Raw genomic sequence first — 72,089 nt, forward strand, 5'->3', positions numbered from 1 at the left:
AGATTTGAATTATGTGTTTATGAGTTATTGGTTTTCAAACCACCTTTGCAGTACCCTCCAGGTTACCAGATTTAATAGGTCTTTGGGACCCATCACGGCACACACATAGGCTTTGGGCCGTGTGTCAGGATGCTTTGCCCTTTGGGGGCCGCTCTGCGTGCACGTACGACAGAATTTGTGGCTCTGCATGCGTATGACAGATTCTCGGCTCTGCGCATGTATGACAGATTATTTATGGCTCTGCATGCGTATGACAGATCCTCGGCTCTGCGCATGTATGACAGATTCTATGGGTATCTGACTGGTGTGTGTTTTTAACTGTTAAGTATTTTAAGTGATGAGTTTATGGCAGCAAAAGGTTTTTTTTTAAGTATGACGGTTTCAGTTGAACAGTTTTATAAATTTTTCAGTATGTTGAGAGTGGTTTGAGAAAGAAGTTTTCAGTTTAAATTATTTTAGTATAAATGTATTACACAGTTTTATTTCGATATTTTATTTTAAATTTATAAACTACTCAGAATTTTTAATGTTTGAAGTTTTAAAGAGTTGGTGCTTTGGTTTAGTTTTTACAATACTCTTAAGCTTGAAAATGATTTTAAAACTGGGGGTGTTCAAAGAGCGACGTGAGGTTTTAGAGTTAAAAATATTTAGACTTGATTTCATTTCCAATTAAGTGTCCACTCACTGCCTATCTCACCGTTTTCTTGTTTGTCTTAAATTGTCCCCCCAGGTAGTAGCGTTGGTGGAGGTCGAGCCAAACGCGTCGAGGCAAAGCATCCATTTTTCATTCCTGGTCCCTATAGGCGCTATGTTTATTTTTGTAAACTTATTGTAAATGATTAGTGGCTCTGATAACAACTCCTAAGGTTTAAGTGGGTCCGAGACCCTTTATTTGCTTGTGGTAGAGGTGGCTGAAAGACTTAGAAGTGCTTTTTAACAGGTTTAGAAGTTTCTGGGTTAGTCCATTTTCAGGGGAGGTTCTGCCGAATTTTCGGTAGGATTTTCCTTGAATTTGGATTCCCGCAGGACCTCTCCGGGTTTCAGGGTGGAATCTGGGGGCGGTCCTGTCAACTTGGTATCAGAGCATTAGGTTTTAAATTTCTGTAGACTAGGCACCTTGTGTGCATCCTTCGAGGAATGGAAAGGTTTTCCTCAGCTTGTGTGGACATGCCTCCTCGACGTGGCCGACCTCAAGGTAGATTGTGGTAAGTTTATGGGGGTAGATTTAATACAATTAACGTGAGTGTTACGTTTGCGGTATGCTTGTATTACAACTTGGGCCGTACCCGTGAGGAATTCTTTTTGATAATCAATAATTGCGGAATTGAGAGTGCGTTGTTTAAATGTTTCAGTACTTCGTTTGAAGCCCATTCGAGGAAATCAAGTTGGAATTTTATGAATTTAATGTTATTAGAATTATAGATTTCCCTAGAGATTAAGTATTGAAGATGTGACAGAGTGAAGCTTAGTTAAACTTTGATGGTTTACAATAAGGATGGCGAAGGATAGATGCTTGTGTATTAGGATAAAGATTTTATAATAATGATTAAGGAATAAATGAATTGTTTTGGAAATCTAGTGAGGACAATGAAGGAATTTGAGTAGAGAGATGTGACTTAAAGGAATGATAGGAGAAATTAGACGGTGGTAGGCATATGGAAAGCAAGAGATCCAAGTATTGGATTTAAGTAAGGGTTAATATTAGAAGAGGAGGGACATCACAAAGCGATGACGTATGAAGTGATGTTTTTATTTAAAAGAGTAAGCTTGAAATTGTTGTAATTCCACTAATCTAGCTTTCTTAACTTGGGGCATTGAGTACTTGATGGATTAACGATAACTTATGGATGGTGATGAGGAGCTAGACCATTTTGGAGACATAAGTATCTTGCGATGGAAGTCTGGGTAGTTGGAGTTGAGATAGACTTAAATACATCACACATTGCTAAGGAAATGATAGGAGCTTGAGGGTGACCCCTTAGTTCACGATCATAATTTATTTCTCATTTTCATGGATACGTAAGGAATGGTGTGGAAGACGTAGTAATTAACGATACTTGAAGTCGCGATCATATTTTATGTTGGATACATTTAGAGATCAAAGGGTTAATCAGAGTGGCGCAGCGGAAGCGTAGTGGTGCCCAGTCCATCCATGTCAGTTGAGGTGGAGAACAACAGAGGGATCAGCCAGGACGCCCCAGAGCCCAGGGCAGAGTCTTCGCCATGACGCAACAGGACGCTTTGACTTCACCAGATGTCATCATGGGTACGTTATCCATCTTTGGGCATAATGCAATATTTTTGATAGACTCTGGGACACACACACACACTCTTGCGTGTCACGTATTATCGTTTTGATTGTCGATAAGAGATAAACTTTCTCAATTTGTGGGTTAAGAGTGGTTTTCAAACGATTTGAAGGTTTTAAATTGATTTACTTCGTAATGATTTTATTCTTGAAAACTTTATCTAGAGTTTGGCGTTTCCACCAAATTTTCAAGTTTTTGTTTTTGAGGCTTACTAAATTTATTTAGGTTCGTTGTGGAGCGATTTCCTAAGTTTAAATATCCTTACTAAATTCACGCATATTTTAATATATGGTTGCTGAAAGGAGGTTTGATTTTTGGGCAATAAAAAGTTGCAACTACAATTCACTTAAATTAAAATTTTCTACTAAATTTCGAGGACGAAATTTTTTAAGGGGGGAAGGTTGTAACAACCCGATCCAAATTTTCACTAGAAATTTAAATTTTTATTTAACTATGTTTTTAAGAGGTTTATAAAAGATGTTGGATTGTATTTTAAAGATTTTGAGATTTATTTGGAAAATAAAAAGAGTTTTGATTTATTTATTTTTGTTTTAATTTAAGCATGACCAAAAGTTGACTTTTAAAATGAATGGGTTTTCGATTTTGACTTTGGGTCCGGTAGATAGGTTTCGATCTCACGATTTCATAGACACGCGGCACGCGCCAATCCGAGTTACGTTTTGAAATATATAGGCGTTTAAAGTGGGGGGCAATGTTGTAAATTTATAAAAGTGGGTTTTAAAAATCAGATTTCCTTTCTCTCTCTCTAGATTTTTCCACAACTTTCTCTCTCTCTCTCTAGAATTTTCTCTCTCCCTCTATTTATTCTCTCTCCCCGCACTCTCTCTCTCTCGGTTTTCCCTCTCCTCCGCACCCTCTCCCCTGCGCGCACCACCCAGCCACCCCCACTCACCATCACCGGCCAGCCCCTGGCTCCGGCAAACACCCCCCAGCGCCGACCAGCTTCCCCGAGCCTATTCTCTCTCTCCTCGTGTTTTCTCTCTCTCCCCTTTCTCTTTGTGCACCCAACCTCTGCACCCAGCCACCCAAAACCCACACCGCCGGCCATTCCGGTCACCTGAGACCTCCGGCGAGCCTTCCCGACGCCGACCATCTCTCCTGGCCACTCCTCCAGCCAACCAAGCCACCCCCTGCGCGCGGTTGCTGTCAGAAGAGCTCCACTGGCCGCCGGCTTCTCTCCCTTCTCCGACCAGTTTTCTGGCGCCAATCACCTCCATACCAGGTGGGTTTTCCTCCATTTTTTCTGGGCTTTAATTCTCCTTACTCTGTCTTGACCAATTTGAGCATTTGGAAATTTGATTTTTGGAGGATGGAAGGGCCATTTCGGGTTCCTATGTAGATTTCAAATTGATGGCTTTTCTCTTTGTTTTCTGAGATGATTTACATCCCTAAAGTACCCATTGGTCATCTAGAATCTGAAATTTAGAATAATTTAGAGACATTTGAGTTTTGGGAAGTTTGATTTACAAGTTGGAACCCATTTCGGGTTTGTTGAGGATTGGCTCAGTCTTGGGGAAATTTTGGTGTGGTTTGGACAATCTCATGTTTAGGAAAACCGAAATTGGATGTTAGATGTGAATGTATTTGAAGATTGAGAAATTTTTGGGCTTGAAACAGCCACATTGGGCAGCAACCTCTATGGTTTCGAAACCCCCACTGATAATTCATACTTTTAGAGTATTTATGATAATTGGTTGATTGGGTTATCGTTAATAGTCATAGTGATTGTGGTTAGGTGGAACCGGGAAACCTTAGGGGCGTTTGTGGAAGTGTTATTGGTCGATTTGTGTAGATCGTAACCAATCGCATAGGAACGAAGTCGAGTGGGAAGTTAGACTTTACGCACACATCCTTTAGAGGTCGTAAAACCGAGACTAATCTATATTTTGTTGTTTAATTATAGGCGAGACGACCGGGGTTCGCGACGATCCGGCGGATGATCGACATTAGATTTTCTCACTGTGAGTGGACTAACTTTTAAATTTTTCTGAAATGTTTTTACATGTTGATGATTAAATTCTATTACTTAGCTATATTGAGTTTGAAATTAAGCTAAAGGATTTTTGGGTTAAAATTGGGTTTTTAAATTCCTTTTTCCAAAATTTAAAATTGATATTTATGGTTTTTGCATTTCAAAGTTTCATGGATTTATGAATTTAGATATTTTGAGTTGAATAAATGTATATTCGATGAGTTTGGTTTGGTTAAGAAAAGTTTTGGAAGAAAAATGAAAGGATTGAGATTTGAATTATGTGTTTATGAGTTATTGGTTTTCAAACCACCTTTGCAGTACCCTCCAGGTTACCAGATTTAATAGGTCTTTGGGACCCATCACGGCACACACATAGGCTTTGGGCCGTGTGTCAGGATGCTTTGCCCTTTGGGGGCCGCTCTGCGTGCACGTACGACAGAATTTGTGGCTCTGCATGCGTATGACAGATTCTCGGCTCTGCGCATGTATGACAGATTATTTATGGCTCTGCATGCGTATGACAGATCCTCGGCTCTGCGCATGTATGACAGATTCTATGGGTATCTGACTGGTGTGTGTTTTTAACTGTTAAGTATTTTAAGTGATGAGTTTATGGCAGCAAAAGGTTTTTTTTTAAGTATGACGGTTTCAGTTGAACAGTTTTATAAATTTTTCAGTATGTTGAGAGTGGTTTGAGAAAGAAGTTTTCAGTTTAAATTATTTTAGTATAAATGTATTACACAGTTTTATTTCGATATTTTATTTTAAATTTATAAACTACTCAGAATTTTTAATGTTTGAAGTTTTAAAGAGTTGGTGCTTTGGTTTAGTTTTTACAATACTCTTAAGCTTGAAAATGATTTTAAAACTGGGGGTGTTCAAAGAGCGACGTGAGGTTTTAGAGTTAAAAATATTTAGACTTGATTTCATTTCCAATTAAGTGTCCACTCACTGCCTATCTCACCGTTTTCTTGTTTGTCTTAAATTGTCCCCCCAGGTAGTAGCGTTGGTGGAGGTCGAGCCAAACGCGTCGAGGCAAAGCATCCATTTTTCATTCCTGGTCCCTATAGGCGCTATGTTTATTTTTGTAAACTTATTGTAAATGATTAGTGGCTCTGATAACAACTCCTAAGGTTTAAGTGGGTCCGAGACCCTTTATTTGCTTGTGGTAGAGGTGGCTGAAAGACTTAGAAGTGCTTTTTAACAGGTTTAGAAGTTTCTGGGTTAGTCCATTTTCAGGGGAGGTTCTGCCGAATTTTCGGTAGGATTTTCCTTGAATTTGGATTCCCGCAGGACCTCTCCGGGTTTCAGGGTGGAATCTGGGGGCGGTCCTGTCAACTTGGTATCAGAGCATTAGGTTTTAAATTTCTGTAGACTAGGCACCTTGTGTGCATCCTTCGAGGAATGGAAAGGTTTTCCTCAGCTTGTGTGGACATGCCTCCTCGACGTGGCCGACCTCAAGGTAGATTGTGGTAAGTTTATGGGGGTAGATTTAATACAATTAACGTGAGTGTTACGTTTGCGGTATGCTTGTATTACAACTTGGGCCGTACCCGTGAGGAATTCTTTTTGATAATCAATAATTGCGGAATTGAGAGTGCGTTGTTTAAATGTTTCAGTACTTCGTTTGAAGCCCATTCGAGGAAATCAAGTTGGAATTTTATGAATTTAATGTTATTAGAATTATAGATTTCCCTAGAGATTAAGTATTGAAGATGTGACAGAGTGAAGCTTAGTTAAACTTTGATGGTTTACAATAAGGATGGCGAAGGATAGATGCTTGTGTATTAGGATAAAGATTTTATAATAATGATTAAGGAATAAATGAATTGTTTTGGAAATCTAGTGAGGACAATGAAGGAATTTGAGTAGAGAGATGTGACTTAAAGGAATGATAGGAGAAATTAGACGGTGGTAGGCATATGGAAAGCAAGAGATCCAAGTATTGGATTTAAGTAAGGGTTAATATTAGAAGAGGAGGGACATCACAAAGCGATGACGTATGAAGTGATGTTTTTATTTAAAAGAGTAAGCTTGAAATTGTTGTAATTCCACTAATCTAGCTTTCTTAACTTGGGGCATTGAGTACTTGATGGATTAACGATAACTTATGGATGGTGATGAGGAGCTAGACCATTTTGGAGACATAAGTATCTTGCGATGGAAGTCTGGGTAGTTGGAGTTGAGATAGACTTAAATACATCACACATTGCTAAGGAAATGATAGGAGCTTGAGGGTGACCCCTTAGTTCACGATCATAATTTATTTCTCATTTTCATGGATACGTAAGGAATGGTGTGGAAGACGTAGTAATTAACGATACTTGAAGTCGCGATCATATTTTATGTTGGATACATTTAGAGATCAAAGGGTTAATCAGAGTGGCGCAGCGGAAGCGTAGTGGTGCCCAGTCCATCCATGTCAGTTGAGGTGGAGAACAACAGAGGGATCAGCCAGGACGCCCCAGAGCCCAGGGCAGAGTCTTCGCCATGACGCAACAGGACGCTTTGACTTCACCAGATGTCATCATGGGTACGTTATCCATCTTTGGGCATAATGCAATATTTTTGATAGACTCTGGGACACACACACACACTCTTGCGTGTCACGTATTATCGTTTTGATTGTCGATAAGAGATAAACTTTCTCAATTTGTGGGTTAAGAGTGGTTTTCAAACGATTTGAAGGTTTTAAATTGATTTACTTCGTAATGATTTTATTCTTGAAAACTTTATCTAGAGTTTGGCGTTTCCACCAAATTTTCAAGTTTTTGTTTTTGAGGCTTACTAAATTTATTTAGGTTCGTTGTGGAGCGATTTCCTAAGTTTAAATATCCTTACTAAATTCACGCATATTTTAATATATGGTTGCTGAAAGGAGGTTTGATTTTTGGGCAATAAAAAGTTGCAACTACAATTCACTTAAATTAAAATTTTCTACTAAATTTCGAGGACGAAATTTTTTAAGGGGGGAAGGTTGTAACAACCCGATCCAAATTTTCACTAGAAATTTAAATTTTTATTTAACTATGTTTTTAAGAGGTTTATAAAAGATGTTGGATTGTATTTTAAAGATTTTGAGATTTATTTGGAAAATAAAAAGAGTTTTGATTTATTTATTTTTGTTTTAATTTAAGCATGACCAAAAGTTGACTTTTAAAATGAATGGGTTTTCGATTTTGACTTTGGGTCCGGTAGATAGGTTTCGATCTCACGATTTCATAGACACGCGGCACGCGCCAATCCGAGTTACGTTTTGAAATATATAGGCGTTTAAAGTGGGGGGCAATGTTGTAAATTTATAAAAGTGGGTTTTAAAAATCAGATTTCCTTTCTCTCTCTCTAGATTTTTCCACAACTTTCTCTCTCTCTCTCTAGAATTTTCTCTCTCCCTCTATTTATTCTCTCTCCCCGCACTCTCTCTCTCTCGGTTTTCCCTCTCCTCCGCACCCTCTCCCCTGCGCGCACCACCCAGCCACCCCCACTCACCATCACCGGCCAGCCCCTGGCTCCGGCAAACACCCCCCAGCGCCGACCAGCTTCCCCGAGCCTATTCTCTCTCTCCTCGTGTTTTCTCTCTCTCCCCTTTCTCTTTGTGCACCCAACCTCTGCACCCAGCCACCCAAAACCCACACCGCCGGCCATTCCGGTCACCTGAGACCTCCGGCGAGCCTTCCCGACGCCGACCATCTCTCCTGGCCACTCCTCCAGCCAACCAAGCCACCCCCTGCGCGCGGTTGCTGTCAGAAGAGCTCCACTGGCCGCCGGCTTCTCTCCCTTCTCCGACCAGTTTTCTGGCGCCAATCACCTCCATACCAGGTGGGTTTTCCTCCATTTTTTCTGGGCTTTAATTCTCCTTACTCTGTCTTGACCAATTTGAGCATTTGGAAATTTGATTTTTGGAGGATGGAAGGGCCATTTCGGGTTCCTATGTAGATTTCAAATTGATGGCTTTTCTCTTTGTTTTCTGAGATGATTTACATCCCTAAAGTACCCATTGGTCATCTAGAATCTGAAATTTAGAATAATTTAGAGACATTTGAGTTTTGGGAAGTTTGATTTACAAGTTGGAACCCATTTCGGGTTTGCTGAGGATTGGCTCAGTCTTGGGGAAATTTTGGTGTGGTTTGGACAATCTCATGTTTAGGAAAACCGAAATTGGATGTTAGATGTGAATGTATTTGAAGATTGAGAAATTTTTGGGCTTGAAACAGCCACATTGGGCAGCAACCTCTATGGTTTCGAAACCCCCACTGATAATTCATACTTTTAGAGTATTTATGATAATTGGTTGATTGGGTTATCGTTAATAGTCATAGTGATTGTGGTTAGGTGGAACCGGGAAACCTTAGGGGCGTTTGTGGAAGTGTTATTGGTCGATTTGTGTAGATCGTAACCAATCGCATAGGAACGAAGTCGAGTGGGAAGTTAGACTTTACGCACACATCCTTTAGAGGTCGTAAAACCGAGACTAATCTATATTTTGTTGTTTAATTATAGGCGAGACGACCGGGGTTCGCGACGATCCGGCGGATGATCGACATTAGATTTTCTCACTGTGAGTGGACTAACTTTTAAATTTTTCTGAAATGTTTTTACATGTTGATGATTAAATTCTATTACTTAGCTATATTGAGTTTGAAATTAAGCTAAAGGATTTTTGGGTTAAAATTGGGTTTTTAAATTCCTTTTTCCAAAATTTAAAATTGATATTTATGGTTTTTGCATTTCAAAGTTTCATGGATTTATGAATTTAGATATTTTGAGTTGAATAAATGTATATTCGATGAGTTTGGTTTGGTTAAGAAAAGTTTTGGAAGAAAAATGAAAGGATTGAGATTTGAATTATGTGTTTATGAGTTATTGGTTTTCAAACCACCTTTGCAGTACCCTCCAGGTTACCAGATTTAATAGGTCTTTGGGACCCATCACGGCACACACATAGGCTTTGGGCCGTGTGTCAGGATGCTTTGCCCTTTGGGGGCCGCTCTGCGTGCACGTACGACAGAATTTGTGGCTCTGCATGCGTATGACAGATTCTCGGCTCTGCGCATGTATGACAGATTATTTATGGCTCTGCATGCGTATGACAGATCCTCGGCTCTGCGCATGTATGACAGATTCTATGGGTATCTGACTGGTGTGTGTTTTTAACTGTTAAGTATTTTAAGTGATGAGTTTATGGCAGCAAAAGGTTTTTTTTTTAGTATGACGGTTTCAGTTGAACAGTTTTATAAATTTTTCAGTATGTTGAGAGTGGTTTGAGAAAGAAGTTTTCAGTTTAAATTATTTTATTATAAATGTATTACACAGTTTTATTTCGATATTTTATTTTAAATTTATAAACTACTCAGAATTTTTAATGTTTGAAGTTTTAAAGAGTTGGTGCTTTGGTTTAGTTTTTACAATACTCTTAAGCTTGAAAATGATTTTAAAACTGGGGGTGTTCAAAGAGCGACGTGAGGTTTTAGAGTTAAAAATATTTAGACTTGATTTCATTTCCAATTAAGTGTCCACTCACTGCCTATCTCACCGTTTTCTTGTTTGTCTTAAATTGTCCCCCCAGGTAGTAGCGTTGGTGGAGGTCGAGCCAAACGCGTCGAGGCAAAGCATCCATTTTTCATTCCTGGTCCCTATAGGCGCTATGTTTATTTTTGTAAACTTATTGTAAATGATTAGTGGCTCTGATAACAACTCCTAAGGTTTAAGTGGGTCCGAGACCCTTTATTTGCTTGTGGTAGAGGTGGCTGAAAGACTTAGAAGTGCTTTTTAACAGGTTTAGAAGTTTCTGGGTTAGTCCATTTTCAGGGGAGGTTCTGCCGAATTTTCGGTAGGATTTTCCTTGAATTTGGATTCCCGCAGGACCTCTCCGGGTTTCAGGGTGGAATCTGGGGGCGGTCCTGTCAACTTGGTATCAGAGCATTAGGTTTTAAATTTCTGTAGACTAGGCACCTTGTGTGCATCCTTCGAGGAATGGAAAGGTTTTCCTCAGCTTGTGTGGACATGCCTCCTCGACGTGGCCGACCTCAAGGTAGATTGTGGTAAGTTTATGGGGGTAGATTTAATACAATTAACGTGAGTGTTACGTTTGCGGTATGCTTGTATTACAACTTGGGCCGTACCCGTGAGGAATTCTTTTTGATAATCAATAATTGCGGAATTGAGAGTGCGTTGTTTAAATGTTTCAGTACTTCGTTTGAAGCCCATTCGAGGAAATCAAGTTGGAATTTTATGAATTTAATGTTATTAGAATTATAGATTTCCCTAGAGATTAAGTATTGAAGATGTGACAGAGTGAAGCTTAGTTAAACTTTGATGGTTTACAATAAGGATGGCGAAGGATAGATGCTTGTGTATTAGGATAAAGATTTTATAATAATGATTAAGGAATAAATGAATTGTTTTGGAAATCTAGTGAGGACAATGAAGGAATTTGAGTAGAGAGATGTGACTTAAAGGAATGATAGGAGAAATTAGACGGTGGTAGGCATATGGAAAGCAAGAGATCCAAGTATTGGATTTAAGTAAGGGTTAATATTAGAAGAGGAGGGACATCACAAAGCGATGACGTATGAAGTGATGTTTTTATTTAAAAGAGTAAGCTTGAAATTGTTGTAATTCCACTAATCTAGCTTTCTTAACTTGGGGCATTGAGTACTTGATGGATTAACGATAACTTATGGATGGTGATGAGGAGCTAGACCATTTTGGAGACATAAGTATCTTGCGATGGAAGTCTGGGTAGTTGGAGTTGAGATAGACTTAAATACATCACACATTGCTAAGGAAATGATAGGAGCTTGAGGGTGACCCCTTAGTTCACGATCATAATTTATTTCTCATTTTCATGGATACGTAAGGAATGGTGTGGAAGACGTAGTAATTAACGATACTTGAAGTCGCGATCATATTTTATGTTGGATACATTTAGAGATCAAAGGGTTAATCAGAGTGGCGCAGCGGAAGCGTAGTGGTGCCCAGTCCATCCATGTCAGTTGAGGTGGAGAACAACAGAGGGATCAGCCAGGACGCCCCAGAGCCCAGGGCAGAGTCTTCGCCATGACGCAACAGGACGCTTTGACTTCACCAGATGTCATCATGGGTACGTTATCCATCTTTGGGCATAATGCAATATTTTTGATAGACTCTGGGACACACACACACACTCTTGCGTGTCACGTATTATCGTTTTGATTGTCGATAAGAGATAAACTTTCTCAATTTGTGGGTTAAGAGTGGTTTTCAAACGATTTGAAGGTTTTAAATTGATTTACTTCGTAATGATTTTATTCTTGAAAACTTTATCTAGAGTTTGGCGTTTCCACCAAATTTTCAAGTTTTTGTTTTTGAGGCTTACTAAATTTATTTAGGTTCGTTGTGGAGCGATTTCCTAAGTTTAAATATCCTTACTAAATTCACGCATATTTTAATATATGGTTGCTGAAAGGAGGTTTGATTTTTGGGCAATAAAAAGTTGCAACTACAATTCACTTAAATTAAAATTTTCTACTAAATTTCGAGGACGAAATTTTTTAAGGGGGGAAGGTTGTAACAACCCGATCCAAATTTTCACTAGAAATTTAAATTTTTATTTAACTATGTTTTTAAGAGGTTTATAAAAGATGTTGGATTGTATTTTAAAGATTTTGAGATTTATTTGGAAAATAAAAAGAGTTTTGATTTATTTATTTTTGTTTTAATTTAAGCATGACCAAAAGTTGACTTTTAAAATGAATGGGTTTTCGATTTTGACTTTGGGTCCGGTAGATAGGTTTCGATCTCACGATTTCATAGACACGCGGCACGCGCCAATCCGAGTTACGTTTTGAAATATATAGGCGTTTAAAGTGGGGGGCAATGTTGTAAATTTATAAAAGTGGGTTTTAAAAATCAGATTTCCTTTCTCTCTCTCTAGATTTTTCCACAACTTTCTCTCTCTCTCTCTAGAATTTTCTCTCTCCCTCTATTTATTCTCTCTCCCCGCACTCTCTCTCTCTCGGTTTTCCCTCTCCTCCGCACCCTCTCCCCTGCGCGCACCACCCAGCCACCCCCACTCACCATCACCGGCCAGCCCCTGGCTCCGGCAAACACCCCCCAGCGCCGACCAGCTTCCCCGAGCCTATTCTCTCTCTCCTCGTGTTTTCTCTCTCTCCCCTTTCTCTTTGTGCACCCAACCTCTGCACCCAGCCACCCAAAACCCACACCGCCGGCCATTCCGGTCACCTGAGACCTCCGGCGAGCCTTCCCGACGCCGACCATCTCTCCTGGCCACTCCTCCAGCCAACCAAGCCACCCCCTGCGCGCGGTTGCTGTCAGAAGAGCTCCACTGGCCGCCGGCTTCTCTCCCTTCTCCGACCAGTTTTCTGGCGCCAATCACCTCCATACCAGGTGGGTTTTCCTCCATTTTTTCTGGGCTTTAATTCTCCTTACTCTGTCTTGACCAATTTGAGCATTTGGAAATTTGATTTTTGGAGGATGGAAGGGCCATTTCGGGTTCCTATGTAGATTTCAAATTGATGGCTTTTCTCTTTGTTTTCTGAGATGATTTACATCCCTAAAGTACCCATTGGTCATCTAGAATCTGAAATTTAGAATAATTTAGAGACATTTGAGTTTTGGGAAGTTTGATTTACAAGTTGGAACCCATTTCGGGTTTGCTGAGGATTGGCTCAGTCTTGGGGAAATTTTGGTGTGGTTTGGACAATCTCATGTTTAGGAAAACCGAAATTGGATGTTAGATGTGAATGTATTTGAAGATTGAGAAATTTTTGGGCTTGAAACAGCCACATTGGGCAGCAACCTCTATGGTTTCGAAACCCCCACTGATAATTCATACTTTTAGAGTATTTATGATAATTGGTTGATTGGGTTATCGTTAATAGTCATAGTGATTGTGGTTAGGTGGAACCGGGAAACCTTAGGGGCGTTTGTGGAAGTGTTATTGGTCGATTTGTGTAGATCGTAACCAATCGCATAGGAACGAAGTCGAGTGGGAAGTTAGACTTTACGCACACATCCTTTAGAGGTCGTAAAACCGAGACTAATCTATATTTTGTTGTTTAATTATAGGCGAGACGACCGGGGTTCGCGACGATCCGGCGGATGATCGACATTAGATTTTCTCACTGTGAGTGGACTAACTTTTAAATTTTTCTGAAATGTTTTTACATGTTGATGATTAAATTCTATTACTTAGCTATATTGAGTTTGAAATTAAGCTAAAGGATTTTTGGGTTAAAATTGGGTTTTTAAATTCCTTTTTCCAAAATTTAAAATTGATATTTATGGTTTTTGCATTTCAAAGTTTCATGGATTTATGAATTTAGATATTTTGAGTTGAATAAATGTATATTCGATGAGTTTGGTTTGGTTAAGAAAAGTTTTGGAAGAAAAATGAAAGGATTGAGATTTGAATTATGTGTTTATGAGTTATTGGTTTTCAAACCACCTTTGCAGTACCCTCCAGGTTACCAGATTTAATAGGTCTTTGGGACCCATCACGGCACACACATAGGCTTTGGGCCGTGTGTCAGGATGCTTTGCCCTTTGGGGGCCGCTCTGCGTGCACGTACGACAGAATTTGTGGCTCTGCATGCGTATGACAGATTCTCGGCTCTGCGCATGTATGACAGATTATTTATGGCTCTGCATGCGTATGACAGATCCTCGGCTCTGCGCATGTATGACAGATTCTATGGGTATCTGACTGGTGTGTGTTTTTAACTGTTAAGTATTTTAAGTGATGAGTTTATGGCAGCAAAAGGTTTTTTTTTAAGTATGACGGTTTCAGTTGAACAGTTTTATAAATTTTTCAGTATGTTGAGAGTGGTTTGAGAAAGAAGTTTTCAGTTTAAATTATTTTATTATAAATGTATTACACAGTTTTATTTCGATATTTTATTTTAAATTTATAAACTACTCAGAATTTTTAATGTTTGAAGTTTTAAAGAGTTGGTGCTTTGGTTTAGTTTTTACAATACTCTTAAGCCTGAAAATGATTTTAAAACTGGGGGTGTTCAAAGAGCGACGTGAGGTTTTAGAGTTAAAAATATTTAGACTTGATTTCATTTCCAATTAAGTGTCCACTCACTGCCTATCTCACCGTTTTCTTGTTTTGTCTTAAATTGTCCCCCCAGGTAGTAGCGTTGGTGGAGGTCGAGCCAAACGCGTCGAGGCAAAGCATCCATTTTTCATTCCTGGTCCCTATAGGCGCTATGTTTATTTTTGTAAACTTATTGTAAATGATTAGTGGCTCTGATAACAACTCCTAAGGTTTAAGTGGGTCCGAGACCCTTTATTTGCTTGTGGTAGAGGTGGCTGAAAGACTTAGAAGTGCTTTTTAACAGGTTTAGAAGTTTCTGGGTTAGTCCATTTTCAGGGGAGGTTCTGCCGAATTTTCGGTAGGATTTTCCTTGAATTTGGATTCCCGCAGGACCTCTCCGGGTTTCAGGGTGGAATCTGGGGGCGGTCCTGTCAATTGCTACATGGGAGAACTCTGATTTCTTATGCATAAATTATATTTTGAATGGGCTAGATAATGCGTTGTATGATGTTTATTCATCATTTAAATCTCAAAAGGCAAGTTCTAGCAAATTTGTCGTTGGTAAATTTATGAACTACAAGATGGTGGACTCCAAGCTTGTTGTCAACCAAGTCGAAGAACACTAGATTATCATTCACGAGTTACATGTTGAGGATCTCTGTGAAAAATACCAAGTGGGGGCTATAATTGAAAAATTGCCACCCACTTGGAAAGATATCAAGATATACCTCAAACATCTCACCGAAGAGATGATAATGGATGATTTGGTTCTCAAACTCCGTGTGGAAGAGGAAAACAGGAAGAATAAGAAGACTGATGCTTCTCATATTGAAGCCAAAGCCAATATTGTTGAAGGAGAAACTTCAAAATCAAAGTCCAATTTTTGAAAAAATAAAAGGAAGCATTCTGACAATGGGCCGAAGGGCAACAACTCCAAGAGAATTAAAGGCAATTGTTGGGTGTGTGGGAAACCTAGACACAAAGCACAGGACTGTCGTCACAAAAAGGATCAGAATTCTACCAACTCAAACAACAACAATGGCAAGACCAATCAAGCTAATATGACAGAGAATCATTTGGCAGCAGTTATCTCTGAAACCAATATGATGACAGACTCTAAAGACTGGTGGATTGATACAGGAGCCACTAGACACATATGTGGAAATAGAAATTTATTTTCTACCTACCAAAAGATTAATGGTGGCGAACAGTTGTTCATGGGAAATGCTTCTGCATTTGCTGTTGAAGAAAAATGAAGAGTGATTCTAAAGTTCACTTTTGGGAAAGAATTAACCCTCCTTGATGTCCTACATGTTCCTGACATTCGCAAGAATTTAGTCTCAGGACCCCTGCTGAGCAATAAGGGCTTCAAACTTGTCTTTGAATCTGACAAGTTTGTTATTACTAAAGGGGGTATGTTTGTGGGAAAGGGATATCTAGCTAATGGATTATTTAAACTTAATGTAACATATTCTTTCAATAATAATAATAGTAATATTTCTTCTGTTTATATTGCTGAGTTATTTGATGTTTGGCATGCTAGATTAGGCCATGTGAATTTTCGTTCTCTTTATAAGATGGTTAATTTAGAATTATTGCCTAAATTCAATATAGACACAAATCATAAATGTGAAGTTTGTACTGAATCTAAGTTTGTTAGAAAGAATTTTAAGTCTATTGAAAGGTCTAGTGAGTTACTTGTTTTGATTCATAGTGATCTGTGTGATTTTAAATCAACACCAACTCGAGGTGGAAAGAATTATTTTATTACTTTTGTAGATGACTACAGTAGATTTTGCTATGTCTATTTGATTAATAGCAAAGATGAGGCTTTAGATATGTTTAAAGCATATAAGGCAGAAGTTGAGAATCAACTTAATAGAACTATTAAGGTGCTCAAATCTAATAGAGGAGGGGAATATGAATCCACTGCATTTTCACAATTTTGTGCATCTTATGGAATAGTTCATCAAACTACTGCACCATATACACCCCAACAAAATGGTGTCGCTGAGTGAAAAAATAGAACACTCAAAGATATGATAAATTCTATATTAAATAGCTCTGGGCTTCCATGCAATCTGTGGGGGGAAGCATTACTTACAGCAAACACCATTTTAAATAAAATTTCACATAAGAAGATTAATATGTCTCCTTATGAGTTGAGGAAAGGAAGGTTGCCTACCTATAAGACACTTAAAGTGTGGGGGTGTCTTGCAAAAGTACAAATACCTTTGCCTAAAAGGACTGAACTTGGATCTAAAACAATTGATTGTGTCTTTATTGGATTTGCATCAAATAGTGCAGCATATAGGTTCTTAATAGTAGTTAATTTTGAAGTTCCTAATATTCATAATAATACTATAATAGAATCTATTAATGTTGAATTTTTTGAAGATGTTTTTCCATTCAAAGAAGATAGGTCCAGTTCTAGTAAAAAGAGAACACATGAGAATGTTCTTAATTCTTCTGGTGATCAAGAAATTAACATAGAACCTAGAAGAAGTAAAAGAATTAGAACGCATAAAGATTTTGGACTTGATTTTCTTACATTTTTAAGTGAGGCTGAGCCACGAACCTTTAAGGAAGCCATGTCTACTCCTGAGGCACCTTTTTGGAAGGAGGCTATTAACAGTGAGATAGAATCCATTATGCAAAATCATACATGGGAATTTGTTGATTTACCTCCGGGTAATAAACCAATTGGATATAAATGGATTTTTAAGAAAAAATTAAAATCTGATGGTACCATTAATAAGTAAAAGGCACGTTTAGTAGCCAAAGGGTACTGTCAAAAAGAAGGATTGGATTTCTTTGACACATACTCTCATGTTACAAGAATCACATCTATTAGGATGTTGATTGCAATAGCAGCAATCCATAACTTGGAAATACACCAAATGGATGTAAAGACGGCTTTCTTAAATGGAGATTTGGATGAAGAAATTTATATGGAACAACCCGAAGGGTTTGTGGTAAAAGGCCAAGAAAAGAAAGTTTGTAGACTTATTAACTCCTTATATGGACTTAAACAAGCGCCAAAGCAATGGGATGAGAAATTTGACCATACAATGTTAACACATGGTTTTAGATAAACGAATGTGATAAATGTGTCTACATCAAAGAAATTAAAGATTCTTGTGTCATTGTATGTTTGTATGTAGATGACATGCTTATAATGGGGACTAACAAGGATATAATAAATTCCACCAAGAAATTGTTGAGTTCCAATTTTGACATGAAAGACTTAGGTCCAGCCGATGTTATTTTAGGAATTCAAATGAAGAAAAATTTTGATGGATATATTTTAATCCCATTATGTAGAAAAAGTGCTTAAAAAGTTTGGTCAATATGACTGCAAACAAGTTATAACTCCTTTTGATGCCAACTGCAAACTAAAGAAAAATAATGGTGAAAGTGTATCACAGTTAAAATATTTTCAAATAATCGGAAGTCTAATGTATATCATGAATTGTACTAGACCCGATATTGCTTATTTAGTAAGCAGACTTAGTAGATACACAAGCAACCCAGGAAATGATCATTGGGATGCATTAGTCAAGGTACTAAGATACTTAAGGAACACCATTGATTATGGATTACAGTATACAAGGTACCCACCTGTACTTGAAGGATTCAGTGATGCTAATTGGATCTCTGATAGTATGGAGTCAAAATCCACAAATGGATATGTGTTTACATTAGGAGGTGCTGTAGTATCTTGGAAATCCTCCAAACGAACTTGCATTGCTAGATCCACAATGGAGTCTGAATTAATAGCCTTAGATAAGGCCGGGGAGGAAGCAGAGTGGCTTCAGAATTTTTTGGAGGATATTCCTTTATGGCCTAAGCCTGTTACAGCCATATGTATACATTGTGATAGTTTAGCTGCACAAGCAAGGGCTAAAAATAATGTCTATAATGGAAAATCAAGACATATTAGACACCGACATAACACTATCAAGCAGTTGCTCTCTAATGGAATAATTTTCATTTATTATATTAAATCAAAAGAAAATTTGGCGGATTCACTAACGAAAGGTTTACCGAGAGAGCAAGTAAAATTCATATCGAGGGGAATCGGGCTAAAGCCAATTCAATGAATCAACCTAGCGGAAACCTAACTCAGTTGATTCACTACAACAAATTTGACTTTTCATGACATTTTATTAATGGCGTTTTAAAAATCAATGTCATGAAAAGACACTATTATGGCGTTTTAAAATAAAACGCCATGGAATACAGTATATAGATCGTTAACTATGACAATCAAATAAAAATGTCATTAAATAATGAAACAATGACATGAATATTGTGCCATAAAAATTTAAAAATGGGATGGCGTTTTTCCAACGTCATGGATACTTCGACTAAACCATGACAACATAGAAATGTCATAAACTTGAATTCTAGGACACTTTTTCAACGCTATGAAAAATCTGGCGAATTAAAAAAAATTTCAGCCCAAAATATTTGCCTCCAACGGGCGGGAGAGAAAATTTTCGCGGAAAAACGAGCCTCACCTACCACCAGACTCAGCCACACACTAACCTCCACTCTCGGTGTCTGGGTTATTGTTTCTGTCTGAATCTCCACTTTCTCCACACACTAAATCTCCATCCTCTCTGCGAGCTTGCCTCTTATTCCTGTGTTCTATCTCTGGAATATATCTCTGCCCCACTCGTTGTCACATATGTTGAAGAAATGGTTGGAACCCTGTAGAGAATGAAGAGGAGCCAAGTTGTTTCTCAGACAATTTCATCTGCACTGTTTCTCTGAAACTCTCACGGTAAGCTTTGAAACCTGTGAATGGTGAATGGTGTTGGAATCCCTGAAATTTGGGATTTTTTTTTCCTGAACGCATTTGATTTCTAATTTCTAAATGTTTTCTGATTTCTGATTGTAAAACAATGTCGGCATCGAAGCATTTCCTGATATTGCGTCCAGAAGCAGTGCGGGACCATCTACGACGACGTCGTTTAAGTCAAGGTTGGTTTGTTTGGTTGAGTTTTTGGCTTTGTTTTGCTCTGGTCTTTGAGTTGTATTGGTTTTGGGAATCTGGGTTTTTGTTGTGATAAACCTTTTTGAAGGTTTTGATGATTTATGGGTTTTAATGGGGGTTGGTGGAATTTGTAAGCCTCGGTGCTGAAGAAGTGTAATTTCAGTTCAAGAACTGTTAGGTATATAAGAGAGAGAGAGTGCGGGTGTAGTAGAGGATTATGGCATACCTTTGGATGTGGGAGTTGGAGATAATGGAGTTTGAAGCAGTGGATGAAAGTACGCGCCTTTAGGATTTTATGTCTTCACAAGTTTATTGGTCGATCGGTGAATATTTTTTACGAGTTTATAACGGTCCTACCCCTGTTCTTGTTGCGTTGGACTGTGTTTCATTTTTTCAACCCTTAAATTGACTGACCAAATTGAATGACCTAAATTTGAAAGCTTAGTTGATATCATTGAATGACCATAATTAGAGTGTAACATGCATCAGCATCCAAAACCCATAATTAGTTTTTAGAACTCTAAAATGAGATCATTGTAGAATTAATAAATAATTTGTATTGATGCATAAATATCTGGATTCTCATTGGTAACTTATACCAAAACTCATATTCAAAAATCTTATTTTTATAATTTTAAAAAATAAATAAATATATGCTGATGCTCTTACATGAAAGACCATGCATTACATTACAGACATTAAGAAAACTATGGTCCTAACAAATCCAAATGCTACTGAAGGCTTCTTCAAGTGCCCTCTTCCTGCTAATCTCTACACTCCACCCTCCTGCCCTTCCACCTCTCTCCGCTCGGAGCTTCAACATTTCTTCATCATCAATAGCATATCCATGCATATCATGCGCCCCTCCAAGTGGTAGTGGTTGTGGAGCCATGCCAGTTGGTCGTGGTTGTCCTCCTACAATTGTAGGTGCATATTGTCCCTGTATTCCAGCACCAAATCCTGCTTGAGAGCCTTGGCTCAGAGCCTATCAATAAACACATAAAATCAGTTGGGAAAATACTGTTGTTCCCTTTGGGCTGGAAAAACTGGCACAGTTTACAAAAATAAATGATTGACAAAAAAAGTTTGAACATTTAAAAAAGTTTTGATCATCTAAAGAAAACATAAAGGAATGCATAGAAGTAATACAATATGGAGGCTCTTCAAAAATGTGCTTAAAGAATTATTATAAGAGGGATTGGGTGCCAAATCTCAATTTTAGTGCCCCATTTACGTTCAATTTCATCTTGAAGCTCTAGTTCTCATTATTGGTGAACCTCTGAGTGTAAACTAAGCTGTGCATTATTTGAGTTAATGTGTCTGCAATTATACATTTCTCTTACAACTCTAACTTATTTGACAACAACAATGTTCTTTGCTTTGTGTTTGTCTTTCAATGCCGAGCAAGTAGATTAGCAGTCTATTGTTTGTCAAATTGTATATTCTTTGGACTAAAGAATCTGAGACAATTTGTTCTGCTATTTTGCTACATATATATGCAAAGTTGTTGTACAAATTCATGTGTGAGTGGAGGTGGTCTTTTATCAATATGTTATAATGGTTGGGATTACAGTCTATATATATATATTCTACGAGAAGACATCTAAAAGCAATAGCATTGATGATAATTGTTATTGAGAGAAATGGGACATAATGTACATTCTGGATATTCATTTGTTAGCATAGACAACTTTCATTTATATAGGTTCAGTTTTAATTGCAATTGTGAATGCTCCAAAGTGAGACATGAACATTCTGTATTTTGGAGTTCATTCATTTGTTAGCATAGGAGAGATAAATTATTTCAATAATATAGGTGCAGTTTTAATTGTGATTGTCCAATAGGCAAGGCTTCCTTATTTTTCTGAAAAACATCATTTAGCAGCTAGTCTTACGTAAGTTTGGTATTTTATTTTTTCTCTTCCCCCACCTTATTTTTCTGTAGAATATGTGAAGATTAGATGCCAACATGAGGCATTAAGACTTGTAGCATTCTATTCTCTCAGGAAATACAATATTTACAAGAGAATCTGTTGGCCTTTTACTAAAGAATAATGAATAAATAGAATACTTAAATTTGGAAGGCCCCTGTACCTCAGATTGCTAGAAACTGCCATATAAACTCCATAGGCTGCACTAGTTGATAATATGGGAACATCCTCTGCTTCACCAGCAAAAGATTTATCGAAAGCTTTTCGTGCATTAATCAATGCATTTGTTACACCTGTACCAACCTGAAAAAAAAAAAAATGTAATCAGTCATATGGCATCAGTAGCCATTTGATGGCTACTGATGCCATGAACCATATAACAAAAATGGTAACTTATAACCAGAAATGTTCAGTACTTCAGTTCCATTTTGCTTGCTATATCTCTAGTCCTCAAACTAGAAATGTTTGAATTACTTAGTTTTCAATATGAAAAATGGCAGGTTATCTAACATCTCCTGATCTCTCCAGGGGTATGGCGTAAAGAAAAATGAGATTTACTTTGAATAGCAATAAATTAAGAACGCTAGAGTCTCAGAATGACAGAACCTATTTAGAAGACTGGTTTGAGGGACGCCTAGTCTCAGAATGGCCTTTTCATATTATTTGGAGAAAAGTATTTACATGCTTGTCATTGATGATACATGATTGCAATTATCCTATACTCATAGAGACATGGCCACCAAATCAATGCAGTTCTACAAATTACTTGGTTTATTTTTGAAAAAATCGAGTACAAGATTAGATTGTATTTTAGATAAACAAAGCTGAAACAACCAAATGTAAAAGACCATTAAATTAGAAACAGTCAAGGATTATAATTCAAGTAAAGAAAGAAAAAATTGATAAGCAAATACTACATATGAGTGCTACAATTGAGGAATTTTATGTTATGGATTTAAGATTGCTGAAGCTTTCCATTATGTTTCTAGGTACAAATCCAAGCCTGTTGCTGTTAAAATTATATAGCCAACCAGAACATCAGCTGTTTATCCTGAACGCAAGGAAAAATTTCAGGAGGTTACATTGCTGTCAAAGGTGAAACATGAAAACATCGTGAAGGTATGAAACTTATTCCCTGATACTTGCATTTGTCTAACTATATGCATATATATTTCTCATCATATCTCGGGAAACCTTTTCTCCTTTTGTAAAGGACTTGAACTGTTTATACTTGTCTGTTATGATATACTATTTTGGTTCCTCCGTCCCTTAGTTTCGGTGATTAGAAGAATACCCTTACGAAAATTAACCTTTTGTTTTAAGAAATATATTTATTCTATTTATCAAGGTGACATGAAATTTTGACACAAGGAAATGAACACCTCCCAGTCACTATACACGTACATCTGTTCCTAAATTGGTATTCAATGCCCTGTGTTAGCTTCTGCAAATTGGCCAGCAAGTATTTAATATTATGCTGTTTTGGGATAATCTTGCCTTGGAGTAATAATTCTTCTCTTTTAACTTCCTAAGGTACTGATAATGGCAACCATTTATGGAGCTTTTGGCATTATAAGGATAGCAAGTAAAGTATATTTGGAGAAACTGGACAAACAGCTCAAGCTATACATCATTATATGAGAACTGTCTAGCAATCTAAACTTGATAGAGCATTATCTGCAGAACGCCTTTAAGAAGTTGGTATTATTGACATACATAATGATGTCCGTAATTTTGGAAAGCTACATAATAAGAAATAAAATCTCAATTCGTTTTTGGTTTCTAATTCTTTCAGTTTTGTTGTTCTTCGCCTTCTAATGTATCTGGTACAAATCTGAGTGTGGATCATAATTTTATTTCTTATTAGTGTGTGTATATATAATATTCATAAATCCAAGTGTTGTAATTGAGGAATTTTATGTTATGGATTTAAGACTGCTGAAGCTTTCCATTATGTTTGTAGGTACAAATCCAAGCTTGTTGCTGTAAAAATTATACTGCCAACCAGAACATCAGCTGTTTAGTCTTAACGCAAGGAAAAATTTCGAAGGGAGGTTACATTGCTGTCAAAGGTGAAACATGAAAACAATCAGGAAGGTATGAAACTTATTTTATTAGATCATAGTTGTGGTAAATAGATGTGAGATGGATTGCTTTTGAATATGTTATGCACTGGATGTAGTTAAGGTCTGAAACTTTAATTTGTGTAAATCATATGTTCTTAGATTAAAAAAGCTTATTAAGGATGGATAAGAGCTGGACAACTTTTCCCAGGTTTCTTAAAATATCTAACTTTTCCCATAGATAGTTTAGGGACTTATTTAGAGTGGATAGTAATATATGTATTTTTTTCTTTCTTTGTAGCATTAGTCGGGAGTACCAAGAAGGGTTAACAATCTTCATTAAAAATGCTAAAGAGTATGCAAGGAATCCTGATATGCTCGTATGTCCTTGTAGTCTCTGTAAAAATCTTAACTCACAAAATGATGAAGATTTGTACATGCATATGCTCAAATATGGTTTTGACCCTCTATACAAGGTTTGGATCCTCCATGGGGAACAACCAAGTAGTGGTACAAAAAATGCAGATTTTCAGATGCCTTTGCTAAATGAAGATAAAAACAGGGCAGATGTACAAATGATGTACAATGATACGTACATTCCTTTTGATAGAGTCGAAAATTTGGCACCTAACAATGTAGAGGAGGGTTTAGCAAAGAAGTTAGAGGAGGCTGAATCTCCTTTATATGTAGGGTGTAGAAAGTACACAAAGATATCAGCTACCTTAATTCTGTACAAGCTTAAAGCTGCACATGGCTTGACTAATAAGGCATTCGATGATTTTCTTGAGACTTTTAAGGATATGCTTCCGGATGATAACAATCTGCCAAACTCTTTATATGCAGTAAAAAAGTTTGTAAAAGAGTTTAATTTAGGGTATGAGAAGATTGATGCATGCGTTAATGATTGTTGCCTATTTAGAAAAGAGAAAGAGCACATGGAGACATGTCCCAAATGTGGTTCATCACGATGGAAAGTAAACCCACGCACTAAGAAGATTAAGAAGGGTGTTCCAAAGAAAGTTTTGCGTTACTTTCCTATAATACCTAGATTTCGAAGGATGTTTCTTTCAATAGAAAAGGGCCAGCAACTAACTTGGCACTCCACTCACCATAGTCAAGATGGAATGATGCGTCATCCGGTTGACTCATTCGCATGGAGGATTGTCAATAATAAGTGGCCTAACTTTGCATCTGATCCTAGAAATCTAAGGCTTGGGCTTGCGACTGATGGGTTTAACCCCTTCAATAATGGCAGTACATATAGTTGTTGGCCAGTGATCTTAGTTACCTATAATCTGCCACCGAATGTATGCATGTCGCATGAGAATTTGATGCTGACTTTACTTATTCCTGGCCCAAAACAGCCGGGAAATGATATAGACGTGTATTTAGAACCACTTGTGGATGACTTGAAGGAGCTTTGGAATAATGGCGTGGACATATACGATGCATTCAGCAAATCCATGTTCAACTTGAAAGCCATTTTGTTGTGGACAATAAATGATTTTCCAGCATATGGAAATCTAGCTGGATGTACTACAAAGGGAGAATTCGCTTGTCCAGTATGTGGTCCGAATACGTGCTCTCAGTGGTTGTCAGTTGCAAATAAGACTGTGTATATGGGTCATAGGCGGTTTCTTGTACCAAATCACTCGTGGCGCAACCAATCAAATTTGTTTGATGGAACCAAAGAAACAAGGAGGCCACCGAAACCATTATCTGGGCCAGAAATTGCAGCTACTTTATGTGACTTTAGAAATGAGTGGGGAAAAGGCCAAAAAAAGAGAAAACGGGTAGAGAAGGGGGATTCATCTAAAATGTGGAAAAAGAAGTCAATATTTTTTGACTTACCATATTGGGAGGTTAGTTATTTTTGGCATTTTAAAGTTAATTGTTAGTTAATTTTAGTTTACAGTGTATCTTAATCTTTAAGGGAATAGTAAGTGTATATTGTGTTATTGGTGTTGCAGGTATTACCATTACGCCATAATTTGGATGTAATGCATGTAGAAAAAAATGTTTGTGAGAGTGTTATAGGTACAATATTTGATGTTAAGGTGAAGGGAAAAAAGAAGAGAAAATCAAAGGATATGGGAAATTCAAAGGATAAGAAAAAAGCAAGGAATATTGGAAAATCCTCAAAGGATAAGGGTAATTCTAAGAATGATCCTGATTCGCGAAGGGATATTGAGCTGTTGGATCTTGTGCAAAAGCTGCCTTTGGAAGCACGCAACAACAAAGTGCAGTTTTCATCAATACGCTACACACTATCAAAGGCTGAGAAGCAGAAATTTTGTGAGAGGCTTTTTAGATTAAAGCTACCTGATGGATATAGTTCTAATATTGGGAATTGTATCAAGGTGAAAGAATGCAAAATACTTGGTCTTAAGTCCCATGATTACCATGTGTTGATGCAGCAATTGTTATCAGTTGCTATAAAAGGAATGTTACCTGATGGGCTACGAAAGGCAATCTTTCGGCTGTGTTCCTTTTTTAACGAGCTATGCCAAAGAGTTATTGATAAAAACAGATTTGAAGAATTAGATGATGAAATTGTGGATACTGTCTGCATGTTGGAAAGATACTTCCCTCCTTCCTTTTTTGATATTATGGTTCACTTAACAATTCATCTAGGACGAGAAGCTAGATTATGTGGACCGGTGCATTATCGGTGGATGTACCCTTTTGAGAGGTAATGTAACTATGATCTCTTAAATCCTTAGTTAAAAGTAAGTTCTAACCATGCATAGCTAATCAGTTTTTATTGGACTGCAATTGTTAGATATATGAAGGTGCTTAAAGGGTATGTTAAAAATCGTGCACGAACGGAAGGATGCATAGCAGAATGTTATTTGGTTGAGGAGTGTGTGAGATTTTGTAGTGGATACATGCCACAAGTACTGGCAGCAGTAGGTGCTAAATACAATCGCAATGAAGAATTTGTAGATGAAACAATCGTATGCGGGAGCCCACTGCGTAGTGGGCGAACAAGTGAATTGTCAGCTGAAATGATAGAAGTGGTTCACCTATATGTGCTACTTAACAGTGCTGAAGTTGAACCCTATATTAAAGATCATAAGTATCAAATGAATACCAAGTAGCGATGGTAATGGTCGTCTGCAAAGTCTCCAGTCTCATTATCCACTATTTTTCCTGAAGTATTTTATAAATGTAGAGATAATTTAGTTAATTAAGACCTGTACTTTGCAATTAGCAGTCCAACTGAGCAGAATGGTAGTAATTAAGATTAATTAGAATTTGGTTATTGAATTACCTGGAATGTGACTATAAACATCCCAGTTGCTTAGGCTCTTCCCATCTTCAAGATAAGGCCCTTCAACCTTACAAAATTGAATTTGTATGAAAGTTAAGTTGATATAGTTTCAGCAAAGAAATAATTTAAGAAGAAGAAGAAGAGGAAGAAGAAGAAAAAGTGCCTGATAAGATGAAGTGCTTGCTCCAAAGAAGAAGCCATCTGGGAACTGAGACCTTTGAATTTCTTCTTCATCTTGCTTGAGACTTTGTGCTAAATAAGCAGTGGAAATTAGGAAGATAACAGAGCAGGACAAGAAACAGGGCTGGAATTTCATATTGTAATTGGTTTCAAGTTTTGCGGTTTTATTGACTAGTTTTGGGTATAGCTGGAATTATGCATGTCAAGTGGTCTACTGCATTTTGGGACAACAGGTAGGTAGTAGCTTAGTCTTGGACTCGTGGGTGAAACCTAAAAAACAGATAAAAATTAATCAATTATCTACATTACATAGTTTAGTAAAAAGGAAAATTCCTTTGTCAAATTAAATAGTAAAAAGGAAGAAAACAAAAAACAAAAGGAGAGGACAAAAATTTGTGCTTTTTGTGACTGTGAGGCAACTGCAGGCTGCTTTCTTTATATTATTAAATAAAACCCTTATTTTTTAGGTGAGGTTATTTAATTTTCAGTCCTTTAGAATGTCTCATATGCTCTATGAAAATAAACCCAACTAGAAAATATATATATCCCTAGCATGTTATGACAAAACATTAATTAAATGATATCTTGTCTGGATAGGAGAAATATAATGGCCATAAGAGTTTAATATCATCCTGGGACTTTATGATCAGGGAAAACATGCATCTTGATCATGACCAAATATTTCATTTTGTACAAGGTGCTAGGGAAGCATATATATTCATGTGGACATATATTGGAGAAAAAAAAAATCTGTCTATTAATGTAGGTTATTGCATTTCCTAAATTTCTTGACAATTCTTCTTGCTTGGAAAAAATAACAAATTAATAGACATTTATTACATGAATACCTTCAGTTTGGTGATTCCCTATGCATCAAAATATAGAGGGTACCTGTTAAAAAACTCAATTAAGCTTAGGATTTCCTTTACAAGTCAGATAAAGCCTAGGAGTAACTGGAAATATTTGTTAGAAATACATTCTGATTGTTTTTTTTGAACATCTGAGTTACGAAAGCGAAACAGAACTCAAATTAGAAATCAAAATTGTGGTGTTTGAATCAATTTATGGCTTTTTTTGGTGTGTATGTTTTCTAATGAGTTAAGGATTGAAATAAACTATTAATTTCTGACCAATACAAGTTTTATTATTTGAGATGGGTCTGGTACTCTGGTCTGATTTTGCTCAAATCATAATTATGCACATTCCCCACAAACGGGTATACACACACACACACACATACACACACACCCTAGTCATTACTGTTTTCAAGGAAAAAAATTGTAATGTTTAGTAGGACTTGGACTACTTTGGTGTTCATCTCCAAGTTTGCCCATCACTAGTGTATTAGCTGCAAAAGGGCTGAGCCTTAAGTCCCAAATTTATATGTGATTGAGAATTGAGAAAAGAAAGTAGGGGATTAATTTGTGAGCCTTAAGTCCCAAGTTTGTGAGCCTTAAGGGCAAAAGGACTAATTTGTCACTGTACAACGCCTCATGTGCACTTGGTGCCATTTTTTTGGTCAATTTGAGTGTCTTTTTTTTAAGGTGAATTTATTTATCATTAAGTGGACCTTTTTAATATTTGAAAATATTAAGTGAGTTTATTTAATATTTGGTGTGTAAACTAACTTTTGAATCGTTTACTTTATAATTTTTCTGCACTTAGAGAGCGTGGAATGCAAGTGATCTTGCCCTAGTTTATAATTAGTATATAAATCAAATTGCTCAGTAAACTTAAGAGTCATCATCATGTTCTCTCATGGATAATTAGTTTACATCATATTCTCTCATTCATATTTCATGCTTCTCTCATATGGACAAAGCCTAGGGGAAGTTCTAATATGTCATCCAACACATATAATTAATATTCTATCCCACGAATTCAGGGTGTCTAATTGATTGATATTTGATAGTGCACCTTTCTTCTTGATTGCAAAGTCGATATAAAGGTTAATGTACCAAAAAATAAGTGGATATATAGGTTCATGCACCTGTACTATAATTCAATAATTGCTCAACTACCTTCTCAATTCTGCTGTGAAAGTACTCTTGTTCTTTAATAAGAGGTAAAAAGTTTATTCAAAAAAATAAGAGCTAAACAAGTAGTTAGTCCTTCAGCACGAAAAATTAAAATAAGAAGAAACTAGCTATTCTATGTTGTTTATCTTCTCCCTTCCCAATATTGTTTCATAAAAAGGAAAAAAAATACAGTATTTTTCATTAAAAAATTATTATGTTTTTATTTCAAATTGTCGGTTATCCACATGTGCATCGTGATTGCATGTACATATTTCAGCTATTGGTTATGATTCTATTTTATACATTCTTTTGCACCCAGCATATAAATTTTGTTCCTTTACTTTTCCTAACTCTAGCTTTGAACTGGGAATTTTGGTATTGGGGAATAATTCAATTCCTTGATTTATTCATATTCCATGCAATGTATGTTTGGACAAGGTGGATGTGTTTCTCATCACAAGGCAGATATGTACAAAGAAGCAAAGTCCCAAATTTATATGTGATTGAGAATTGAGAAAAGAAAGTAGGCTTGGGAAGTCCCAAATTTATCTATTTTGCTGGCAGATTTCAACCTCATCATTTCTGTCCTCTGCAACATCCTTGTATAATTTGCTAGCTTTGATTAATTAAAGCATTGCCTTGAGTTTGATCAGAGTTTATATCAACTGGGGATATATTTAGCTTTTCATACATACATATGGCCAGTGACTTGTTTGCATGATTTTTTTTCATCCAAAAGCCTATTTGCTCACACTTGTTGTTATCATTGTCACTGCAGATCAAGAAGCAAAGAGTGGAATTAGGAATGACCATCACAAGCAATGCTACTTTTTGGACATAATCATCCTCACTCAAATTACCACTAATAGGTTGGCTTTTGAGGATTTATATATATGTGCATTTTGAGACAGTATTTTAAGTTTCTAGTGGTGTATGTACTAGCTAGAAACAATGTCAATATTATTAAATGACATTTCATTATATGTATTAGAATTTCATTACTATATAATTATCCTTAATTTTGTTGTAATGGTAGAAAACCTTGAACAATTTGGTTGCCTTTAATGTAAATTCTAATTTGGTATTAGATTGCTTTAGATTGGTTTAGCTTTAGATTGGTTGCCTTTACTGTAAATTCTTATTTTGTTGACATTTCATTATTGGTTTAGCTTTAGATTGCTATAATACATGCATTTGATAAAAATTGATTAGTATTATTATTAATTATTTTTTTCAAATACACCCAATATTCCATGGCATCCCTTTTTTTTTTTTTTTTGGCCACTTCATGGCATCCCTTTAAAGTCACCAAAAGCAATGGCATTTCAAATATGGCAGAATTAGATGATATAGGTCATCTAATGTTAAACTTTTTCAATGGCAATGTAAACAATGCCATAGAAAGGCTTTCATGACATTTAACAAACGTCATTGAAACGCTTTAACATGGCATATTTCAGATGTCGTTGTAGGCCCAACCCTTTCAATGGCATTTGAATCATGCTATGTAAACACAATTAGATGACAGCTACTGAAAGTCATCTAAAGTTAGCCATTTTCAATGACATTGAGATAACGCCATGGAAAGGTTTTGCATGACATTGCTCAAACGCCATATAAATTGTACCCTTTCAATGGCGTTGAAGCCATGCCATATAAATTCTTTAGATGACATGTACTGAAAGTCATCTAAAGTTAGCCATTTTCAATGACATTGAGATAACGCCATGGAAAGGTTTTGCATGACACTGTTGAAACGCCATATAAATTGTACCCTTTCAATGGCGTTGAAGCCATGCCATGTAAATTTTTTAGATGACATGTACTGAAAATCATTAAAAGTTAATCATTTTCAATGACAGTTAATTAACGCCATGGAAAGCATTTACATGACACGAATCAAACGCCATAAAAGGTGTGGAAGGATGACAATTTTTCAACGTCATGGAAACTATTTTAGATAGCGTTTTTCCGGTGCCGTAGTAGGGCCACCCTTTCCATGGCACCGGTATCTACGACGTGGTTCGTGGCGTTTGGAAACCGCCATGAAAAGCCTTCCATGGCGTTTTTCAAACGTCATGGAAAGGGTTTTTTGTTGTAGTGATTGGAGATCCCATGACCTAGGTTCAATAGGCAAACTAGTTGGGTATGATTCACAAGTTTTTAACACATTATCCCATTTCTATGATGAAAATTATGTTATCTGCATGTTGTTGATGAGGGTATATATTTATATTTAATGACGCTAAAATCTTATATCAAGAGGAATATAGCTGAGTATTCTTAATTAGTATCACCTATGTGAGAGTAGAAGTGGGTCGCTTCTATGAGAATGATATGGCTAAATTCTCTATAGCTCTCATGAATCCGAGAATAGTTCAGTACCAAAACGAACACAACTATATGAACCATAATATATTAGGATTAGAGATGTGTGAGTCTTATTGTCTTGGTTTACACTAACGGTGGATAGTTCAAGACTTAAGTTCACTGATTCACCAAGTAAATCTGATAGGTCCTCACTATGAAAGGTTCAAGTTCAAAAGACACCTCTTCAAATGCATCTTTTGTCTGCAAGTACTTTTTACTTCCTGTCAATTTTTCATTCATGTGGGGGATTGTTGGAAATTATATGTTATAATATTCATTTTATATTATAATATTTAATTTATAATATTGAATGAAAACTGAAAAGTGTTGTTGACAATCCAACAGTTGCAATATTCAAATGATGCAGTCACTTTCCTTTTGCCAAGCAGTGCTACATATTGCAGTAGTAGTTGTGCCTCTTCACAAGGATGTGTATGATGCAAAAGTTGCATCTTTCTTTGTCAGCAGCCACTGTGTGTATTGTTTAGTGTTTAGTGTTTAGTGTTTAGTCGTGTTCTTTCGCAAGTATCTCTTGGGTCCTATATAAACCCATGATGCTCTGTATTATTTTTCAAGCAATTTTCTAGTTTCTAGTCACTCTATTCTTCTACTCCTATCTTTACTAAAGAGAGTACAAATATATAATTGGTTCGCTAGAGTTCAAAGTTGTAGTGCTTCAATTTAGAATTATTGATTGTTGTATCCTAGGAGGACGGATGCCAAAGGAACTGTAAGCACAAGTGCAGGGGCGAAATTCTGTCTTTAGGACATTGCAATTTGCAAGCCTCAATCACAATCAGTTAGTATTTCTTTGTTTCTATTTTTCCTTTTACTTATTTAAAGTGTCTATACATTTTATTGTATTATTATTATTATCTATTATTGAAATTTTCTGTTATCAAATCCATATTTTTTATTAATGTTCCAACAATTTTTCCCTCTATATTTATGTCATTTTGTTTTTCAAAATGGCCAAAAGACGGTTTTCGTCCCTGTATTATCAATGAGTTGCACTTTGGTCCCGTCATTTCAATTTGAATTTTTTAAAGATCTTGTTTTCATTAATGTCGCAATCAGGTCCAATCCGTCAAAATCGTCTACTTCAGAGCTAATCAGGTGGTACCACGTCGGCATTTTGTGTCTCAGTTTTGACGGATTGGACCTGGTTACAATACTAATGGAAACACGGTCTTACAAACATGCAAATTGAAATGACGGAACTAAATTGCGACTTACCCCAAAGTAGAGGGACCAAAAGTGACGCCTTTCAAAATTATTTAGAACACTCTTTTATTTTGCCCTAAATTACATAGAACACTTTGATTCGACAATTTTGCTTCGAACCACTATGCGTAGTGCTTCAAGGGCTAATATTTAGAACACTTTGAAGCAAAATGTTCACTATGCCTATGAGTCAGATAGAACAATTTTGGTGTTTTTTTTTTTTGGTGTTTTTTTATTATTTAAAATTTAAAAGATTTACATGTTTTGTTATTTTATTATTATTGTTTGTCCACATCATTAAAAAAAGCTACGACATCATTGTACACAGTGTCATTTAATAGTTTTTTGGACGGAAATTTTAACAAATGTGTTATTTTGTTAGTTTTTCCTAGTTAATGTATGAAATTGAAAACTTTTTTTTTTTGTTTGTGAACAACTTGAAATGCCCCCTATAGTTGGTGAATATATTTGTACAAGCCTTATTAAAAATGTTAGACATGCTTTTAAATAATCTAACATGCATTACTCATAACTACTGACGACCCATGACTTTGAATAAACTCGTCTAAAGTAAAGTCTAAAAGCAAGAGTTGTGAATTATGATATAGAGAATAGAATATATACTTAACATAAATTTATACCAAAATTTTATAGGTATTGTTTAATTAATATTTATGGATTTTTATATTAATAATTATACATATATTATAATTTGAGTAGACTAATAATACCTATATCAACATGTCATTGTGATATTACAGTCACATAGAAACATTTCTTCAATAACAGAGTCATCAAACTTATTCATGCACAAGATGTGCTCATAAATAAAATATCTTGTGAAATATTTGAGATTTAATTACAGTGAGTTTAAATTTATATAAATAACGTATTGCAACATCATTTGGTTAAAATTTGATGAGTACTCTGATAGAGGAAAATTCTACAATACGACATGTATGTCATGCGCAATTATAATCATTTATTTAACTTTTGGATATGACAAGTTCACATTTTCCCCATTATTACATATATTTGGTATGATATAAGCAAGGAGTAAAATTTCGGTTTCGATTAAAATTTCGATTTCGACAAAATTAAACAAAAAAAACAGAAATTGCTATTAAAATACGGAAATTTTGAATGAAACTTGACCATATATTTATTTAACATATTATCTACTACATTAATAAAAAACATTAAAGAAACCAAATTATATAATAGGTTTCATGTGATATAAGGTGGATATAATGCGCATTGGAGACAAATACTGTTAAAAAAAATGGGTCCCTAATTAATAATTATATAAATAACACCTCAAATTTATTTATATTACAATATTAAATCATGAATTAAATAAGTATTCAATAAGATGAATATAATGCATGTTGGAGATAAATACTGTTAAATAAAAATGGTTCACTAATTAACAATTATATAAAAATGACCTATTTTTAAGGGATATTTAATTATTTTGAATCTAATTGTCCTTAAAAGTCAAAACATATGTGGACAAATAAGAAAATGACATGTATTGTTATTTTCTAAACCCCTTAACTCAATAACCAAACACAATCCAAATAGATTGTGAGATCCCGGAAAGTTGGTTTATAATTTATTTTAGAGTAAATAGTGATTTATTGATAATTCACTTGTTAATTTGGAGATATTAGAATTTTTCTGAAGAATTTTGGAAGGCAATAAATGAATTTGAAGTCGTAGAAAAATAAGATTTATCGAAACGAGCTCAAAGTTAATTTTGGTGAATTATTCGGATTTTTAGTGATTTCAGTGAGCCATCGAGGAACAATAAAAATTAGAAAAGGCCTAGTCTTGATTTTAGTTTTGTTGGAAAGGTCTCGGGTCAATGAGCTCATAGACGCAAACAAAACGTGTTTTGGAGTTATAGTTTGAGAGTTATAGACAAACGAAGGTTAAAGGGTATTTTAGTCTTTTCATTGACTACGATTTAGTATAAAAGAAACCCAACCAAATAATAATTGAGAAAGATAAAAAAAGGAGTGATTCATATTAAAAGAATTGTTTTGCACGGTGAATAATTGTTTAATTTGTTTCCTTTTCTTAACAAAAAAATAAAAAAATAAAAAAAATTTTCCTTTTGCATTAGTCCACAAACGGGTCCAGATATTATTATACAAAGCCCACCATGTTAAGGCACTGTCCATGTCCCACCTGGCAACTTCCAATGGTTGAATAATTAATTTTTCATTTTAAATAAGTTAAAAGACCCATAATAATAATCATTCATAATTAATTTTTCCGTAATATAATGTGACCACTCTCACTCACCCCTCCCCTTCTACGTAAGTGCCTGCCCAGATCGGCCTTCCTTCTATTCTCATTCATATATACCACATTCATCCCTCTCTCTCTCTCTCTCTCTCTCTCTCTCTCTCTCTCTCTCTCTCTCTCTCTCTCTCTCTCCACCATGGTTCTCTCAAAGACAGCATCGGAGTCAGATGTCTCCGTCCACTCTACCTTTGCTTCACGATATGTTCGAACTTCTCTTCCCAGGTAATTTATAGTAACATCCTAATTTATTTGACTTAATTTCTTCACCCTCCGATCTCCTACTATTTACATACAGTTTTCTTTCAAAATTTCTAAAATGTTATATTATCAAACTATTAATAAAATAACGTATTCAAACATCAATATATTTCGACCAAAAATAATACACGAATTTATCTTCGATCTCAGGTTTAAAATGGCAGAAACTTCGATCCCAAAGGAAGCGGCGTTCCAGATCATAAACGACGAGCTGATGTTGGACGGGAACCCAAGGCTAAACTTGGCGTCGTTCGTGACGACGTGGATGGAGCCGGAGTGCGACAAGCTCATCATGTCCTCCATTAACAAGAACTATGTTGACATGGATGAATACCCTGTCACCACTGAGCTCCAGGCAAGCCACCATACATCCTCATCATCATCATTAATTAATTACATGCACTTGCACTTCTTCTTTACTTTCCATAATATTATATCATACAACTGAATCAAACAATTATAATTTAATACGTGCTGGTGCCGGGAGTGGGTGACAATATGCCAATCAATATTATAATTAGACGCGTTAATCAAGGTAATTTATTTTAAGCACGACTGATTATTTAATTTTTTTTTTTTTTTCAAATACGATGCCCTTTTGACTAATTAATTACTTTGTTTTTTTATGATTAATAATCAGATCATAAAAATATATAAAATAGGGGAGTACTGGGTACGTTGCTAGCTAGAAGAGTAGGGTAGGAGACCATCTAGATCCTTTCTTTCAGTGAGAGCTCCTTTGGACTCGGAATTTTCCGTCTTCTCTTTTATTCTTTAACAAAACAAGAAAGAAAAAATAATGGGTAGTAATTTTCACACTACTGTTTTGTGCATTTATATCCTTTTCTTTAATTTTGTATTTTTATTCTTCTTTTATTTATTAAATTACTAAAATATAAGAATAAGGGATGAAATGCAAATATATAAGATTGGGGTGGGAAATCATTAAAAAAAAAGTTATTTCTATATATTTTTTTTGGCCATGAACAGTACCAAATAAAAGGAAAATGTCGAATCTCCGCATCATAACATTATTCCCACACGTGGCTAGAAGCGCGGTCTGCGCCAAACTGTCAGCTGGTTTGTTTTTCCCCTTTTTTTAACGATAACAAATAAAACTCAAGAAAATATTTCAGTATTTCACTTGATACAATTAATACTATAAGGGATATTTCTCTAATATTTCTGCTCTATTTTTAACAATTGCAAATAAAATCTGTATAATTCTTTTTTATCTAGAAGAAGAGGTATTTAAATTTGAGAAATCTCTCAACACTGAAAATAAAAATATTATTAAACTAACAACCGGTTGGTAAACTCATATGATTGACATTCTTTTATAGATAGAAAACCAGATATTGATTACAAATTTACAACTCACACTAAACTTTAAGTCCTCTAACTCTAAAAACCAAAAGAAACAAAAAAAGCAAAAGGAATCATAGAAAACAAAAACAGTTGATTGGCGTTCTTTTCAGGGTAAACAACATTTTTTGTCTTTGTGTTTTGGCCCGAAAGCATATTTGGTCTATGTGGTTTTAATTTTTTCAATTTGATTATTGTGTTTTATATTTTTTACAATCTTCAGACATTATGCACCTAACATAAAAATCATAAACTTAAAATTTAAACCTTAAAAATTTTGTGAGCCTAAATTTCTTTAGCAAATAAATACAAAAATTAAAATTAAAATTAGTTTTAGAAAGCCTATAAGATGGTTTTTTAATCCCCTAACAAAATTTTTCTTGAAAATAAGTAAATAATTTATCTCCAAATTAAAAATTTAAGTTTCGTTAAAATTGTTCTAAAATCACAAACAACATAAAACTAATAGACCAAATTAAAAAAAATTGAAACTATGGAAACAAAATATGATTTCGAGCCATGACACGGGTGCCAAAAAAGTAGTTCACCCTTCTTTTTATTTTGATTGAAGTTGAAAAGTGGAAATAACTAGCGTTGATTGCGTACATGATTTTATGTCAAGCTGCCTTTTGGGAATAAATTGGCCTTGATTATTGCCGCGTTGAAGGCTTGAAGCCACGACTTTCGAATAATAAATAATAATAAAGTGCCACGTGGTCACCGTCCAAAAATTTTTGGTTGGTTTCCATTTTCATGTGTTCGAAACTTTGGCACTAATCAGTTGGTATGGTCAATGTTTGCGATATTCATTTTCGCAATTTTCTCGATATTCTTTTTGTAATTTTCTATATATATATATATATATTTTTTTTTTTTCTATATTCCTTTTGGTATTTTTCTATGATCATCTCATACGTGTGCCAAGGGCGAATTTTATACAACCCAAATAATTGTAACCCACCCCTCCTTTAATATGTACTTGGTGATTTTCATCCAAACTTAATTCTTAAAAGAATTCTATTTAGTTTTTAAAAAATTAAAATTAAATATTAAATATCAATAATATTTTAGTAAAGTAGTAAAATATTAATTATTTTTTTTTAAATTTAAATACTAACCTAGAATAAGGTATTTTAAATTAAGTTACAAATTGATTTGGTGTGTCTTTTTGGTGGTAAGGGAGGCCCATTCAACAGCAAATGCTACAATCAAAATCAAATCATCGGTCTTATGTGAGATTAGTTACCATGTTAGCTGAGCTGTCCAACATTATTGTCTGATATATTTCCATTTTTGTCAGTAGATAATAAAGTTGCTGCCGAACAAGATAAGGTTTTTTCCTTTTCTGTTCAGTGCAATGCACGAGGACAGAGAGGATGGGTGGTTAAGTGTCAAAGTCCCTATTTGATCACCAGAAATTAGAAACACTTTCTCAATTCCTCTTCACCTCTTTTTGTGCTTCCACTCGCATTTGTTCTACACACCAAACCAAAAGAATCGATCACTTTCGGAGCAGCTTACATACCTTAGTTGCCAATTTGAAACATTGGCTGAATTATAAATTTCATCTCTATAATTTGACCAAAATGTCAATTTTTGTTCATATAGTTTCAATTTGAATAATTATGTGTCTTTAATTAGTTTCAAACATTTGCAATTTGAGGATAAATTTAATCTCGGTCAAATTTTTTATTTGTTGATTGTTGTGCAACAAATTTGACTGTTTTGTTAAATAAATTTAAAAGAACTTGTGCTTAAATTACAAGAACATAAAGACGAAATTGATATTTTGATAAAATTACATAAACAGGGACTTGAAATTAAATGAATCCTCGTATAAGTCACATAATGATCTTGAAATTTAGAACTAATTAAGGAGCAAGGACTCGGATAGTTGGAGGTGTCTATACAGTTCCGATTAAAAAAAAATTCTGAAACAAATTGAGTCAGGAATTAGTTAATAAATAGAATATATATATATATATACTTAGCCTGTATATATATATATATCAAGAATGCTCTAAAACTAATTAGTTAGTAAGTTAATACAAAGCTAACCACCCTGTTGGGCTCACTGCATAATGTAATATCAAAATCTGAACTATCTATTTTTTAGGCCCTACTTCAAAGATTATTCCTGTAAAAAATCTCTAAACTCGGAAGCCATTTAGCCATTTGATTATGATAATAACTATTTATATGCTTTTATCGAAAATACTAGTCGTCTATTTATTTGATCTTAATTAGATGACTACATGATTTTCGATTTAATTAATTTTTTGCAATGATGATCTTTGAAGTATGGCCTAAATTATTGATGGATCGGATTATGAAATTAGTTATGTGATGGGCCCAAAAACATGGTTAGCTTCGTATTAACTTGCTAACTGGTTAGCTTTAGAGCACTCCTCTATATATATATATATAAAAGAGTTTCAAATCTTAGAAATTCCCTTTTCTTTTCTTTTTTTATCTGTATTGTTATGTTTAATTTGTATGAATAATCATGTGGCATGTATACATGAACACCTACAGAACCGGTGCGTAAACATAATAGCTCATCTTTTTAACGCACCACTTGGAGAGTCAGAGGCAGCAGTAGGAGTGGGCACGGTGGGGTCTTCTGAGGCCATCATGTTGGCTGGCTTGGCATTCAAGAGGAAATGGCAGAACAAGAGGAAAGCTGAGGACAAACCCATTGACAAACCCAACATTGTCACCGGCGCCAATGTCCAGGTAATGAGTAGTACTACATGAATCATATTTACGAATCACATTAATTGATGACCTTATTATCAAACTACGTACTATTGCGGTTGACGCCTAATTAATTAATATTCTTAATGTAATATGCATGAAGGTGTGCTGGGAGAAATTTGCAAGGTACTTTGAGGTGGAGTTGAAAGAGGTGAAGTTGAGGGATGGGTACTACGTAATGGACCCTCAAAAAGCAGTGGACATGGTGGATGAGAACACCATCTGCGTTGCTGCTATCCTCGGCTCCACTCTCAATGGCGAGTTCGAAGATGTCAAGCTCTTGAATGATCTCCTCACAGAGAAGAACAAGGAAACTGGGTATGTAATTAATTAACATCTCCATCTCTCTCAAATTGAATCTTCCTCGTCAAGTAATGGTCCATTCAAACTTGTTAATTAAAAGTTGCATGAGGTCTAAATAAATGAATGTGCATTAATTTTTGTTAATTTGGGCAGATGGGATACTCCAATCCATGTAGACGCAGCAAGTGGTGGATTTATTGCTCCATTTCTATACCCAGAGCTTGAGTGGGATTTCCGTTTGCCTCTGGTGAAGAGCATCAATGTGAGTGGGCACAAGTATGGACTTGTGTATGCAGGGATTGGGTGGGTCATTTGGAGAAACAAAGAGGACCTGCCTGAGGAACTCATCTTCCACATCAACTATCTTGGAGCAGATCAACCTACCTTCACCCTCAACTTCTCTAAAGGTGCATGTCTTTTAATTCATTTACTGATGTATATATCAAATATATATAGACTAATTATTAAATATATTGCACTCTTAATTCCCATATATAATGCAGGTTCCAGCCAAGTTATTGCTCAGTATTATCAACTAATTCGCTTGGGTTATGAGGTAGGTACAACAAAAACATGTATAATTAATTGAAATAGCTAGGTATGTCGAGGAGGTATATATAATTTTAATAGCTAAGTATTAATTAAGCAATTAAGACAAAAGTACGTACTATGTATATGTAGAACATGCAAGAGCATTTTTGGATGTCGTAATTAATTAAGTTTTGTACATGCATGCACCAGGGGTACAGGTTGGTCATGGAAAACTGTCGCGATAACATGATAGTACTTAAAGAAGGATTGGAGAAGACGGGTCGATTCAACATCGTGTCCAAAGACGAAGGTGTACCGCTGGTGGCGTTTTCTTTGAAGGACAACCATCGCCACGACGAGTTTGAGATTTCCGACTTGTTGCGGCGGTTTGGTTGGATTGTGCCGGCATACACCATGCCACCGGACGCACAGCACGTGACGGTGCTGCGCGTGGTCATTAGAGAAGACTTCTCTCGTACTCTGGCCGAGCGCCTCGTGAATGATATCCAGAAAGTGTTGCATGAATTGGATGCGCTTCCATCCAAGCTCAGTTCCAACATAACAATTGCAAGCCAAGCGATTGAGAAGAATGAGACGGTTGGGACTACAACTAATAAGAAGAGTGAATTGGAAACACAAAGGGAGATTACTACAATTTGGAGGAAGTTTGTTATGGACAGGAAGAAGATTACTGGGGTTTGTTAAAATTGAAACAAACAACTTCTTCCATCTTCAGCTACTTGATTTGATCATGATCACGTCACCAAAGGTCTCCTTAATTTGCTACTCTAATTAATTAACTTATTTAAAGTTCATGAGTTTGTGATGACCATTGGGTTATTGCTTTACTTATAATTCTATGTCCTTTCAATTCGAGTGGGAGTGACCGAGAGTCCTTTTTATTTAGTGTGATGACAACTTCTTTTTCTCAAATTGTTCATGTATTCCAAGTACTTTTGTTTTTCTTTTTCAAAGCTTAATTAAAGGAGTTTGTGTTCGCCTCAAAATTTCTATGTCCACGTTTTGAGTAGGTTGCGAATCAAGGAAACTGTGTCCTTTTTGTGTGCGTCGAGCGTGCTAGTAAGCGGTCGTAGACCGAGCGTACAATTATGAATTTTATGCGTAAATCTGACTTCGAACCAAACGATTGTGTCCAATGAAGGAACGAGATCTCAATCTTAGGTTCTCATTGCCTTGTTGCAAAGACTTTTGGGAGAGCGTGATGGGATATAAGTGATTTGGTGGGTGATTATGGATGTCTGAATGGTGACGTGGAATTGACGAAAATAACAATAAAACTAAAAGTAAATGCAAAAATTAAAAGTTTGATAAAATAAAGTGCAATAAAAACAAAGGTAATCTCTAAAATTAATAGAACTAATGCGAGTGTGAACAGTAAAGTGCAAATCTAACATTATTTTAAACTACGAAATCAATAAATAAAGCAATAAACCTAATTTATGCAGAAAGTAAATAAAATGATAAACCTAATTTACGTGCGAAAAATAAAATCTAAACTAACAATATGCAAAGTAAAGGTCACACTCATATATTAATACTAAGAAATATGTAGAAAAACCAAACGTTCTGAACACTAAATCCTTGAGGATAACTATGAGATTTCCTCAAGAACGATCTACAAATTACTTGAAAAGAAAACTAAAATTTTAATATGTTCATGAGATTAATCTTGGAATTAACTACAATCCGTCAAGAACGAACTATTATAAAAGAGATAAACTAAATCATGATAACTAAAAAGCACTACAACATTATCTAGCAAAGGCAACCAATTTTTTTTGGTAAGAATAGATGCAACTGCCACTGTTGTTAGTTTGTATTGCCCATTGCCACCCTGCAGTCACCATAGAGCATGTTGGAGGTTGGTGTTGGGGTGGCAAGGGAGCTAAGGCCACCCACATGTAAGAATGGTGGAAGCTTCTGCCAAAACCTGCCATGACAGTCTGCAAGGTCCAATCCTCACCAATACTGCAGTTAGTTGGTTGCGATTGTTCACCACTTCACCATATCTAATGAGGTTGCTATATTGGTGGATGATTGATATTATTAAATAATGATATGTCATGGATTCTTCTACTGTCTTGTTAAAATTGGGTTAGCTAGCTCACTAATTCCAACAGTTGCTTGCTGCATTTCACCTTCTTGGTATTAGTTTCTGATTTAGTTTCAATAATTAAATATCCTCCACCATACAAAAAAAATGCTTACTAATTAATAGTAATGAATTTTCATGTAACCTCAATGAATACTACTAATTAATAAATTGCTCATAAAATCTGAAAACGCATACTTGAACTGAAAGTTACTTGCATTACACATATATATCAGTTGAAGCCTAAATTACAAATCATTATATTAGTTTCCTTCAACATTCTTACAACTAGAAGCATCTAAAACAATTAAACTTGGTCATGCAACAGCTCCAAACCCACTACAAAATACGTAGATACCCTGCCAGTTTTCACAAAAAAAATGACCAAGCTTTCACCGTCAATATCATCCACTTCAAGATCCCTCTTCACGAACTCAAGATCCTTCAATACCATCAATCTTACAGAACTACAAAATGAAATTTCTTTAATTGTACCATCAAAATAAATATATAAATGCCCCGATAATTATGTACCTTAAGCATGCAGCTTTATCCTCTTGATTTGTTGGTGCTTCAGTAGTAACTCCCTCAGCTTCAAGAACACCATTTACAAGTCATAGAGCGCATATATGTTAAATTTATTGATAAACAAACTTTTTTATTGTACTTATATAGAATTAACCAATAACAATACTTAGCCATTGTGCATCATCTAAAATCTACACAAATATATACACCAATATATAAACCATGCAATGTTGAATGTTCCATATTGATGTAGGACAAGAAGTGGATTCGAAGCTTGAGGACCGGACCTGTCCTTAGAGGATCGGACCTTCAAAAACTCACCATTGAAGCCATGAAGCTGAGGACCAGACCTCCTTCTTGAGGTCCGGACCTCCAGAACCTCCAGCAGCTCCCAGCATTACCATGAAGACCAGACCTCTCCCATGAGGTCCGGACCTCTAGAGCCAACACCCCACCCCCTCCCCCGGTTTCATCTTATTCCTATATTTTCCCTCTTTCTTTAATCAACCCACGTATTCTCCTTGCTGATGCGTCTTCCACATTTCTTTAATATCTTCCTCTTTCCTTTTTTATAATCACTTTCCCACTTCTTTAGTCATCTCCCATCATTCTTTTCCCCAACAACTCCCCCACCTGCATTTCTTAACCAATTCCCACAACCCCCATGCTTTCATTTTTCTATTCCTCCCCCATAAACTAGCCTTAACTTGTCTACTTTTTGAGAGTGTCCAGTACTAGACTACCAGCAAAGAAGAAACTTCAAAGTGCACAGAGAACTTCATTTCTGACTTAAAATTCTTAGCCCCTAGTGCAGCCAAGGAAAAACCATATCATGTTTGTCTGCATATTTCATCAATAGAAGAGAAATTTCAAATTAATTTTTATTTGTATCTAGATATTTATATGATTGATTTGTACAATGGACTAAGAAAATAACAGGATTCCAACATCATACTACAATTTTTTTTTTTCCAACACTAAGTATGTATAGACAAAAAGAAAACACTAAACATACAAAGATGATAAACCTAAAGGTGATCCTTTGATGCAGCAAGTAAGCATGTGTTCTGCAACAGTTTTTGGACCATGATCATGAGCATTAGGCTACAGAAGAAAGAATAAACCTACTAACTATTATTAAAATAATATTAGATATTCTTGTAGTATTTAGAAAAATTAGATTTGAAAAGAGAATACCAAACTAAAGTGCATCAACACATATGTATAAATTAATGAGCAATATACACAATGTATAAATCTTGGCCTCCCTTAGCAAAAGTCATTTTTATCTACTAAATCTCCATACGATGTCATGCACCACCCCCTCACCACATCTGCTTTGGCATATGCAGAGCAAGAGCAGTTCTTCAAGCACTCCTCCTCACATGCTTTCCAACTCAAGTACTACAGTTTATTGTTACCTAATGAATTCAGATCATGAAAATGATTTATTCAAACCATCATGTTAAAATAATTGATCACACATAGCTAAAGAAGACTAAGAAATTAAATCCCAATATACACAATGTAAGTGAGAAACCTATATAATCCGTAGTTTGCACTCTATGCCATATACAACATCCAAATTACTTGGACAGAAGTAGTGTGGATGTAGAAAATACCAACAATCTTTCTTCCTCGGCCCTTTTAGAAACATGAGAATTAACAATTGTTCTTACTACTCTTGGACAGTTAAAATAGATAGAAAAGATATTAGCTTACCTAATAAATAAAATTAGACAAAACTATACGTGTTGACATCAACCATCTCGCCTCAAAATATATACATATAAGCTATAAGATAAAATTAGACAAAAACAATAAACAACTAAGAATTTAGGAGGCATAGCAAAATCTGATACTTCATATTCCTTTTGTGCCTTTGAACAAAGGGTGAGTTCTTGGCATCTTCCTCTGCAAACAAATTAACAAATACAAAATGGGTAAGAGAAATTAGTGTTTTGATTTGAAAAATGGAAAAAAAAAAAATGATCAGCCTAACTTGAAATAAAAACCTGAATAGAGGTTGCTCAATACTGATGTTGGAATAGTTATTAATGCTGCCCATAATCGGCAGAGGAAGGTCGTGGATGTTTGGGTTTCGAACGACCACATGTGGAACAAGTTTTGCAGGGTTTTGTTCATCATCTTCTTAATTTCCTAACTACATGAAGTATTCTCCCATGTGACCTTATCTTTTTATTTTTATTTTTTTTATATATATTTTTTTTAAGTTTTAGTTAATCACCTCAAGACCCTAAATTTTAGTGGATTTTCACACAAATTTACCCTCCTAAATTAACTAGCTATTTGAGATTTTAAATTATTTGCACATAATATATATACTCTCAAAGAAATGCTTTGAGAATTTTTGAGCATCGAACGTCTTTGCAGGATGCTAATGATGGATCAGCCTACTTGTACATGCAGTGCCATGAAGGCCCATGCCGATGGCAAAGAGAGGGAGAAAGTAATGCAATTTTTTATGGGTCCAATTCTTATATTTAACATAAGAGTATATATAGTGTGTTATGACTAACAATAAGAATTTAACACTAACCCAACACTACTAGTGCAGTGGAGTCAAACTAAGTGATAGAGAAAAGGGTTGGCATCGACAATTGGCATTTTCTTAGAGAAAATATTGACACCAACAGGCCTCATCTGGAAGCGAATGTATAGATTATAAGTTCCACAATCCACCATACATTAATAAACAACATATCTTCAATACATAGAGAAGTTTTTTTTTGTGGCCAATAATACACAGAGAAGTTGAATATGAATTAAACACAAACTTTTGAAGACAAAAAACCATTCGGCAAACTTAGTAGTTTAACACGCTTGGTATGGGAACAAACGTGTGAGTATTGTAAGAACACTACAAAAAAATAAGTCTATTAGTCACTGGATTTATGGTTTGGATGATGGTGTTGTTCCCTTGACTACTGTAACTGGGCATGAAGCATTAGTCACCACGTAGTTGCTAACACTGCCAAGCAACACCCTGCAAATTCACATTTAATTGCTTAGTTAATTAAATAGCGTCTAAATGAGAAAACTATTATACCCCAAAAGTTTAAGTTATTAATAGCAAATCAACAATTCATGTCAAGATAGCTAACACCTCACGCGCAAGAAACAAACAAGTGTAGACAACATATAAGAACAGTTCAACTCTATTTGTCGAGGTGATAAATAATAAGTGATAGAAAAACTCTATTGGAGGTTTAGAACTTTCATAATACCATTTAATTAGAAAAACTCTAAACCCCAAAAACTTAAAAATTTATAAAATAGTTCAATATTTATATATATATATATATATATATATATATATATATATCAAACTAGCTAAGAACGAATGGTACACTTAACTGTCAAAGTGATTGGGCTTAGCTTAATTAGTATCTAGATGAACCAATTAAGGGTGTATATAGTCTGTAATAAAAGTAGAAATTATGCTTATTAAAAGGGTCTGATGAATTTAGTGGGAGGAAGAGATCGAGTAGTCTACCTTTTAATAAGGCCTAAGCCCCTGCTTCCAACAATAAGCGAATCGAGCTTGAGATCTTGCACTGCATCACACAACTTCTCCCTTGGGTCCCCCCAGTAAACCTTGGCCATAACCTTAGCCTATTCACATTAATTTAATTCAAAAAACAAAAAAACAAAAAAGCCCTTATTTAGAATATAAAAACTTTAATTTATATATATATGGGTTTAGGGTTTAATTAGGTGTCACGGATCCGCCCTAATATATATATATATATATATATATATATAAACAAACACTAGAACACACGATAGAATTATGTTTCATGCACAACTTCTATACACAAAACTAATATATATGCCTCCTTTTGCATAAAAGAATTTTGTACCTGGAGAAATTTTCTTTTTGCATGTTAAATATGCCAAAATGATCTTGTGATGTCTAATCTAAATTTATTAACGGGCCAGGCGGGGCCGACTTTAAACGAGCCGGGCCCATCCTATCTTATTGTACACCTATAATTCTCTAATTACAATATGACAAAATAACATGTTAAATATAAAATTTTCTATTGGCCAGGGTCAAATATATAATTGTTGAATATTAGTCGGCAATCTATATGTGGCCGTACCGATTCTGTTCTATACTCAGTTGTGTATATGATTTGGGTATATAAAATTATACGAAACTCAATCACTGTTAATATTGATAATATGAGGAAGATGAATACCCCTTTAGTTGCCACTGTATTAAGAATTTGAAGAACCTCTGGATCAGTAGTAAGTCCATACTGCTTTGAGATATTTATCTCCACAAATTCTTCAAGAGGAATCAAAGCTGCAGCGAATTAACACACAAAATTAACTAAAACCAAAAGAAAAAAAGAACAAAAAAGAACATATATTAATAAATAGATGTAGATTGATCACGTAATACATATATATGATGATAAGTGATTAGGTAGGTAGAGAGAGAGATAGGAGATACATACGTGATCCAGTGTCCTCGAAGAGCTGCTTTCTGGTGGAAGCTTTGGGGTTTGGGGGCTCAACATGGATCAATATCAAGTGATCTGCTTCTTCTATCAGATTATCAACAGCCCATCGTAGCGCTGATTTGCTACTTTCAGAATAATCCATGCCTATGCCTACCGTACGTGCCTTCCTCATCATCTCTCTCTCTCTCTCTCGATCTCTATTCTCTCTCTCCAGAAATATTAATACGTGCAGTAAGTGTGATGACTATATATATGGATTCTAAAGAACAAGAAGGAGAAGGTTCTTGAAGGCACTACTGGGTGGTGGGTTGGGTTGGCGTCTGTCTTACAAATACATTATATGGACAAGACTTGTAGGAGCGGCTACCATATAGCTTTAATTGTTAATTACTTGAAATCACAATAATTACTAGCTATAGACAGGAATTTCGAATAAATTCCCGGTGCCAACTTGATCGATCTTACAATATCATTACCCAGTATATATATATGCTCCCACTCATCTCTACCCTTTTAACTTTGAATCTTTTACTTTTTTTATTTCTTCTTTTTACAACTTTGAATCTTTTACTTATGCAAAAATACTATACCCAATACCCAATTTCCAGATTTTGTACGTTATACACTGTTTTATATGGTTGCTAACATCAGATAACATGCATAATATAAAAAGGTTCGCGTGTACGCTCTCAAAGAGCTGAACACTATGCAACCATGCCAAAATCAGTGCCAAAATTCAAATATTTCAATTTGGTCAAACTTTAAAATAAAACAATTATTTGTAAAATAAATAATTATGTTGAATTCTCGGAAAATGTTTAAAATAAACAACAATAATTTAAAAATTATCCCAAAACTTCTCAAATAAATTCTCAAATAAAATTTGAGAAATTTACGGGGTCTCAGATCCAAGCTCATCATGTTTCTTCCCTTAGATATCCTTGGACATATTCATTCACTTACACGATGATCCTAGAGTTTAAGTGTAGTGAATAATGGTACGTTATACCCTAATTAATGTGAAATTCACATGAATCGAAATATCTCTTGATCGAGTCGCTTCAACCAAACATCTTTGGTTAACCAATTATCATTGGTTTTAGGACATATTTCCATGTCACGCCCCACTTTCCAGGCCCGTGAAAAACACTAAAACCTTGCCTTTAAACCCTTTTTCAAACAATGAGCCATATACTTAATATAATAAATAAAATACATTTAATAAATCAGAGTGTGAGCCTAACTGACAAAATATTTATGTATATAAAACCATTGTATCAAAAACAATTAACAAAATCAACTGGTCTCACTGTCTCGTCTTCTCCCCACTGACTTCTCAGCTTGCTTAATTTGCAAAACCAACCGCTGCACCGTGGAATGATGCATCAGGTTATAATTACATAAAAACCCGGAAAGCTATGAAGCTCGTATGAGTGAAATGACACCACCTCAATTCTCAATGAACCAGACATAACAATATTAATTCTCAATTTCCACCATAAACATCAATAATACCAATATTCCTCATTTCCATCATATTCCAACAGTAATTATGATAATCCTTTCAATATCTCCAAACCAAATTACCATAATCAAAATCATTCAAATCATATGCATCACAATTAGCAACCTAGTGGTAATCCACAATAATCCAATTATGTACTTAATAACAAAATCATCATCAATACCATTCTCCTAATTCAATCCTAGAATTACCCAATTCTAGCATACGAGCATACAAACAAGGTAAACAACAGACAAATTTCACTCATTGTGCTAAACAGTCTAACCAAATAAATTTCACTCACAGTGCAACTTTGTGAAAAGACATATTTGCCTTTCATAGCCTTTGTTCAGATTCCTAATCCGCCAACCAAAATGACAACGGGTTAGGATTCCCGAGCCAACGAAACATGTTAAGACTAGTAAACCAACACAATAAATTTCAAGTTTCCCAAAAAAATAAATGGCCGGAAAAGAGTCAATCGCCATGCAAAGTGATTGCCCGATTATAGATTTCACAACAATTCACCCATCGACCTCGAAAACAACTCTTGGGAGTTCAACAGACCAAGCAGAGGGAAAACCACCTAGAAATCGCCGCTGCAAGTGGTGGAGCTCGTGGTGGCAACGGCGACAGAGTACTTGGACAGAGAAATTCCAATCCAAAACAAGCCTAAATTCAGTCTAACAATTCACAAGCACTAAAGAAATTGAAAGGGGTTAGAAAATGGGTGAAGGAAGTTCAATCCAGCCAACACGCACAGCAGAGCCGCGGTGGCATTGAGCTTCAACTGGGCTTTTCAATTCCTGTAAAATTTTGAGCAATCCAACCAAATGACAAGCAAGAGTAGAGTGAAAGGGTGAGTTTTGATACCTGAGTCGATATAAAACACTGCTGGAATTGCCGGAAAACTGGCCAGAGAAGCGGTAGCTTTTGTGGCTTCGCCGGTTCAATCGGAGCACACCGTCGTGTTCATGAGTGATAGAAAACTTTCTGGGGTGGTGTGACGCTGCAACTCCGCCGGAAGAGATGAGTCGTCGCCGGAGGCCAGATCAGTGTTGAACTGGGTTCGGGTCTTGGGCTGGAATCTGGGTAAGAAAAGGACGCCGAGAGAGAGAGAGAGGAGAAGACATCATTCCTTCTACCGTTGTGATCGCCGGTAATCACGCTGGACATAGAGGGTCAAACGAGAGAGCTAGAGAGAGATTGAAAATGAGAGAGGCAATAGAGAGAAGGAAGGAAATAAACATAGAAGGTCAAACACTCATATCTCTCAAACCGTAACTCTGATGGACGTACGTTTCACGTCTACGAATTTGTGGACTCGAGACCTTTCCAACAAGCCCAAACTCGATATCAAAAGCCCATTAAATCAAAAGTAAACCTTTGGGCCAAAAGAATTTAAAAACAAAATTTAAAAATTAACCCAAATCAATTTATTTCTCAAATAAATTTCCAAAATCTTGAAATAAAATTTCAGATAAAGATTTTGAAAAATACAGGGTCTCACAATCTACCCCTCTTAAAAATAATTTCTTCCTCGAAATTCCTAAGGGAAAGTAATAAAGGAACAAGGAAAATAAACAAACAATAAAGACCTAGAGACAACGAGCTTGTTGTTGATTGTGCTTGTTACGGCTAGCCAATGACCTTGGCTGCCATGGAAGACCTACTTCAAGAGCATATAGGAAATAATGGCAGAAGGCCAAGGCTTGTATACACTTTGTCGTTCACGGCAGCAGTGTTGGATCATGAACTTCCAAGAAACTTAAGGCAGCCAGATTTCACCATGTTCTCCTGCGAGGAAGACATGGTCTCGTCTGTCGAACACATTGCCAAGTTCACGGCCCAGTGTGGTGAGCACGCCAGAGATGAGGCTTTGAAGATGAGGATCTTTGTCTCTTCGCTCACATGTGCCGCGTTCAAATGATTCATGACTCTATGGCCCCATACTATAGGCACTTGGAGGGAGATTGAAGACGTTTTTCATAAGTAGTTTTACCATTACGAAGATGAGGTGTCAGTTGTGGACTTGGCGAGACTTTACCAAAAGGAGAATGAATCAGTCTCGGCGCACATTGCCAAGTCCCGACGAGCAAGGATGAACTGCAGGGTTCATTTGGCAAAGAAGGAATTTGCAAAACTCGCTCAGGCCGGTCTTGCGTTCGAATACATGAAGCATTTGGATGGAATCCATTTCCGTGATTTATATCAATTAGCTGATATGTGAGACCCGGTATTTTTCAAAGATTTATTTTAAATATTTTGAGATTTTATTTTAAGGATTTTGAGAATTTATTTAGAAATAAAAAGGGTTTTAATTTAATTTTTAAGTTTTGTTTTTAAATTGGGCTTGACCAATAAGTTGACTTTTAAAATTAGTGGACTTTCGTCTTTGACTTTGGGTACGTTGGTTAGGTCTCGAGTCCACGAGTTCGTAGACACGAAGCAATCGTCGATCGGAAAATCAATACATTAATGGTTATGCCTGGGATGGAAAATTTCAGATATGTAATTAAGATGTAATGCAATTCTTATAAGTAAACTTGCATATGCGGCATAATTTGCAATTTTGGAACGCAAAGATAAACAGTTGATGAAAAGTACTTCTAATATCAATGTTTTGATACCGTGTAGTTTTTAATAATTTGTTGATAGAAGCCTGTGTTGGCTAGTTTCATTATAGTTCAATTCTATGTAGTAATATTTAGTGTGCACCATACTGATGAGTTTTAGAGATTCAGTCTCTCAAGCATGAATATAGTGAGGGCACCCCAATTAATTCTTTATGAATATTGCTTCACCGTTGTCAATTTGTTTGATGAACCGAGACATAATCTCGAGTAATTTTTATCGTTCAGCCCAGCCTTCTGTCCCTTAGATTGTTGTTTGTTTACTGATTGTTCTTGTCATTTCAGGTTCAGGATGCTCAACTAGCACAATACAACTATATTTTAGTTGTTGGCGAGAAAGAAGTTAAATCCGAACAGGTTATATTCATTTCTAATTTTCTAATATATCTATGCTGCGTTTCACCCTTTTATCAGTGTCTGACCACAAACATGAAATTCTGTTGTTCCTTTTGAATCACGCTGTCCTTCATCTGTTATGTTCTCGTTTATTGCAAATTTTCTTTGTACATGGCATTGTAGCATGGTTACTGAAAAAATTGAAAGCATTACTTTTTGCTTTGAAACCATTAGACATCATAAGTCACTAGCACTACAAGAAAAACATATTTGGGCGACCAAACTTTGGGCGACGAACATATATTCGTCGCCCAAAGCAATTTAGGGCGACGAACAAGAAAATTTGTCGCTCAATGTCATAAAGTTTTGGGCGACGAACAAAGGAGGTTTGGGCGACGAATTACACATTCCTCGCCCAAAGTTACTTTGGGCGACGAAATATGTTCGTCGCCTAAACATTAACAACAAATAATTAATTGAGAAATACATTGGGCGAGGAATATACATGTTCGTCGCCCAAAGTGCCTTTGGGCGAGGAAAACGAAAATTTGTCGCCCAAACTTACTTTGGGTGACAAAATATTTCGTCGCCCAAACTCATTTTGGGCGAGGAATATACATATTCCTCGCCCAAAGACACTTTGGGTGACGAAATTATGTTCGTCGCCCAAAGTAAGTTTGGGCGACGAATAGGTTCGTCGCCCAAAGGGTCATCCTGTTTTGTAATAATGGTTTGGGCGACGAATTGTGAGGTTCCTCGCCTAAGATAACTTTGGGCGACGAAATTTGTAGTTCCTCGCCCAAAGTAAGAATACTTTTTTGTTTACAATTTTATATATGTAATAACATACTATACGATTGTATTTCCAAAGATCATAACCATTCATTTTTTAATTCCCCACTTAAGGATCATCCATGCAAAAAATTAGCTCAATCGGAGATGTAGAAGTTAGGTAACGGTGGTTGAACTTATGAACGATTGTAAATTTTGTAATACGAATCGAAGTATGAAATGAATTCCGATTTAGCCGATTTTTTGCAGGGATGATCTTCCAGTATAAACGAATAGAATGAACGGTTCCGATCGTTGAAATCACATTGTAGTCTTCACAAATTGTTGAATAACCAAAATTTATACCCAAAAGTTAATATAATTATACTCTTCAAGTGTATTTGTATGTAGAAGATCACTTTTGTATTGTGTTTTTAACGATCCGAACCGATCATTCCTTAGTGCCTCACTTAAGGATCATCCATGCAAAAAATTAGCTCAATCGGAGATGTAGAAGTTAGGTAACGGTGGTTGAACTTATGAACGATTGTAAATTTTGTAATACGAATCGAAGTATGAGATGAATTCCGATTTAGCCGATTTTTTGCAGGGATGATCTTCCAGTATAAACGAATAGAATGAACGGTTCCGATCGTTGAAATCACATTGTAGTCTTCACAAATTGTTGAATAACCAAAATTTCTACCCAAAAGTTAATATAATTATACTCTTCAAGTGTATTTGTATGTAGAAGATCACTTTTGTATTGTGTTTTTAACGATCCGAACCGATCATTCCTTAGTGCCTCACTTAAGGATCATCCATGCAAAAAATTAGCTCAATTGGAGATGTAGAAGTTAGGTAACGGTGGTTGAACTTATGAACGATTGTAAATTTTGTAATACGAATCGAAGTATGAGATGAATTCCGATTTAGCCAATTTTTTGCAGAGATGATCTTCCAGTATAAATGAATAGAATGAACGGTTCCGATCGTTGAAATCATATTGTAGTCTTCACAAATTGTTGAATCACCAAAATTTCTACCCAAAAGTTAATATAATTATACTCTTCAAGTGTATTTGTATGTAGAAGATCACTTTTGTATTGTGTTTTTAACGATCCGAACCGATCATTCCTTAGTGCCTCACTCAAAGATCATCTATGCAAAAAATTAACTCAATTGGAGATGTAGAAGTTAGGTTTAGCATTTAGGATGTATGAACGATCTTGATTCTTATAATAATAATCGAACGGGTAGATGAACTCCGATTGAGCCGATTTTTTCCAGGGTTGATCTTTGAGTATGAACATATATGAAGAATGGCTCTGATTGTGATAATCACGTTGTGGTCTTCACAATTATTGAAGCTACAAGGTTTTAACGAAAGAGTTGATATAATTTTATTCTTCAAATGCAAAAACCACTGATTTATATGTAGAACCTTATATGTCGATTGTGTTTTTAACGATCTGAACCGTTCATTTATTAATTTGTCACTCAAAGATCATTCCTCTAAAATATTAGGTCAATTGAAGATCTAGAAGTTTGGTATTGGAGCTCGAATGTATGAACGATCATGGTTCATAAAAAAATTCAACTTTGGGCGACGAAATGTAGCTTTAAGCGACGAACAGTGCGTCGCCCAAAGTCTGAAATTATGGCGGGATAAAACGGAGCCCTAAAGTCAACAACTTTGGGCGACGAATTTATGTTCGTCGCTTTAATATACTTGGGCGACGAATTCATGTTCGTCGCCCAAAGTCTTTAAATTTATACCCATTTCTGGGTTCACTTCAGTCGATCAGCTCACTCACTCACCTGATCACCCTCGCAGCGCCGCACCCTCCTCCTTCCCTCAGCTCTCACTCCCTCCTCCTCCCTCCTTCCCCGTAACCCAAAACCCCCCTCCCTTTCGGCAACCCACCCACCCCCGAAAATACCCACCCCCGCCGAAACCCACCCCCCCGAATACCCACCCCCGCCGAAACCCACCCCCCACCCGAATACCCACCCCCGCCGAAACCCACCCCCCACCCGAATACCCACCCCCGCCGAAACCCACCCCCCACCCGAAACTCACCCTCCCCCGATAACCCACCCCCACCGAAACCCATCCCCCCCCCCCAGCCGAAACCACTCACCCAAAACACCCCCCCCTCGAAGCCGAAACCAGCTCAAGGTATTTGTTTTTTTTTTTTTTGAATTTATGGTATTTTATGTTTTTTTTTTGGTATTTTCTGTTTTTTTTGGTATTTTATGTTTTTTTTTTGGTATTTTCTGTTTTTTATGGTATTTTCTGTTTTTTTTATGGTATTTTCTGTTTTTTATGGTATTTTCTGTTTTTATGGTATTTTCTGTTTTTTATGTTTTATAATATTGTGGATTTTGTACTTGTTGTGGATTTTGCATAAATTGATTGTGAAATTTCTGATTTTAGTGGTAATTAGTTAATGTTGTGGGTTTTTTTAATTTAGTGGTTTGGTTGTGAAATCTGAATTTAGATTGATGTTGGGCTCATATTTGACAATGATTTATTTTTTTGGTGAAGGAAGGATAGTATTGCATTTGTTGTGAAGGATAATTGCATTTTTAGTGATGTATGTGTTTAATCTATCTTTTAGTTAAGTTTTTGTATGATTTAGTATTTAATGTTTCATATATAATTGTATTAAATTTTTGAGTGAATTAGTTTGTATGTTAAAATTAATTATAAAATTGATTAATTAATTTGTATGTTTTTATATGCTAAAATTTAATAGTTTGTTTGTATGTTTATATGTATATTGTTAGATTAATTATAATTTAGTTTGTATGTTACATTTAGTTTAGTTGTAATTGCAAAATTTCCGATGACGTAGTCCAGCACTCCTTGAGTACTGGGTGAGGTCATGTGGCACGAAGCGCTTGTGCGAAGTTATCAATCGATAACTTTGTACATTTAACTAGTCGTGCGAAGTTATCAGTGGATAACTTTGTACACTAAATTTAAATTCACCTTAGACCCGTTCGAGAGTCTATTGGACGCGCGCATGGGCGCTGGGCGTGACTGCGCTCCAATATGATTCTTGAATTGTCCAAATTACCCATGGACAGTTTGGGAGTGCACAATTATGTGTTGTGGTTAGCGGTTCATGTGATGTGGATTAGTTAGTTTGTTAGTTTTTAAATATAAAATTTAGTTTAATTACAAAATGTAGATTAATTAGTTTGAGAAATATATATAATTTAGTTATAAGGTGAAAGGCGATGGAGTCAGCTCCCAATGATGTAGTTCAGCCATCCTCGAGTACTGGGAGCCCCTCTATGCCACGGAGGGCCCGTCGATCTCACCGCTCTAGTCAGGTCACCGCTTCCGCTTCCGCTTCATCTACTGCCACGTCATCCACTGCGACGAGGGGACCATGTAGTGGGTTGAAGTCCTCTCGGATTGTGCGCAGTACTGGGGCGCGGATTCCAGTCATGTGTGTGCAAAACGGCCGACGACCGTTAGATCCTAACGTTGACAGTTTGTTCTCGCATGATGTGGGGGCTATTATTCGTGCCGAGTGCGCCATGGTTGCAACCACTTGGAAAAAATTGCCGGCAGAGATTCAACACAAAGTGATCCGCTCCATCTCAGTGAGTATATAGCTCAATAATTAATTCAAAATGATAAATTTGATCATTCATAACAATCTAATATTTTTTTCAGGTTAACTTTGACATTCAGATGGATGATCCCCTCACTGTCACGTACATGACAGATTTACTCATCAAGTCCTACAGGCAGTGGAAGCACGAACTACACGTGCATTTCAAGGGATTTTCGTCGGCAGTTGAGGCATTGGCGAACCCCCCTATGGAGTTGGTAGAGCGGTCTGACCAGTGGCGTTTTTTGTGCGATCATTTCATGAGTCCGTCGTTTTTGGTACGTTTTATCATCTTAAGACTTTAAAAAATCGATTATTGTTTTGTTATTCTATTATTGTATACATACACTAACATATTTATAATTTGCTTAATATTTAACAGAAGAAGTCGGTCGCCAACGCCAGAAACCGGAAAGGGAAGCCGTTTAACCATCATAGTGGTCCGACGCCCATCTCATATCGAGTGGAGTCGCGACGTCAGGTACGTCATTATTTAATTTAATACATATATATTCTTTAATATTGGTTGGGTCTTTGACAAAATTATTTTCTTTTTCAGCGTGGGTCACAATTCCCGGAGATAGATACTTTCGGAGATATCTATGTTCATCCCGGTTGTGATGCGGCCAAGGCAAAACATGTTAGTTTTTTATATTTTAATTTTTTTCACAATTTTTTATATTTATTTTTCTAATTGGTTACTTGTATATATAACATTTTGAAGGATGAGATGGTGGCCAACTCGAGAATATATTTGGAGAGCTTGGCCGAGCAGCACCCTCCGGGTACTCCGTTGGAGTCGATTCCAGTACCCGATCCCGATGTCGGACTTCGTATTATGATAGACTCACTGGGTGTTAGACCCGGTAAGGAAATACGCGGCATGGGATATGGGCGGATTCGTGATGTTCGATCCTCGTCTTCGTCTTCATCTTCGTCTCAGCCATCTGCAGTCGTCGCAGGGTTGTCCGCTCAAGTGAAGAAGTTGCAGGAGGACTTACGAGCTGAGAGAGCGGAGAAGGAGGCGTTGTATGCTGCATTGACCAAGGCGATACCTGGGTTTGTCCCGCCACCATCTTCTCATCAACCTCCGTCAGATATGAATGATGATGATGCTACTAGTTTAGAATAGATTGACTATATATATTAGGGTTAATTACTACTTTGAATGGATATTTTGATATATAAATTTATGAATTTTGTTTTATATAGTTTTTGAATAAAGAATTTTTTTTTAAATATTAAATTTAAATAAAAAAAATAATTTTTTTTTAAAAAAAACATGTTTGGGCGACGAAATTTTTCGTCGCCCAAAGGGTGTTTGGGCGACGAATAAATCTATTCCTCGCCCAAAGAATGTTTGGGCGACGGAATTTTTCGTCGCCTAAACATGTTTTGGGCGACGAAAAATTCCGTCGCCCAAAAAACGTTCCAGCGAGGAAATTAGTTATTCCTCTCCCAAATCTTGTTTAGGCGACGGATAATTTCGTCGCCCAAACATGCTTTGGGCGACGAATAAGGGTGTTCGTCGCCCAAACCATCTTTGGGCGACGAAATTTGTCCGTCGCCTAAACATTCTTTGGGCGACGAATTTTATGTGTTGGGAGACAAAAAAATTTCGTCGCCCCAGGTGTCTTTGGGCGACGAAATTTATGGATTCGTCGCCCAAACTCTTGGGCGAAGCATTGCTCGACGAACCAATTTCGTCGCCCAAACGTTTGGGCGACGAAACTCTACTTTGGGCGACGAATTCCGTTCCTCTCCCAAACCCTTTTTTCTTGTAGTGTAGCACTGTCTATGAACCTGGTCCTTTCTTGTTAGTTATTATGAAATTCCGCAGTTCCATTGAGAAGTTTCTTTGATCTTTGTTGTTGTAGATTAGCTTAAGAATGAGGGACAAAGTTGATGCGACCCCAATGTGCATGAAGAGTCTACTCCAACTCTTCAAAGGCAACCTTGAAGCTTTTTATTAGGATTCCTTTTGGTGAGATACCTTTTTAGTAACAAAAAATGGTAGTATCTTAATTATATCAATTGAGTATTTGTTTTCATTTAAATTTCAATTTAAACTCGAGACCCTATCTTGTATTTGATGCTCTGAACTTGACACGCCACCGTGTTTAATATTGAAATTGGACGAACGGCTTTTCTGTATCTTTCATGCACATCAAGTTCATTGATATGGTTCATTTTCGTCTAATGCACTCTGGTGTTTAACATTGGATTACCTGATCCCATTTTAATCCCAAAAGCACTACTCCACCCAAAGTTCCAAACCGTACAACTAGTCTGGAATGTTAGAATATTTTCAAAAAATTATCCTTAATTTGAAACATATTTTCAACTAGTCTTGAATCTACGGTCTCTGTTAGTTAAATTATCCTTAAGTTGCCAACTGCATATGCATGATTAAAAGTTGTCTAATCATTTTGCAAAATGTAAATCAGAATCACACTTATACATGATTCTACTTAATCAATCGTGTCATCAATGGCAGCCGGAGATGCATATATATTTTCCTGGCAAGAGAAAACTACTATGCATATATCTTTGTATAAGATCTCTTGTAAAATATGCTATATATAGACAATACTTACTACCTTTTGGTACTATTATTTTAATATAAGTGAGATCTAGCAGTGGATTTCATCAATCATAATTGCACAATCTGATATTTCTGTATTGTTTTTGGTAAGAGAAAATTGCACAATCAAAAAAAGACTTCATTTATCATATATGGTTTTTATGTTTTTTTTTATAAAAAGATACTTTATTTAATGATGATTAATATCTCAAAATAATACATGAGATAGCTAAGATATGCTATCCTCTACCCAAACGTACAAATTTTGGTGACATAAGAGCATGTTTATCAAGAAGATGTACTGCCCATTGCAATCACTAAGAGTCATGAGTACAAATGTACAATATAGTGTACCATCATACATGGTTTAATGATCGTGAAATATGACATAAAATTTACTCAAAGATATATGGATAGTAGTTGCAAAAAAAGATATGTGGATAGTAATTTTCTCTTACCAAAAACAATACAGAAATATCAGATTGTGCAATTATGATTGATGAAATCCACTGCTAGATCTCACTTATATTAAAATAATAGTACCAAAAGATAGTAAGTATTGTCTATATATAGCATATTTTACAAGAGATCTTATACAAAGATATATGCATAGTAGTTTTCTCTTGCCAGGAAAATATATATGCATCTCCGGCTGCCATTGATGACACGATTGATTAAGTGGAATCATGTATAAGTGTGATTCTGATTTACATTTTACAAAATGATTAGACAACTTTTAATCATGCATGTGCAGTTGGCAACTTAAGGATAATTTAACTAATAGAGACCGTAGATTCAAGACTAGTTGAAAATATGTTTCAAATTAAGGATAATTTTTTGAAAATATTTTAACATTCCAGACTAGTTGTACGGTTTGGAACTTTGGGTGGAGTAGTGCTTTTGGGATTAAAATGGGATCAGGTAATCCAATGTTAAACACCACAGTGCGTTAGAAGAAAACGAACCATATCAATGAACTTGATGTGCTTGAAGGATACAGAAAAGCAGTTCGTCCAATTTCAATGTTAAACACGGTGGCGTGTCAAGTTCAGAGCATCAAATACAAGATAGGGTCTCGAGTTTAAATTGAAATTTAAATGAAAACAAATACTCAATTGATATAATTAAGATACTACCATTTTTTGTTACTAAAAAGGTATCTCACCAAAAGGAATCCTAATAAAAAGCTTCAAGTTTGCCTTTGAAGAGTTGGAGTAGACTCTTCATGCACATTGGGGTCGCATCAACTTTGTCCCTCATTCTTAAGCTGGTCCTTTCTTGTTAGTTATTATGAAATTCCGCAGTTCCATTGAGAAGTTTCAAAGTAAAAAGTAATGCTTTCAATTTTTTCAGTAACCATGCTACAATGCCATGTACAAAGAAAATTTGCAATAAACGAGAACATAACAGATGAAGGACAGCGTAATTCAAAAGGAACAACAGAATTTCATGTTTGTGGTCAGACACTGATAAAAGGGTGAAACGCAGCATAGATATATTAGAAAATTAGAAATGAATATAACCTGTTCGGATGTAACTTCTTTCTCGCCAACAACTAAAATATAGTTGTATTGTGCTAGTTGAGCATCCCGAACCTAAAATGACAAGAACAATCAGTAAACAAACAACAATCTAAGGGGCAGAAGGCTGGGCTGAACGATAAAAATTACTCGAGATTATGTCTCGGTTCATCAAACAAATTGACAACGGTGAAGCAATATTCATAAAGAATTAATTGGGGTGACCTCACTATATTCATGCTTGAGAGACTGAATCTCTAAAACTCATCAGTATGGTGCACACTAAATATTACTACATAGAATTGAACTATAATGAAACTAACCAACACAGGCTTCTATCAACAAATTATGAAAAACTACACGGTATCACAACATTGATATTAGAAGTACTTTTCATCAATTGTTTATCTTTGCGTTCCAAAATTGCAAACTATGCCGCATATGCAAGTTTACTGATAAGAATTGCATTACATCTTAATTACATCTGAAATTTTCCAGCCCAGGCATAACCATTAATGTATTGATTTTCCGATCGACGAGTACTTCGTGTCTACGAACTCGTGGACTCGAGACCTAACCAACGTACCAAGTCAAAGACGAAAGTCTACTAATTTTAAAAGTCAACTTTTGGGTCAAGCCCAATTTAAAAACAAAACTTAAAAATTAAATTAAAACCCTTTTTATTTCTAAATAAATTCTCAAAATCCTTAAAATAAAATCTCAAAATATTTAAAATAAATCTTAAAAAAATACGGGGTCTCACATATCAGCTAATTCATATAAATCACGGAAATGGATTCCATCCAAATGCTTCATGTATTCGAACGCAAGACCGGCCTGAGCGAGTTTTGCAAATTCCTTCTCTGCCAAATGAACCCTGCAGTTCATCCTTGCGCGCCGGGACTTGGCAATGTGCGCAGAGACTGATTCATTCTCCCTTTGGTAAAGTCTCGCCAAGTCCACAACTGACACCTCCTCTTTGTAATGGTAAAACTACTCATGAAAAACGTCTTCAATCTCCCTCCAAGTGCCTATAGTATGGGGCCATAGAGTCATAAATCATTTGAACGCGGCACATGTGAGCGAAGAGACAAACATCCTCATCTTCAAAGCCTCATCTCTAGCGTGCTCACCACATTGGGCCGTAAACTTGGCAATGTGTTCGACAGACAGACGAGACCATGTCTTCCTCGCCGGAGAACATGGTGAAATCTGGCTGCCTTAAGTTTCTTGGAAGTTCATGATCCAACATTGCTGCCGTGAACGACAGTGTATACAGGCCTTGGCCTTCTGCCATTATCCCCTGTATGCTCTTCAAGTAGGTCTTCCATGGCAGCCAAGTGCTGGTAATTTTTAACAACAATATTAAAACCTTGCAAGTGCACAAATCAAAAGATAGTATAGTAAGCAAGTAAGGGTCATTCCCACAGAGATTGTAATCTAAAGAGATGTTTATCAATGTCACACAAAGAAAACTAGAACACAATTAAACACGAAAACAAAATAAAGATTGAAATCACAAGGAGTTCCATACACACGCCAACACCAAAGGGGTTTTGATTTGATTTTTGTAAATAAAACAAAACAAGAAAAAGAAAACAAAATAGAATTTAAATTAGAGTTTAAGAGAAATTGGTTTAAAATCAATCAAGAACAATAGCTAGGACTCACTATCCACCTCCAAACAATCAATCAATCCATAAACAACAATAGATACTCAATTTCTAGCAAGCATATGATGACGACAATCACAACAAGATCATGGCTTGACTCAAGTTGTATGATTCTCTCAGTGTATGTAAGGTGTATGACATTTACATCAATACGTGTATTCTTAATTGAAATCCAATATAACATTTACTCAAATTAACAATCAAGAATCCATTAAGATCAAAGAGAATATGAGTTTCACAAAAACCCTAAGACTTGACATTTGTTATTAGGAATTCAAGAATCAATTTCTCATAATTAATTCTTAACCCAATTATTCGTTGCAAACAAGAACACATTCAATATGGCAATTGACCTATGTTCTACAACAATTTAATTCCGATACATGCTTCAAAGTTAGCTACTCAAAAAAACAAAATATCAGAATTCACATAATATAGAGAAACTGAAATCATCACGATTGTAGAAACTGAAAAATCCATTCAAACTTGTTTATAGAATTGAAATCATGTTTAGGGCTTCAAGATTAAGCCCTAACTAACAAGAAATTAGTTACTCATGTTCATTGAATGATCTCAAAAATAAATACATAAGAACTGAAAATTAAAAGAAGAAAGGAAAAGAAAGAACTCGCTGGCAGCTTTCTCCTCTTGCGCGGCTGATCTCCTTAGGACGTGAATCCTTTGTATGGGGCCTTGGCTGGCCTTTTATATTACTTACATGAAAGTCCTAAACCCTAAATTGATTGAAAAGTCGTCCAAGAAGTCTTGGTAAACAAGGAATCCAAATAGGAAAGTAAAGATCACAATTCCTAACTCCACAGGGAAATACAGCTCAGCCCAATTGTCACAGCCCAATTGTCATACGATCTGGGGATCTTCGGCCTTCTAGAAAAATCAGTAAAAATATATTTTAGAAAGATAAATGTCTTATCTTTCCAACCATATATAGCACGTAACTTGGAAAATTTGGGAAGGCTTCCGTTTCTTCATATTCACGTAACATGTACGAAACTGTCCTGTCTGCACGTAGGCTAACTTCACTTGTAATACTGTACCAATTGGCTCGGTAAAAAATTCTAGAAAAATCACAGATTGAACTTCAAGGTGTTAGCTTTCATCTCCAATTGGCCTTGCGCTAAAATTCCTCCGAAAAGTTGATTTTCCCTTAAAAACCTTCAAAGAGCGCAGAAAAGCTAAAAATCAGAAAAGTGAAGTAATAAGCCCTTTTTTAAATCTAATTCTTCTACAAAACCTAAGTAAAAAGAGTACATAAATAAGTATATTTATGGACTTATCAAATACCCACAACTTAGATTTTGCTAGTCCTCGAGCAAAGCAAAACGAAAAATAAAAACAAAAGAACAAAGACTCAACGCAAACAAGCGATCGACTAACTTCCCAATATTGATCTCAGAGATAATCACAAACCGTTAGCTACTTCCAATAAATAAGCAACAATAACTCAAGACATTATCAAAGGATTAACCAAACTTGAATTGAAAAACTTGGATGTAGTGTGTGAAATAGCCAACATCAATACAACCCACGACTTAAGCTTCACAGAAGTTAAATAACCAAATAAGAACAAGCTTCAACTTCAAATCTCATCAAGGATGTTCACTCCAATAAAAGCACTCGAAATTTGACTAGTTATTGTCACTCATAAATATGTGAGAGGAATCAAAGCAATAGGATATACTCACATAATTGAAATAAAGGCACATGACAAACATAAAAGATCTCATGGAAAGATATCGCATACTTGAAAACATTTAAACCATCCGACTATAGTACTTCCACACCTATTCTCCACATGAGGAACCACACTTCTCCTTGGATCAAGTAGGACTTTCACTAAGGTTGTAATGGGGCTTAGGGTGATGGGTGAAACAAGAAAAAAATATGGATGAATAAATTCTAAGGAATTCATAAAGCTTTCCATGAAAGTTATAACATCTTGCACTCTGAGCACGAAACTTCATATTGATACTGTCTTGATTTTTTTTTTTTTTTTTCTAACTCCATTAGCTTTCTAATCAACCCATGTAACAAGTATTAGGCCAATAACTCCCAAGCTAGATAGCTTTAGGGTATTAAGTGTAAAACACTCCTCGGGCTTAAAAACTCGAGTTGAAAAGGCTTCGAAATTAGTTATATATTTTTTTAGATAATATCCTTTACTTTCCACATGATTGAACAATTTGTGCAATTTTCCCTTAACAACGAAAATACTCCACAAAACTCCTTAGAAAGGTGTAGGATAAACATATGATAGATTAAGGTGAGAAGAATTGGGTAAAGAACGAAAAAGGCTTACATAAAAGGCACAAGGGGGTTAACTAGGGATAAAAGTGATATGTGTTGGCTAGAAGGGCTCAAACGAAAGAAACAAGGCCTATATCACTTCCTTGGATCCATGTGGTTCACAAAATATGCCTCAAATAGATAATGAAAGTAGTTCTAGCAAACAATTTAAACATCCTCAAGTACTTGACCAAAACAAAGAATAATGAGATCACAACGACTTGTAGACAAGAAAATTATCGAATAGTATATAACACTCAAGAACGAAAGACATAGGCTCAAAAGCTTACATAATAAGGGTTATATAAGTCTACACTAGCCTTATTTGGGAATTTAAATCATGTAAACTCCCCAATCGAACATCATATTAATATGGCTATGTGCAAAAAGATTTACCAAGTTAAATCACAAAATTATGGTTAACACAAAGATAATGTAAAGAATTAATGTCATGCTCACAATTCCTTGAAAGTTAATTGCAAATAAAATTCAATCTCATCATAGAATTGGGAAGTGACTACCACAAACAATTAAAAGCAAGACTCAAAGTAAAAGAAAATAAATTTGGGTTTTATGACATTTTTCAGTTTTTTTTTTTTTTTAGAGGAAAACAAAACAAAAGAACAAAGTAAAAACTAATTAAATAAAAACCAAAAGTTGAAAGGAATTGAAAATCAATAAACAAACTGCAGTTCTGACCCAAGTGCAAAGAATTACACATATCTCACAAAATACTTGGCCAAACTTCACGTTCTTTATATGGTTGGATTCAGAACGAAAGAACAAAAAAAAAAAAAAACAAAAACAAAGAACGCAACGCGAGCCAAAATACAAAAACAGCAGCAGACAAGAACATAATTAGAAACAAAGACAAAGGACTGCTACATGCGTTATGAAACCAAAGAACTCAATCACCCACAACTTAAGTCATGCAAAATCAATGAAAGAGAATTAAGTCATGCAAAAACAAAGAAAACTAAGTCATGCAAAATCAATGAAAGAGAAAGAGAGGGTGTGAGAACTTCCCGGGTTTGTGTAGGTGTATGGATGAGCAAAGCATATGTCGAAGTGAGAGAGGATGGACAATGTGACGAACTTAAACACCCACAACTTGCTTCTTGGAATGTCAACGGACCCGTAAAAGCTCCTAAAAGTCTCGGAATGTGATGAAATTGGAACAAAATTGAGCTGGATATGGAATCATAAAAATCTGAAAATCTGACTTTTAGCGACGAAAAATATGATGAACACTACTACTAAAACCTCTTTGGTGACGAAAAATCTTCAAAATCTGGGCAAAACAGCAGCTGCCCTTTTTTGTGTTTTAGGTCCTTTTTTTTTTAGGTTCAACTCATCCTAAAACATAATGTAGGCCACCGGAGACCCCCAAACCTGGTCCAAAACATCATAATAACCATTCTAAACACGTCGATGGCTTCAGATTGACGAATGCTTGGGTTGCCTCCCAAGAAGCGCTAAGTTTAAAGTCTTCACCCATACGCGGTTCTTTGGATGATTAAACAATAGATGGGGGTGGTGCATCCACGTGCATGCTCTCTTTTCCAAGCTCAAAAGATTCATAGTATGGCTTCAAGCGATGTCCGTTCACTTTGAATATGTTTCCCGTCTTGTCATTTTGAATCTCAACTGCACCATGAGGAAAAACATTAGTAACAACAAAAGGACCGTACCATCTAGAACGTAACTTACCTGGGAATAGCCGGAGGCGTGAATTGAAGAGCAAGACTTTCTGCCCGATTTCAAAGTTCTTCCTTTGAATGGATTTGTCATGAAATGCCTTAGTCCTTGTAAATCTGTGCACTCTCATAGGCATCATTCCTCATCTCATCTAACTCATTCAATTGGAGTCGCCTTGCATCCCCAGCCTCTTTCATATCGAAATTGAATTTCTTGATTGCCTAAAATGCTCTATGTTCAAGTTCAATCAGAGGGTGACATGCTTTACCATAAACCAAACGAAAAGGAGACATACCAATCGGGGTTTTGTAGGCTGTCCTATATGCCCATAATGCATCATTAAATCGCAAGCTCCAATCCTTTCTCATAGGGCTCACGATTTTCTTCAAGATTTGCTTGATTTCTCGGTTACTAATCTCCACTTGTTTGGGGATGATAAGGTGTTAAGACCTTATTAGTTTTTACACACTCTGACACTCCCTTCAAGGAGCCTGAATGCCTGATGGTCCAACAGTGTATCCCAGCCTTCAAAACAGTGGTCTTGGAACCCCCACATGTTTCTCAATCTGCAATGGAAATTTGACATCATACACAAGGATACAAAATCCAGTAAGTTAAACTTAGTCCTGTTCATTTACAAAAAGAAAACCGACATTATTCACCTCCAGGCTCCTTCAACAGATTCATCTCGACCTCCATTCCACCTAAGATGCTGAAGAAAGTTGAAACAGAAAAAGAGATTTCCAAAAGAAAATAACAATAATAATAACTCGTTCAAATCCTAAATACATAAATTTAAAGTTGTTAATTATTACAGACAATGGGCATAAATTACATAATAAAGTTTTTGTTTGCAGTTTAAATTTTTATTGTAGTGCAAACACAATTAACATAACTAGTTGATTAGAGCATGCCCAAAGTCTTCCAGCAGCACTTGTGTTTAGGCACCTCCACCAGCCGCACTGCCGCTTGTTTGGCCAAATTTGCTGCCTTCTTTTTCTCTTTGGCTATCTTTTTTTCCTCTTCCTTCTTTTTCGTCTCTTCTGACCATTTTTTACATGATTCATAATCAGGACCAGGACAATTAATGTGGGGGGATGTTTTTGCCTACAAGAAAAAACAGATAATTAATACGTATAAAATAAATAAATCTTCTACTAAAAACGATTGAATAAACCAACTTTGTAATTTTTTATTTTTGTTTTCAAATTTAATTACCTGACATTGTTGTTGCAAAAAATTGATGTCGAATGTGAAATTTTTTGAAGTGTGAAGGATCAGTGTGAAGAAATTGAAATATAAAGTTCTCTATAAATAAAAGTGTGGTGTGATGTGGTGTATTCTGATAAAGAAGAAAGAAAGATTAACATACCCAAATAATATATCTCTACTCTCAATTATTATTGTACTGATCAACCATTTTCGAAATTGCGCATGAATGTACCCGGTGTTCATCTGCATTTCAACTCTTAGCTTGGCTGAAACCGAAAATAGCAACTGACGAACAGGCATACCATTTCAGCTCTTCACAACTTTACAGGCATACCAAAAAATAGTTAAAAGCTATATATATATATATTTACCAAATTGTAAGTGAGAGAGAGAGTTACGCGTGTGTACTAGGCTAGTCACGAGAGTGCCAGGGCAGTCACGAGAGTGTCAGAGGCTGAAGACACGTCGCTGACACTCTTGTGACTGCCCTGGCACTCTCGTGACTAGCTTAGTACACACGCGTAACTCTCTCTCTCACTTGTTTTTTTTGTCTTCACACACATGACACACCCGTGACTAGCATAGTACACACGTGTAACTCTCTCTCTCACTTACAATTTGGTATATATATATATAGCTTTTAACTATTTTTTGGTATGCCTGTAAAGTTGTGAAGAGCTGAAAATGGTATGCCTGTTCGTCAGTTGCTATTTTCGGTTTCGGCCAAGCTAAGAGTTGAAATGCAGATGAACACCGGGTACATTCATGCGCAATTTCGAAAATGATTGATCAGTACAATAATAATTGAGAGTAGAGATATATTATTTGGGTATGTTAATCTTTCTTTCTTCTTTATCAGAATACACCACATCACACCACACCTCTATTTATAGAGAACTTTATATTTCAATTTCTTCACACTGATCATTCACACTTCAAAAAATTTCACATTCGACATCAATTTTTTGCAACAACAATGTCAGGTAATTAAATTTGAAAACAAAAATAAAAAATTACAAAGTTGGTTTATTCTATCTTTTTTAGTAGAAGATTTATTTATTTTATACGTATTAATTATCTGTTTTTTCTTGTAGGCAAAAACATCCCCCCACATTAATTGTCCTGGTCCTGATTATGAATCATGTAAAAAATGGTCGGAAGAGACGAAAAAGAAGGAAAAGGAAAAAAGATAGCCAAAGAGAAAAAGAAGGCAGCAAATTTGGCCAAACAAGCGGCGGTGCGGCTGGTGGAGGTGCCTAAACACAAGTGCTGCTGGAAGACTTTGGGCATGCTCTAATCAACTAGTTATGTTAATTGTGTTTGCACTACAATAAAAATTTAAACTGCAAACAAAAACTTTATTATGTAATTTATGCCCATTGTCTGTAATAATTAACAACTTTAAATTTATGTATTTAGGATTTGAACGAGTTATTATTATTGTTATTTTCTTTTGAAAATCTCTTTCTCTGTTTCAACTTTCTTCAGCATCTTAGGTGGAGTGGAGGTCGAGATGAATCTGCTGAAGGAGCCTGGAGGTGAATAATGTTGGTTTTCTTTTTGTAAATGAACAGGATTAAGTTTAACTTACTGGATTTTGTATCCTTGTGTATGATGTCAAATTTCCATTGCAGATTGAGAAACAGGTGGGGGTTCCAAGACCACTGTTTTGAAGGCTGAGATACACTGTTGGACCATCAAGCATTCAGGCTCCTTGAAGGGAGTGTTAGAGTGTGTAAAAACTAATAAGTAGTCCTCAACCTTAAGTGTCTTCACTAGCTAGTCCGTTTTCTGCTTGGTTCAAAATTCTCCTTACTGTACGCTAATATATGCTATTATAAATGGTATTATTCAATTCAAGTTGCTAACTTCTCCAAGATCCTATGATGAGTATTACAAGCAAATGTCTGATTTCTGTATGCTTGGGACAAATTTAGTACGGTTGCCAATTGGTAGGTTCAACAGTATTCAGAATACAAGAATACATATACATAAATAATAAGCATATTGACCTCATGTGAGCACATGCATGTGGGTATATAGGCCTAATATATGTATAGTATGCAGTAGGACTAACCAAGTAGATCAGAAATAATGTGACATAATGCAACTGAACTTACTTTTTTCAAATTCCTCTATGTTCTTGCCAGATTTCCTTATTATCTAGCAGATCCGAGCATGAGCATAGAGCAAGTACACCGCAGTGTTTCCCTGCTCAAATAGTTTTGGAACAGTAGGACAGATACAGCATTAGTGCAGAGTTTAATGCATATAAGAAAATTAATTTGAAATAAATTTCTTAGACCATCAAATTTAATTTTGTCAATATTTTAAAGGCAGGTGAGGGAGGTGAGAGGGAGAGAGAGAGAGAGATCTGCAGATGTTAACGCACCTTATCATTTAGCATCTGATCAAAATCAAAAGTGTAATTGGTCAATCTATTGTTCTTCAGATCAGCTGTCAAAACATTGCTAGTATAAAAACAGGTATTAAAACAATACATGTTCATGACAGTATAATAATACTGTAGACATGAAAATTATGCAATTATTTAATGGGCTATGCTAGGGTGCCCTAATTATTGATGCCCTAATTGTGCCCTAATGACATGGAATTTCCATATCATTTAGATTATTTAATAAAGCTCAATATATTTTCCGCATAAGCTTTTTTTTTTTTTGGCCACTTTTCCACATAAGCTTTTAAATATACAAATAAGCTCTTTTCAAATTCTACAAAACATAAATTAAATTACAAAAGAAAAAATATTTTAGAAAGATTTCACAACAAAATTAATAAACCTCTAAATAACTTATGTACTCATCTCCTTAAGAAATTTTTGTCCCAATTTTAGAACCCTAAAAAGCTACTACATCATGTCTTATATTGCATCTACGATTTAGAAGAATTTTGTTCAACTCGGTCATTAAGATACTCTTTAATTCACTACTTCTATCTCTTTAATGATTTGTGATAGTTCCTAAGAAAAGTCCTTGTTTTAGAACTAGTTTATTTTACTTTTATAGTTCATATGGTGTATTGTTTTGTTGATTTTTTTTTTCCCAATGTTGTGTTGTTGATATGTTGGAGTTCATATAGACTTTTTGATTTGTATAGTTATTTTTTTTTTTAATTTCTGGAACCTGAAATATAGTTTTTTTTATTAACCTTTCTAAAACTAACTAACAAAATTGAATCATATAGTTTTGCTTTTTGAATCATATAGCACATTGACCCAAAGCCTACTTACAAGTCAACCAAACAAGAAAACTTATCTTCTTCAATAAATAAGTATAAAATGAACGTAAACCAGAAATGCATGAAACACCACAAATCAGGGTATGCAGAAACAGGTTACGGATTTCGCTACATACCTTGAAAAACATATCAAAATGCTGGTTTTGGCCAACATCGGTAACATATATGATCCATTCAGCTTTCTCCTCATTAAGCCGATACCTATACAATGCAAGCAGCAACATCAGTAAGAGTGACAACATCCTCTCAACGATGCATAATTAGACAGATCAGACAGAATAGTAGCAAAGGGATGTGGCCAACAACTGACTGACCATAGAGCTAACGGTTTTGACTCATCAAACCCAAAAGTTCTTAAAACTTTCAAAATTATCATATAACGTACCAAAGGGCTGCCAGATCAATTGAAGCATAGTTGAAACCACCATCGCTCTTCACAACGATAAGGGGGATATTAAACCCTTCAAGAAAGATAACACGAGCACCCTGGCTATCCTCAATTAATTTATCACTCAACTCCTTTAAAACCCCAGGAATATATGGGTTGTAAGAGCTTTCTCCCTGAGTCAGAAATGGAGAACAATGAAGTGCATAACTTTACTGCCCAAGCAACTAATGACGCTATATTAAATCCAAGAAATATACTATAATATTCTAACAGGATATTATATATATAATAGTATCTGGAAATGCACAGGATATAATCAACATACCACCATAGATTACCTGGTCAAAGTTAATTGATACTCCAACCACTCCGTTTCCACCTAAGGACACCCCCCCCCCCCCCCGGGCCCCCCAACTCAAGCAACCAAAAAACATTACTTTAAATGACTAACTCATCACTAACCCTTGTGTGAATCGACTAATAAGCCAATCGAAATATTATACTAAATTTCATCTTCATTTCTTGTTCTGCAATGTTATGTATGGCATGAAATCATCTTGGTGCAACCATACAGTAATACCTACATCCAGCTGGCTGCATAAAACCAGGTTTTCAAAACATTTCTAATTAGCACAAACAGTTAGAAGTTTTCCTTTACTGCACAATTTAGTAAGAAACCAAGAGTACATTAGTGTCCAATGGCCCACTCACATGAAAAGCTAGCATGCAAAGAATGAAGTACATATTTCAAGAGCTTAAATTAGCATGGAATGGACTACCGGTTTTCCACTCATTACTTTGTACTCTTCCCCTATTTTCAATAAAAAAATAGTTTCTTATTTGAAAGGGGAGAAAAAGTCAAAAGCTGCCCATAAAAGGTAGCCTGTAAAGCTAGAAATCTAGAACATACATTTTCCTCTAAATGAACTCCAAGGCGTTGATAGACCCTGTGAAATTCATTACGGCTGATTTCACAGATTTGAGGCCATTCCCCACGGTACTTTGGATCCCCACCCTGCGAATAAAGTTGCATCACAACCAAAAAAATAAACAGAAATTCAAAAGACGGTCTCCCAAAATTTAAAGGTTTTTTAACATTGTGGACAAAGATATCAAACTCATGTGCTTCTTTCTACTAAGAATAGGTAACTCACTTGAAGGTGAACCACTGCCTGTTGTGCTCGCTCCTTAAAAGCAGGATCCTCATCAAATCTCTTTTTTGATGCCTTATAAAATACCTAAAAAAAGACCCCTCAATTATAGTCACTGTTGATAACTTTTATTTTATTTTCTGATTCATCATGCCCAGGGAAGCACCAAATAGAATGTCATAATACAAATATACAATTAAAGCACATTATCATCAGAAATTGTGAATAAAAAGTGCTAATTTAGGACATACATTCATCCATTCAACATTTATTGCCAGTTAACCACTAAAGAATAGCAGAAAAATGTGTTACTGCCCATCTAACAAAAGGCTCTTTCAGAATATCACTCAATTTAATT

The 72,089-nt window shown here is 35.8% G+C and overlaps 4 protein-coding genes, 1 long non-coding RNA gene and 1 pseudogene across 6 annotated transcripts in view; 4 read left to right on the plus strand and 2 right to left on the minus strand.

Annotated features, from left to right (window-relative positions):
* The first annotated feature begins 19,109 nt into the window (after nucleotides 1-19,109).
* LOC147286145 (uncharacterized) lies at nucleotides 19,110-29,861 on the plus strand. The gene is made up of 5 exons (XR_015122047.1): nucleotides 19,110-19,133; nucleotides 19,270-19,333; nucleotides 22,267-22,396; nucleotides 23,241-23,374; nucleotides 29,591-29,861. It is a non-coding gene; the product is annotated as an uncharacterized LOC147286145 (long non-coding RNA).
* On the plus strand, nucleotides 23,523-26,392 carry LOC147286146 (uncharacterized). The gene is made up of 5 exons (XM_086239196.1): nucleotides 23,523-23,551; nucleotides 23,642-25,202; nucleotides 25,311-26,032; nucleotides 26,123-26,297; nucleotides 26,387-26,392. Exons 1-5 carry the CDS (start codon nucleotides 23,523-23,525, stop codon nucleotides 26,390-26,392), a joined length of 2,493 nt encoding a protein of 830 aa, XP_086095322.1.
* Nucleotides 29,862-34,812: 4,951 nt separating the features above from the next.
* LOC147286147 (glutamate decarboxylase 1) lies at nucleotides 34,813-40,913 on the plus strand. Its single transcript, XM_086239164.1, has 7 exons — nucleotides 34,813-34,941; nucleotides 35,128-35,332; nucleotides 38,878-39,078; nucleotides 39,203-39,417; nucleotides 39,556-39,809; nucleotides 39,906-39,958; nucleotides 40,144-40,913. Exons 1-7 carry the CDS (start codon nucleotides 34,856-34,858, stop codon nucleotides 40,636-40,638), a joined length of 1,509 nt encoding a protein of 502 aa, XP_086095290.1. The 5' UTR covers nucleotides 34,813-34,855; the 3' UTR covers nucleotides 40,639-40,913.
* Nucleotides 40,914-45,237: 4,324 nt separating this feature from the next.
* Nucleotides 45,238-47,286, minus strand: LOC147286148 (Adenine nucleotide alpha hydrolases-like superfamily protein). The gene is made up of 4 exons (XM_086240676.1): nucleotides 47,062-47,286; nucleotides 46,801-46,907; nucleotides 46,092-46,210; nucleotides 45,238-45,581 (listed from the first exon to the last, which is right to left on the minus strand). Exons 1-4 carry the CDS (start codon nucleotides 47,240-47,242, stop codon nucleotides 45,488-45,490), a joined length of 501 nt encoding a protein of 166 aa, XP_086096802.1. The 5' UTR covers nucleotides 47,243-47,286; the 3' UTR covers nucleotides 45,238-45,487.
* An 8,534-nt stretch (nucleotides 47,287-55,820) lies between these two features.
* On the plus strand, nucleotides 55,821-57,916 carry LOC147286149 (uncharacterized). Its single transcript, XM_086240683.1, has 4 exons — nucleotides 55,821-55,932; nucleotides 56,006-56,221; nucleotides 56,326-56,424; nucleotides 57,821-57,916. The coding sequence occupies exons 1-4, from the start codon at nucleotides 55,867-55,869 to the stop codon at nucleotides 57,914-57,916; spliced, it is 477 nt and encodes a 158-aa protein (XP_086096809.1). The 5' UTR covers nucleotides 55,821-55,866.
* Nucleotides 57,917-69,367: 11,451 nt separating this feature from the next.
* LOC147286150 (arginine--tRNA ligase, cytoplasmic-like) overlaps nucleotides 69,368-72,089 on the minus strand; it is a 6,218-nt pseudogene continuing 3,496 nt past the window's right edge. The window contains exons 9-13 of the transcript XR_015121785.1: nucleotides 71,735-71,818; nucleotides 71,491-71,595; nucleotides 70,578-70,753; nucleotides 70,309-70,393; nucleotides 69,368-69,391 (exon numbers count right to left, since the gene is read on the minus strand). The product of XR_015121785.1 is annotated as an arginine--tRNA ligase, cytoplasmic-like (transcript). The remainder of the gene's footprint in view (nucleotides 69,392-70,308; nucleotides 70,394-70,577; nucleotides 70,754-71,490; nucleotides 71,596-71,734; nucleotides 71,819-72,089) is intronic.

This window comes from Dryas octopetala, chromosome 4, assembly GCF_963921425.1.
Source record: "Dryas octopetala chromosome 4, drDryOcto1.1, whole genome shotgun sequence".
NCBI classification, from domain to species: Eukaryota; Viridiplantae; Streptophyta; class Magnoliopsida; order Rosales; family Rosaceae; genus Dryas; species Dryas octopetala.

Coding starts and splice junctions, on each gene's coding strand:
- LOC147286146 (XM_086239196.1), top strand. CDS start 23,523: ATGGATAAGAGCTGGACAACTTTTCCCAG. Junction 25,203..25,310: donor TTGACTTACCATATTGGGAG/GTTAGTTATTTT, acceptor TTGGTGTTGCAG/GTATTACCATTACGCCATAA. Junction 26,033..26,122: donor TGGATGTACCCTTTTGAGAG/GTAATGTAACTA, acceptor TGCAATTGTTAG/ATATATGAAGGTGCTTAAAG.
- LOC147286147 (XM_086239164.1), top strand. CDS start 34,856: ATGGTTCTCTCAAAGACAGCATCGGAGTCAGATGTCTCCGTCCACTCT. Junction 34,942..35,127: donor GTTCGAACTTCTCTTCCCAG/GTAATTTATAGT, acceptor CTTCGATCTCAG/GTTTAAAATGGCAGAAACTT. Junction 39,418..39,555: donor GAGAAGAACAAGGAAACTGG/GTATGTAATTAA, acceptor TAATTTGGGCAG/ATGGGATACTCCAATCCATG.
- LOC147286148 (XM_086240676.1), bottom strand. CDS start 47,242: ATGATGAGGAAGGCACGTACGGTAGGCATAGGCATGGATTATTCTGAA. Junction 46,908..47,061: donor CTTCGAGGACACTGGATCAC/GTATGTATCTCC, acceptor AATTCGCTGCAG/CTTTGATTCCTCTTGAAGAA. Junction 46,211..46,800: donor ATACAGTGGCAACTAAAGGG/GTATTCATCTTC, acceptor TAATGTGAATAG/GCTAAGGTTATGGCCAAGGT.
- LOC147286149 (XM_086240683.1), top strand. CDS start 55,867: ATGGTTGCAACCACTTGGAAAAAATTGCCGGCAGAGATTCAACACAAA. Junction 56,222..56,325: donor TCATGAGTCCGTCGTTTTTG/GTACGTTTTATC, acceptor AATATTTAACAG/AAGAAGTCGGTCGCCAACGC. Junction 56,425..57,820: donor GAGTGGAGTCGCGACGTCAG/GTACGTCATTAT, acceptor TTGTTGTTGTAG/ATTAGCTTAAGAATGAGGGA.